Source organism: Nerophis ophidion, linkage group LG09 (genome assembly GCF_033978795.1).
Source record: "Nerophis ophidion isolate RoL-2023_Sa linkage group LG09, RoL_Noph_v1.0, whole genome shotgun sequence".
NCBI lineage: Eukaryota > Metazoa > Chordata > Actinopteri > Syngnathiformes > Syngnathidae > Nerophis > Nerophis ophidion.
In genome coordinates this window covers 49166624-49238712 of record NC_084619.1, presented here as the reverse complement: position 1 = coordinate 49238712, position 72089 = coordinate 49166624, and the positions used below count along the sequence as shown (strand labels likewise).

Below are 72089 nucleotides of genomic sequence, written 5' to 3'. Positions count from 1 at the left end.
AAAGTACAGCTTGAATTTATATCCTAATATCACAAGGCCAAGCAGAATCTCAGGACACATCGCCACACTTAACAGTGGTCACCTGCACAACTTAGCTATGTAGAGCAGTGCTAGGGATTGAGCTAAAACCCATGGGCTGTGATGTCATTATCATGTTTGAATGTAATGTTATGTAGGTATGCCTATATTAGGTATGTATGTCACAACATGTATATGTCTATACAAGTTGTATTATATATATTTTGTGTCATCTTCTTAAAAATTGACTATCTACTGTTTTACCTCAGCTTCTATATAAGTGCCTGATAAAGATGTTTTTTATTTGTAATTGACTGTGTCGTATCGTACGTTCGCAGGAATTGGTAACTATTGATGCAAGCAAGTCAGCAGACCTGGTTGCGTGTCACTTTGTTGAAGAAGTGAAGCAAATTATCTGTGAGCTTCCGGTAAGGGCTGAATGAAAAAGGAATTTAGTATATGTTGTATATGTATTTCTAGTAGGACAGAAAAGACTTAACTTTAAAAACTTAAGAAAATTCAAAAATATATATTTTAGTTTAAGTATGGCAAAAGAATTAGTTTTAATGATAAAAAGCTTGATGATAATTGTTTAAAATTAGTTTTTGGAAAATCCTGATAAGAAAAGAAGCTTGAGCAATAAATTCTCAGTGATGTTTTTCAAGGAAGAAAGTTCTTGTGAAGTCTTTAGTTTGAAGAATTCAGTGAGTTACCACAAACCTTTGTTCCTTGTGTATTGAAAAGTATTCCTAATGTTAGCTTTGAGCATCAATCTAAAATTAAAAATTAAAAAAATTAAAGTGTATAATTATAACGATTGAAAGCTACCTTATGTAGTTCTATGTTTTTTTACTCTACAAATCATTTGAACTTGAATAATCAAATTCAACAGGTAATTCATATGCATCTAAATACAGCTTTTACAATATTTTTTTGTTCTCGACAGGATGGCGAGCTGCTTTTCAATTTTTTGACCTGTTTCCTGGAGTCTTGGTACATCCTGCTTTATTGTTCTCCTGCAAACGTTTTGTCTCCTCTGCATTTTGTTTGTCCAAGCATTTCAACTTTCCGTTTCACTTTCTTATAGGGAGCATCATTATCCAGGGACCACCATTCCTCTGGAACAAGATCTCAACAAGCTATTGTTGGACATGCTGTGTCGTTTTGCCCCGCAACAACTTCTGCACTTCCTTCAGACATCACAACATTACAAACTGGACGAAGCCATACAAGTACGGATATTTTTTTTTCCAAATATGATTCTAAAAACTAGGTATGTGCCGATAGAAAAGCCACCAATCAGTATTAGCTGATTTTTGTGAAAAAGAATGTGATCGGTAAATGCTTATAACAAAAGCCGAACCTCTCTGGTAGACAGGAAAGCACATCTAATTGTGTATTTCAGTATCAGAATCAACTTTATTGGCCAAGTATATAACACACAAGGAGTTTGACTGGGTACTCTGTTGTCTTTGTTTGATGCAAGAAAAATAGGAAAATGCAACAATGATGAGAGAGTTCCGTACTGTGGCGGCCATCCGCAGCGCCATCTTGGTATGAAACAAAAGGGAGACATTTAAGAACACAAAGAACATAAAATATTTTAGAGGACCACCGAGCTGATGCAACAAGCTGCCACTTCAGAGGCGCTATTTCTACATACAGCTACAAAAGTAAAAAACAAAAAAAAGCAATACCTAATACATGTTGCGCACATATGATTGCACCATACATACACAAACAACAAAACAAAACAAAATGCACAATTTCAACATCTACATACACCGTGGTGGCTTATCCAGTGCTACAAACCATCGTCTGCTGGGGTATGGGGAGGGGGCAGCACTTCAACAGACAAAAACAGACCCAACAAAGCAGCCAAGAGAGCTGACTCCGTCCTAGGCTGCCCACCAGGTCTTGGCCAATGTCCAGTCCGCGCAGCTGTAACTGAGAAATAACTGAGGGGGGAATTACAACCATACCAACCTCTTGTTGCTCAACACTGTCAAAACAAAGAAGTTTGCTATAGACTTTGGGATGTCCACACTTACTCTAAGCTTCGACCAGTGCTGATCAAGGGAAGCAATGGTGGGGGTAGTCACCACCTACAAATGTCTTCGAACTGTGGCTGAACAGCAAGCTGTACTGGTCAACCAACACAAGCCAATTACACCTGTCAGGCCCCTGTATAGTAATGGCCAGAGCAGACTGTACTTCCTGAGGAGGCTGCAGTCCTTAAACATTTGCAAGGCTTACAGTCTTTTGTTACCAGTGTAATATTGTACACTGCTGTGGGCTGAGATGCCCTTGATGTAAAAATAATATGACGTTATAATACGAGCCAAAGAAAACTCCAGAAAAAGGTATTCTTATCTGCACTAACACAAACTCAAATTTGCTTGAATGTTAGGCTTTTTCCTTCTAAAAACTATCATTTTAGTTTGAACTAATGGTAACCAACTAATGTCAATCATTTGTACCTCTTTCTGTCTATTTAGATCACTGAGAAGTACCACCACATTGAAGCTACAGGATATCTACTGGAGAAGAAGGGAGACTATTTTGGAGCATTTACAGTTTTATTAGAGGTATGCAAAACATATATAAATGTTTCAAGTTAACTGAAATGAATGCCTCGATGTCAGGAATATGTACAGTGAACTGTGTGTATTTCCACATTTGTATATATAGTGTATATGCAATGATAGATTTGTCTTTTTCTACAATAACGTACTCTCTCTAACGCTCACATATTTTTTTCAGGCATTAAAAGTGAAACTATCTGTGCTCACTGCTGACACCAGCAGGGAACAGAGGGAAGATGAAGAAGACAATGAGTCAATTGTTTTGAGCAGAGTTGAGGATTCATTGAACGACCTCATTGCTTTAGGTCATCGCAGCTCTCAGAAACTCCAGGAGCCAAAGATAAAGGTAATTGAATTGTGTTTGTTTCCCACTATGGACCTAAAGGAAATGGTGGAGGACAGGAGAAGGCGACTCCAGCTAGAAAGTTCTATGCATCCTTGCTTGGATTGTTCACCCATACAACTCAAACAGAAAGAGGATAATGATAGAAGGACAAATATGATTGTGCAGACATAAAATGGATACTACTAATTCCCTTTTTCCAGTGCTGCATGGTAGCTACTAGGGCTGTAACAATTACAGGTATTAATGATAAAACGTGGTCAAATTCTCTATGGTCAAAAGCCCTTATTTACAAATATCCAAACACCATGCGGTAATCAGACTATGCAATCTATGAAAGAATATGTGCGTGTTCTGTGTGATTTATTAAGGCTGCGCGTTCAATTGAGAACAGGTGAAAAAGTGGTGGTCACTGCCATATTTAAATGAGGAGTTGCGTGTCCTATCGGCTGCATAATTGGAAAGTTTGTGAGAGGACAGTGGCCGGACACGCAAAATAAAATTTTGAAGCCCCCGAGTTCGATGTCTTGGTGGAACAAGCACATTTATATATGGATCAACTTCAGTAGACGAATCTCAGCGCTGCTGGAGGAAAAGCAATATGGAAGGCAATTTACGAAAAAGTTGATTATGTAAGCAAATTGAGGAGATCTGTAGAAGACATTAAAAAAAATGACAAGATCTTCACAGCAGAACAATAGAAAAAATGTCCTTCAAATAAAACTCTGCAAATAAAACAGGGGGGGGGCAGCCGAAGTACAATTTACAATAAAAGTTATTCAGGGAAATATAACAGTAAATTTAGCACGTTACTACACATCTCTGCTGACGTTTGGTATTACTGTTTTAAATTTAAAATATCATAACTCGTGGGTCATTACCACATTCATGATGGTCATGCTTATTCTCTTGAGATACAGCTAGCAGAATTACCTACTTGTCACTTAAACGCTAACATGAATACAAGACCCATTCACGTCTTTCTACTTTGCAAGCATCAAACCCCAATCGTAAAATATGAGGGTGAACATATTTAAACACTCAAATCAATGTCTCAAATGAAGCCAGTAAAACAATCAGTATTCTGCCAAAGAAAGTATATTGTGTGTGTGTTGTTTATTTTAAAGAAAACTTGGTTTAAAAATTGGCGTGTGCTTATGAGCCTAAATATTTTTTGAGATCATTCAACAATACCATGATAATGATTATCGTGATAATTTTGCTCACAATAACCATGATATTACATTTTCATATTGTTACATCTACACTACCTTTTCACTTTTTTTTTTTATTAGCTCGGTTAGTCATTGCATGACATAGAAACTGTTTGGGGCAGGTATAGAAGATAATGTACATCCACTTAAGAGTGCAAAATGCTTGTTTGTCTCAAAGAAGTCAAAGCAGCTAATAAGAAAGCATTTTGTTACTCAACTTCACTGACTTCCACTTTTATTGTTTTTCAGGAGCTTTGGTTTTCGTTATTGGAGATACTGATGGCCTCTCAAAAACAAATAAAAAGGCCCCCAGCTACAAACATGTCTGAAGGTAAAAAGAACACAAAACCAACAGATATTTGCTGTGTACTATTGTGATCAGTGAGGTGGCGACTTGTCCAGGGTGTACTCCGGCTTCCGCCCGATTGTAGCCGTGATAGGCACCAGCGCCCCCCGGGAATAAGCGGTTGAAAATGGATGGATGGATGGATATTGTGATCAGACAGGTCTCCAGGATGGTCTTATGCCTTTTTCTCCTACAGTATGACATTTTAAAGTGCTTGTTAAGAGGAAGAATGTGTACTGTGTACATGTTTGATTTGGTTAAAACTGAAGTCGATCTTAACCTTTACTTGAACGAAGTTTAACAATATGTTATTATGGTGGTGGTAGTCTGTAGTCGAACTGTGCATGCGTATCATACTAAGCGCTGTTCATACTGAATATTTTACATACAAGAGAGAGACAACAAAAGAGTATAAAGCGATACAGTTGTACACCCTTGGCAACATTTTTAAATTAACCTCTGCGATACTGTCAATCCAAACAGAAGCTCATTGTCTTTCCAAAAGCTGAACTTTTGATAAATATTGTTCGATTGTGCAGGTGGTCATAAAAACTATGTTTACACTGCAGGCCAAAGTGCCCCAAATCAGATTTTTTTTTTTTGCAGATTTTTTTCTAGCTGACTGTTTACACTGCAAGTAAAATGTGATTTTTATCGTAAACACGCACAGACCCCAATGTGGCCCCAATGTGGCTTCAACGTCATTTGCATGCACACTTCGATAAAGTGAAAACAAAGGAAGCTGCCCAGATGGAAGTCGCTACTACTACAACGTAAAATAAAAGATGCGACACCTTAAAATGAGTGTTTGAGATCAGTCTCTTGTTCATATTTTAGGAAACCACCCCATGTTTCCTGAAACTTCTCAGAACCACCGTTCATTGTCAGCCTAATTTTATCCAATTTTAGGAAATAAAGACTATCTCTGATCCAGCGGGTGTAGCAGTGAGGCGCTGCAGCCTTCCAATTTAGCACAATGAGTCTTCTAGCCAACCAAGTAGTAAATGCCACCAAGTTCTTTTTGGATTTGCTAAGAGAAGATGACAGAGGGGCCACCCCAAATAATCCGCTTAAAGGATTCAATTAAATAATTTCGTCAATTACCAAAGACAAAGTATTAAAAATTTCAGTGCATTAACTGCACAACTGTTGACAACGATCACTTATATATTAAGTTAGCTCGAGACTGTTGACACCGATCACACAATACCGATATTCCGTCATACATCTTAGCCAGCAGTATATCATATAATACATCATACTTAGTATAAGTATGATGTATTAGCTTGCGGTAAGTAAGGCTGTGTCTAGCATAAATAGAGGATTTATGGGCTCTACTTAAAATCTCTGTCCAGCAGATAGGCTATGTCGCCCTCCCAAAATGACCTATTTGAATTCAGAGACTTTAGGGCTTAAATGAAAAAATGTACATGTATTTTCTTAATCACAGAGAAGTGCTCACTAACACAGATTTAGACAGACTTGTGAACAATAATTGAGCAAAATGTGTCTTTTGTGCATATAGTAAAAGTTTTAAATCCCTGAGTTCAACTAATTAAAAATGGGAGCAAAAACAAATAGGTTGCGTTTATTTTCATATAGCTCAATATAGGTGTCACAAACCTGCGCCTTTTCATTTCTCCTCACCACTTCATGTGCCGAAACGCAGAAAAACTAAACCTTTCTCTTCTGATTTGTTTTATTTTGATTGTCTACAACATTTCCTATAAAATAAAACCTTTCTCTTCTGATTTGTTTTATTTTGATTGTCTACAACATTTCCTATAAAATATCTTAATTATATTAAACTTACCAGCACAGATGCGGAATCAGTGCAAATAAACACTTTATCTTTCTTAGTTAGCTCCACCCACTTTAATGCCAATAGTACCTCCACTATTTCCACTGTGTACACTCCTAGTTGGTCTGACGAACTTCTGTTCCCCCCAATTCCTTTTGTTGTCACCGCTACCCCAAACCCAGTCAAACACATCCCAATCTGTGTACACCAATGTAAAATTTCCATACTTATTTATAATGTGCTCATTGAATTCAGTTACATTATGTACATTTCCTTTGTCGTTTAAACCATCAACAAGTGCCAATCTACTTCTGGCCTTACCAGCTCCCATTAGGCCATCACTGGGTAAGCCACCGTGGGGATTGTCTTTATATCAGTTATTCCAATTTCTCTAGCAGCGTTATTGCATATCTCCCTCAACACCCTCTGACTCCTCCTAATCTCCCAGGAGTCCTCCAGCCAAACCTTAGTTGGGTGTGAGTAATTGTGTCCCTGGAGATGTGTCCAAAAGTTCATTATTAACCGCTTCCTTCTGATGTCGAGTGGCATTTGTCCCATCTTTAATAGAAGTGCTCACACTGGTAAAACTTTGAAAGCATCCCTGCACACTTAAAACTGACGCTTGCACAACATCCAACTCTTAATCACTAATTTTGCTGCTGAGCAATATTCTATACATTCATAATCAAATGTTGACCTAATCAAGGCCACATAAACTCTTAAGAGCTAAAAAACTCTCCCCCAAGTGCTCCCTGACAAACTCCTCATTACACGTACTACTTTTTTACACTTATCCACAATTCTTTTTATATGTCCCTTCCATGTTAGTCTTGCATCAAAGACAACACTTAAGAATTCAAACCGTTCTTCCTTTTCTATTTCTTGCCCGTACATTTTTAACTTTAGTCTTCATATAACTCTCTTTTTGGTTAAAAAAAAACCCCATCCTTAGTTTTCTCCAGTGAAAATCTGAATCCCCAATAATACACCCATTCAACCACCTCATCAATCGCTCTTTACATTTTCATAACATGTCCCATATTTTTTCCCTTCTTCCACAAAGCCCAATCGTCAGCAATCATTAACAAACACATCATTGTTCAGAATATTATTATTCTGAAAATTACTCTTAAAAAGTAATTAATTATAGTTCCTTGTTACTTTACCAAAAAAATAATTGAGTTACTAACGAAATTACTCTTTAATAAATGTAATTAATTACTAGGGAAAGTAATGTATTCATTACTTAAAAAAAACAACTTAAAATATTTGGCATATGCATTTGAGAGATGTTTAATATTAGAGCACAGTGTGCGGAGTCTGTGCTTTTAAAAGGTGGGCTTGTTGTAGATTACTCATTACTAGTAAAAGTAGTAACGCCGTTATTACGGACACTGCATAATTTTGAACAACAACTTTGTGGTGTCCCATTTCTTACCTCATGTTGTCTAGACAGATCCTGACCTATTCAAACCTGCATTTTCCTTTCTAATAAAAAAACCTTTATCCAATTAAACAGGCTTCCCCTCACACTCATTTTGTATAATTTTACAAGCACAACCTCCCTCCACATCATGTCATATAGGGCTGGGCAATATGGCTTTTTTTAATATCTCGATATTTTTAGGCCATATTGCGATAGACGATATATATCTATATTTTGCTTTAGCCTTGAATTAACACTTGATACATGGAATCCCAGCAGTATGATGATTTTATGTGTCTACATTAATAGGGGACGGCGTGGCAAAGTTGGTATAGAGGCTGTGCCAGCAATCTGAGGGTTACTGGTTCAATCCCCACCTTCTACCATCCTAGTCACGTCTGTTGTGTCCTTGGGCATGACACTTCACCCTTGCTCCTGATGGGTCCTGGTGAGCGCCTTGCATGGCAGCTCCCGCCGTCAGTGTGTGAATGTGTGTGTGAAAAGGCGAATGTGGAAATACTGTTAAAGCGCTTTGGGCTCCTTAAAAAGGGGTAGAAAAGCGCTATACAAGTACAACTCATTTATTTACCATTAAAACATTCTTGTTCATACTGCATTGATACATACTCATTTTAAACTTTCATGCAGAGAAGGAAATCACAACTAAGTCAATTGACCAAAACTGTATTTATTAAACAGTTGTTAGCAGGTGACTTTTCAAATGATGCTACATATTACCAGTAATGCTACTTTTGGTAGCAACGCTTGTGCCCCACACTTGACAAATTAAAGTTGTCTATTCGACATATTCCCGCTTGAAGCCGAACCACCACCAGACAATCGACCCTGTGCTGTTTTTCAATGGAATTAATTTTTCCTTCATTTGTTACCAGATTCGCACCTTCTTTCTCTCGTATTACCACTCGCACGGCTCCACTAGCATCACAGCTAACGTTACCCATTCTGCTACCTTTCGGCCCTGCGAAGGCGTATACGTATGTGACATATGACAGTATGTGACGTATGTAAGAAGGTGCGCTTACACTCTGTGAGAAGGAGACACAAGAAGGAGTGGGAAGAGCCTGTAGTGTAATGCCCGCAGCTAAAAGGAACTGCGTGAGAACGTATACTCGAATATCACGATATAGTCATTTTCTGTATCGCACAGAGACAAACCCGCGATATATCGTGTAAATCGATATATCGCCCAGCCCTAATGTCATATGCCTTTTTATGTCCAAAAATACTATTATCATTGGAGAGAGAGATGAGACATACCCTCACAATTATATAGTGACCCCAAGTGGCGGGCTGAAGTTATGATAGCCCAATAGGTAATGAGGTCCCCACATCTGGGTCCCTTCCAAGGTTTCTCATTGTGCCCATTGGGTTGAGTTTTTTCTTGCCCTGATGTGGGATCAGAGCCGTGGATGTCGTTGTGGTTTGTGCAGTCCTTTGAGGCATTTGTGAATAACGGCTTGTGACGGTCCCATCCCGTTGCGTGGGTTCCCAGGACCACCAAGAACACACATTTGCTGGAGCAGGTATAGACTTATTTATTTTTCAATAAGTAGTCTTTTGCGTGTTGCTTTTCAGCTTCTGCCGCTCTCCCTGCTCTCTTCTCAGTGTAGCTTTTCAGCCTTCCCCGTTGTCTGCGTCTGCCTCTCGCTCTCTTCCGGGTTGCATGCGCTGCTGCTCGTGTTGTTGTCTCTCCCTCTCATTTCTTACCACCATCCTCTGCTGCTGCCCTTTTATACAGCGAGAGGAGATTAGTCAATTGTGTAGAGGTGCACGATCAACGCACCTGATCTCAATTGCGGCGTCGCTCCCGGTGCGCCCCGCCTCGTCGCTCGCCGTCCACGCCTCCATCTTGGGCCGGGCTACGGCGTGCCCTTCCTCGCCGTCGGACTGCCAGCCCCGCCTCTCCACAGGGCTTTAGAAATAAACTTTGATTAATTGATTGATTATCGTTTCCTTGTGGTAATGCATGTGATGGCACTTTCTCGTGGTGTCCTCAAATTTGACAGTGACAAACAAAGGGACGTGTCCTCAATGCACTACAGGGTCCCGCTAACGTCCCTCCACAGTGCAAAGCCACTTGCAAGTCCGCAATCCTCGCCTCCATGGCAGCAAATTAACTGTTTCTCACAAGTATCATACCTAAAGAACAATGAATGGCTAAACATGCTACACTACACACCGTAGGAGGATATGGTAACTGCGAACCGCGAGCTAGAGCTCTTGAATGTAAACACAGGTGGGCAGATTGATTCAAATATCGACAGTAACGATGCCAAGCATAATATTATTATATGGTTGCTAATACAGTGGTTAGTACGATATTTTTTTCATCAAAAAATATTTTGCGTTTTTTGTTATTGTATTATCAAATTAGGATACTTTGTAACCCGTTTTTGTGGTTCATTTATATACTAAATAATAGATTGCAATATAGATTTCAGACCATATTGCCCATTCTGAGTGCTGATGAAAGCAATGTTTTTTTTTTTGTGCATTTTCCAGTGTTAAAGGACCTGACAATGAACGTTTTCAACAGTATGAGCAGCTTTATTTCACAACCTGACATCATCCAGCTGATACTGCAGGTACAGTATGTATCCGTTTTTGCCTGTTGATTATAAACAAACAATAGTAATTACTACTAATAAAAAATGGGATGTTATTGCTACTGAAATATGTCAAACATATCATGCAATAAATGTAACAGCCAATATTATCAATCAATGTATTTTATTTCGGCAATCTTCACATAAAAATTATAAATTATATATAATTATAAATATACATGCTAGAAGATATTAGTTTTTCAGCATTTGTTCTTTTAAACAGACCTGACATTTTCTAAATTAACATTTATTGCTGTAAATTCCTTTTTGTCCCCATACAGTTTGTAGGTTTCCAAGTCATAACTCTTTTGTATATGACCACAACTTTGTGTCCTACAGGACCACCTTTATGGAGAAGGACAAGTTGCAGAGATCCATGGTCTTCTTCTTGGGATGCTCAACACTTTCAACTATGAACAGGTAAACAGTGTGTACAGATTGGCTCACATTGCCCATATTCATAGCCATATGATGTGAGCCCAATAAGTATAAATAGTGAGGCATTACTGAAATATTAGATGTTGTATCGTCCCACAATCGCATTAAAAACTTTTTCGGTAGGTTTAATTTTTGTAAGGCATCGGAGATTTGAAGTCACAACCTGAACTGTAATGGGCTGGTATGCTAATAATATATTAATAATATCTACTTAATATTTGACTATACCATAGACTGAAGGGGTGGCATAGTAGTTATAACGTATTCCTCCCTTTTCTGTTGTAACTTTTTTCGTTTGCATTTCCTGTTTTTTTCTCCAGTAAATTAAATCTAAATAGTGTCCAATATAGTTTATTCCAGAGCAGAAACTAGAGTTATTCAGCACACTGCAACAATTTTTTTTTTTTTGCGGAATATTAATTATTATACCTTTTGGAAAGAGGCTAGACATGGTGGGCAGTAATGGACAATAACAAGCTAGGTATAGCTTAACTACATTTTCCAGTCGCTTGGTGGTAGCTTAGCTACTTTTTTAACGAGTAGCTTTTCCTGTTGCTTAGCTACTTTTAAACCCATGTAGCTAGGTAGCTTACATCAAAGCTACAAGCTACAAAGAGAGAAAATGGACTGCGTCCAGGCCAACAAAAGCATGGCGAAAATACAATGACCTGGATGAATGAGAACATCCATACAGAGAAAATACATGATAATTGGTTGGTGTTTTTATGATGAGTCAAAATTGGCTAAGGTTATGGCAAAATATTACAGACTGGCCAATCAGAGGCAAGATAAGGCGGATCATCGAAACTAGTAAGCAAAATCATAACAACCACACACTAATGTCACATAGATAGATAGATAGTACTTTATTGATTCCTTCAGGAGAGTTCCCTCAAGAAAATTAAAATGAAATTTGAATTTAATCATCATGTTAATTAAAATCAACATGACGACGAGAGAGTCAGAGACAAAGAGAAGCTTCAAGTTGACGACTCAAAAAAACTAAAAACATAGTTGAATTGGCATAGGGATTGGATTCTCTCCCGCAGATTAGATTTTTCCTTCAATGATGAAGATGATGTGCAGGAAACGCACAATAATGCGTGTTTACTCTGAAAACCAAAATCATAACTGCTCTCTTCATCTAAGATGTCCAACACAAATTTAAGAACACACATTAAGGTGAATTGAGTTCATTAAGTTTTGCTGCACATAACAATTACTATCTGTTTCCAAACAACACACAAGTCATTTTTTTTTTCAAAATATAGATTGATGCTGTTTGTTTTACGGTAGTTGAAAAAAAATAATAACATTGTAAGAGTGGGCCTAAGCAAAGGCAAACTGAAAATAAATACATACAGTAAGGAACCTTAGAGGTAGTTGTAGGGTGTTCCCAGGTAAATATTGGATAGTTGTGGTCCATTTGTACACTCTCAGTTGCAATAACATTGATATTATACATGTAATTTAGCCTGACTTTTTGTAATCTTTTTCTGATTGGTTCAGAAGAGCCTGTTCTATACTCCCAGTCCCATTTGCCTCAAAACATCATATAAATTACAAGTAAGGTTACATAAATGGAAGATCTCTACCTTCTACCTTTTTTCATCTTTATAGTTTTGTATTAGAAAGTTGTTACCTTTTTATTACAAAACAATTACAGTATGTGACCTCGGACCTTATATTGTATGTACTCAGATCTGTACTATGCTCTACCAACAATAGTACCTTGGTTCCTATTTATACTAGGGCCTTAATACTTCACAGGACTCATTTATATGGAGTTGCAACTAGGGGTGTCGCGATCTGACATTGATATCGTTCCAATATCGACCAAACAAAACATGTATTGAATTATACCGTTTGCATTTGAAATATCCTTTATCAGCAAACTGCATTTACTTGTTCAAAGTTGTACAGCCAGTTAAAATCTAAATCCTCCAATAAGCACACAAGGTTGGTCTTTTCTTGTATTTTAGTCAATTAATTATACAAATGTAAACATGGTAGGCTATAGGCTACAAGGAGCTAACAGCTACACAACATCTTAGCACACAATTCCACACAAGCTAGACATAAATATTAGATGTACTTAATTGAACAATGTCAATTTAAAACATTTGTCAATATAAGCAAGTATCAAAAAATATATCTTCCTAGTACTTACAGATACAAAGTGTCCAAGGCAGAAAAAAGTATCCAGTAACAAAAACTGTCCGCATCATTCATCATGAGCTCAACTTAATGATGTACTGTGACGACTAAGTGTCACCAAAAACTTTACCAGTCACTTCAACTTAAATACGATCTTTTATCAATGGTTAATAATAAATCGGTTAGTGTTTCATCATTTCATTTGATCAAACCAAACCAAACAAGGTAAGTTGGATTTGTGCTGCTATCGTATCGGATCATTATCAGTATTGACCAATACTGAAGGCTCCAATATCGTATTGGAAGTGAAAAAGTTGTATCGAGACACCCATAATTCTAACCCAGTTGTTGTATCTACTGGGGTTTTTAAAGTACAAAATATACAGGTTACAAACACAGGTAGTGGCACAGATATTTACAAAGAATTTGAATAGAATAGTATTTTGTCCTTGTGCTTTTTAATTGTTGTTATCCAAATAAATTAATTGATTAGTGGATGAAATAAGGACACCATTATACAATAGTAATTTTCGCTTTGTATTACAGACATTATTTGAAACAACTACTCGTCTGTTGAATAATGACCTCCACTGGTCCCTGGCTCATCTGCGAACAGCTGTGACAAAGGGACTTCATCCAAGACAAGACTACTGTCACATCTGCATTCAGCAGTGCAAGAGGTGGCATAACTCAACAGACGAGATCATCATATTCAAGTAAGTCACTGTGCAACACGGCTATTCGGCTAACATACTCAGGAGGCTTTAATTTCAATACGTTAAGGAAGAGAAATAAAGGGTTACCTTAGGCTCACGAATTACAGCTTGTACTGAAAGAAGTTGGATTAGTGGTGTGCTGTCAATTGGAAATACAAACATAAAAATAATTCTGAAATGTGAGATAGTTTTCATCTTATGGGACCAAAAAGATAAATGTTATTTTTTCTTTTAGTATTTGGCTCATTGACCAGAGTTGCATGTGTCATACTCTTTTCTGTTTTTTTTTTTATTTGAGAAAAGAAAACATTTGCTATTAACTGTATTTTACAGGGGGCTTCACGGTGGCAGAGGAGTTAGTGCGTCTGCCTCACAATACGAAGGTCCTGAGTAGTCCTGGGTTCAATCCCGGGCTCGGGATTTTTCTGTTTGGTGTTTGCATGTTCTCCCCGTGAATGCGTGGGTTCCCTCCGGGTACTCAAGCTTCCTCCCACTTCCAATGACATGCACCTGGGGATAGGTTGATTGGCAACACTGAATTGGCCCTAGTGTGTGAATGTGAGTGTGAATGCTGTCTGTCTATCTGTGTTGGCCCTGCGATGAGGTGGCGACTTGTCCAGGGTGTACACCGCCTTCCGCCCGATTGTAGCTGAGATAGGCACCAGCGCCCCCCGAGACCCCAAAGGAAATAAGCGGTAGAAAAATGGATGGAGGGATTTATTTACAGGTCAAATGTTGTGACACCATTATGAAACAGCAGCACAGTGTCAATACAGCTTTTGATTGTGCCACACATTCCCAATGGCGTCATTTACCAATCACTACTTATTAGGCATATATGATGTCAATTTCTGACGTATTACAAACATTTTATTTTTTGTTATAGCTAATGCAGTTATAAATTAGGTTAAGAAATAATCAAAATATTCAAATAGCTTATTTTTCACATCTCATCAATATTCCAATTTTCTTCCTGTAATGCAGTGTTCCCTTTCAAGTATGCGACTAAATTAAAAGACCAAACTGAGCGTTATCAGAACCCTACCTCACAGAGCTGATAATGTTCCCACCAGCCCACAGGCCAAAGAGAAAGAGCATAGGCATTTGAGGTCAGCCCTCAAAACCTGTGGTTAGACAAGTTAGTCGTTTGTGAAAAGCGCATTCAGAAACAAGAACAAAGCGGATGAGGAGGAGAAAGATGGCAGATGCAAAAATATTGTCATTCCTTTTGTATCAGGGCTATCTGATGAACTCACAAGAGGTTTTAACCAACACAACATCCTAGTATACTTCGAACCAGGCAACACCCTGAGACAGAGATAAGTGCATCCTAAAGACCGGACACCTCACACCCACAAAAACAAACTGGTGTCCAGTGTAATGATGAATGCACTGATTCATATATTGGAGAAACAAAACAACCACTAAGTCAACGCATGGCACAGCATAGATGGCCAATCTATTCAGGCCAAGACTCAGCTGTCTATTTCCACCTCAAGGAGAAGCAGCATTCCTTTGAGAACAAAAATGTACTGATTCTGGACAGGGAGTCAGGATGGTCCGAAAGAGGAGTAAGGAAAGCCATTTGTGTCAAGGTTGAACAAAATATCCCTGAATAGAAGAGGTGGTTAGAGATACCACCTGTCTCCCACATACAACACTGTCCTTTCAACCATTCCTGAAAGACAATGCAATTTAGCCTCCAACAAATAACAGAAGTTAGAAACATTTTGGTCACATTGCTCCTTTATGCCATTTGTTTACAACTGTATGGAATGCTAATGTGGGAGATTTCGACTATTTTGGACGGTTAGGGGTTGATCCACAGCGATCGTTCTGCCACACAATACCTTAATGCTAACTTGGGGAAATTCAATTTCTACGACTGTCGTTGGCATTGACAGCAGCATTGCTTGTTTTGCATCTCAACAGTTGTTTTTCTCACTACGATTGAGCGAAACCATCCTTGCGCAGGCACACCCTCCGGGTATTGGAGTATAAATATTTGGGGTTTTGGCACCAGCCGCTAGACTAGATCTGACCAATCTAAGTATATGAACCAATGAAGCCTACTTGGATGAGAGGGGAAACGTCTTCGAAGACAAACTAAACAGTCCAGTTGCGATCGATTAAATGCTCTGAGATTACAGAATAAGGAGTGAGTAAGCTTAGTATCAATGTCATGTATCTTTCTTGTCAGTTGTGGTCACCTTTACCACATCCAGTGCTTGCAGCAGCATGACTGTGGGCTGGGATGTGCTTCAGAACAACAGCAGCAGTGGAGTTGCTATAAGTGTTCCAGCAGTCAGAGTGGAAGAGGTGGACAGTATATCACACCAAAGAAAAGCCGCAGCACATCTCTTGTAAAGGTTTGCACATTTGTCCACCCCACAATTACTTTGTTTTGCAATATAACAATTGTTTTTGTTGTTTCAGACCCACCTTTCATCCATGCATCACGATGAAGGTCGTAGAAAAAAGGTAAATATTGGGGGCCCTATTCTCCAATGTGCTTCATTGGGGAAAAAAGGTGCGCTGCTGTGCGGATTTTGGTTGCGCAGCATTCTCTCACTCAACTTAAATCAGTCACTGTACTCAGCAATGAATATGGAATATGCGTAACTTCAACTGTGTAAAAAAAAAACGCCTAAGCACAAATGGGAGTATGTGGCCCTTATCGAATATTTAATCAGTTGGATCCTAAAAATAAATTACAGACAATATTTAATTTTAAACCTGACCAAAATTAAAGATGTCCATTAATATCGGACTGGCGATATTATCGGCCGATAACTACTTTAAATTGTAGTATCGGAATATATCTATATCGGTTTCAAAAAGTAAAATGTATGACTTTTTAAAACAGCGCTGTACGGAGTGGTACACGGACGTAGGCAGAAGTAAAGAGCGCCAATAAACCTTAAAGGCATGCCTTTGCGTGCCGGCCCAATCACATAATATATACGGCTTTTCATACACACAAGTGAATGCAATTCATACTTGGTCAACAGCCATACAGGTCACACTGAGGGTGGCCATATAAACAACTTTAACACTGTTACAAATATGCGCCACACTTTGAACGCACACCAAACAAGACTGACAAACACATTTCGGGAGAACATCACACAGAACAAATACCCAGAACTCCTTGCAGCACTAACTCTTCCGGGATGCTCCAATATACACCCCCCACTACACCACCTTCAACCCCGCCCACCCATCTCCTCATGCTCTCTCAGGGAGAGCATGTCCCACATTCCAGGTTGCTGTTTTGAGGCACATTAAAAAAAATAATGCACATTTTGTGACTTCAATGATAAATATGGCAGTGCCATGTTGGCATTTTTTTCCATAACTTGAGTTGATTTATTTTGGAAAACCTTGTTACATTGTTTTATGCATCCAGCGGGGCATCACAACAAAATTAGGCATAATAATGTGTTAATTCCACAACTGTATATATCGGTATCGGTTGTTATCGGAATCGGTAATTAAGAGTTGGACAATATCAGAATGTCTGATATTGGCAAAAAAGCCATTATCGGAAATCTCTAATCAAAATCTTACTAGTCCTTATCTACAAACTATTTCTGTTCTCATGACAACAATGTAAGTAGGGTTTTATTGTCCGAACTTAAACCTAAATTAACACTTAAGTCGCTTATACATGAAGGACATATAAAGATAATGAAAAAAAAATCAATTGATTGAATAGTTGAAGGAAATGGAAATAATAATAGAAAACATGTCTTATTTTTATTTCTGTTGTTGTCTCGCACACTGGAAGGGGCGTTGCAAGGGAGAGAAGGACAAACTTATTGGGAGGAAAAAGTATCAATAATGAGACCACTTCACTGCTTCAATATTTCATAAGACATATTTTTTTCAATGTTCAAAGCAATAATTATTAACCTAGATAATGGATGGATTTTCACGATGTTTAAGCAGCTATAACTGGGCATGCAGCCAATGTTGATTAGTGGAAAACGCTCGACAGCCTACAGACTTTTTTTTAGGGTTTTGTGAGTCACTAATAAGCCCGCGTTTTTGGAAGGTAGATTTCGGTACAGAACATTATGCTGTTTAATACAATCAGCAAGATAAGATGGTGCTAAAACGTATAGTATTTTGTACTTAAGTAATAAAACTTTCGCATCCTATGTGTACCGTTAGCCAGTGCAGGTGGGCCAGTATAGGCGTAAATCAACTTTTATTAACTTGATGTCCTTAAAGATAGTTTATTTTGACTGACAAAATGTTTTTCTGGCTAATTGCAATGTTGCATTACATAGACATACTTAATATGATAAATGGTAGCTTATTTATCGATGCTCTGATTAGGGATGTCCCGATCCAGGTTTTTGCACTTCCGATCCGATACCGATATTGTTTTTGCACTTCCGATCCGATACCGATACCGGCCTATCCGAGCATGTATTAAAGTTTAAAGTTATTTAGCCTAATTAGTTGTCAGATTCATGTTGAAAAGGGTTTTAGTACTATTGATAACAACTAGCCAGCTGAATTAGGTGAGTTTGAATAATACACAATGGTTGGTATTCAAGGATAAACACAAAATAGAAAAAATTATACATGTCAAACAGAAATGGCATCATTAAACAGTAAAAATGTGAAAAGTATAAAGTGCAAATAATGCTGTAAACATTATTAAAAAAAACAAAACACACAAACAACCTGAGTGGGATAAAATGTCTATAACTCAGCATCAATACTTGCTCTTAAACAAGTGTAAACTTAAAAAAATATATACAAACAAACTATCAACACACTCCTTTCAAATGTTTGCCCCAGTCAGGGGGGGCAAACAATTGAAGTCCAACATAATGGGGAGATTCTTTCTAACCAAGACGAGTACTTCAAGATGCTCAGGTGTCAGCCTGCTCCTGTGTTCATCTATGATGAGTGCTAAAAAGCCTCTCACTCTCAAAAGTCATTAAAATGTCTTACAACTTTACCACCACGCTTGACTTTATTGTGGCATGTTTAGCACTCCACCTCTTCATCTTTTTCGTTTTGTAGGGTAAAATAATCCCATACAGCTGCCATTTTTACCATAGCTTTTAATTCACACGGCCGTCTGAACGGTAAGACCACTGACCTCTGGATGTTTTGAAGGTGTGCTGCAAAATGCGGAACGGAGCGTAGGGAGCAGCATAAGAGTGGAATGTATTATTTAAATTGGTGCTTTGGAAACTACGGACTGGATTTTTTTTTTTTAAACTAGATCTGGACCGGCATTTTCCCACGCCTTGCCAATACGCATTTTTTTGGCAAATATCGGCGGCCGACCCGATCCATATATCGGATCGGGACAACCCTAGCTCTGATACCCTCACGATGGGCCCTATTCTTCTTGCAAACATTTTAGCTGGGCAACATTGTATCCCTCGACTTAAGTCTGTCATTGTGCGCCTTCGTCAATCTTGGGTCGAGTGACCTTTACCTTGTGTATTTACGTACTTTTGAAGCTGTATTAAGTCCAACGTCAGGGGAAGATAAGCGTTATGTTGGTCTTAAGGTTTGGAAGCAGTGTAGACCACACGTAATAAAATGAAACTTCCAAAAAACTATCAAATCTATTCTGATCGCCTCAATTGAGACACTTGGAAACATCCATTGAGATGAGGATAATAATACCATAACGCCACTCTGTATTAACCATGAAATCAAAATTCACATCTTTGTCTCGTGAGTGTATCCACAATGGTATACAAGTTACCCATGCCTTAGACACTAATGCACCCCCATACCATCATAGAAGCTGGCTTTTGAAATTTACGTCGATAACAGTCTGGATCGTTCGCTTCCCCGTTGGTCCGGATGACACGATGTCGAATATTTCCAAAACAATTTGAAATGTGGACTCGTCAGACCACAGAACACTTTTCCACTTTGCACCAGTCCATCTTAGATGATTTTGGGCCCAGAGAAGCCGGCGGCATTTCTGTATGTTAATAATGGCTTTCGCTTTGCATAGTAGAGCTTTAACTTGTACTTACAGATGTAGTGACGAACTGTATTAAGTGACAGTGGTTTTCTGAAGCCAATGTGGTGATATCCTTTAGAGATTGATGTTGGTTTTTGATACAGTGCCGTATGAGGGATCGAAGGTCATGGTCATTCAATGTTGGTTTCTGGCCATGCCGCTTACGTGGAGTGATTTCTCCAGATTCTCTGAACCTTTTGATATTATGGACGTAAATGTTGAAATCCCTAAATTTCTTGCAATTGCACTTTGAGAAACGTTGTTCTTAAACTGTTTGACTATTTGCTCAAGCAGTTGTGGACAAAGAGGTGTACCTCGCCCCATTCTTTCTTGTGAAAGACTGAGCATTTTTGGGAAGCTGTTTTTATACCCAATCATGGCACCCACCCTTTCCCAATTAGCCTGCACACATGTGGGATGTTCCAAATAAGTGTTTGATGAGCATTCCTCAACTTTGTCAGTATTTATTGCCACCTTCCCAATTTCTTTTTCACGTGTTGCTGGCATCAAATTCTAAAGTTAATGATTATTTGCAAAAAAAAAAAAAAACATTTATCAGTTTGAACATAAAATATGTTGTCTTTGTAGCATATTCAATTGAATATGGGTTGAAAAGGATTCGCAAATAAATCATTGTATTCCGTTTATATTTACATCTAACACAATTTCCCAACTCATATGGAAACGGGGTTTGTAATAATACAGACAAAGTGCAAACTAGATAAAAGCCAATAATAATATTAACACAGACAAAGTGCAAACAAGATAAGAACAAATTAGTATAAATGTGTAAAAACTAAACATCGGAACACGATTGTTGCTCAACTAGCCACAATTATGTTTGTTTTTTGAAAGTGACAGGGGCAGGTATATTTTTCAAAGAGAGAGAGAGTTCCATAGTTGTCCTTTTATTGAAAAGGCAGTCTGGGAAAAAGATGTTTTCCGAAATGGCACGCAACAAGTAAGTCATTTTTCGCTTTTCAGGGGAAAAAATATCCAACAGTTTTCACAAGAAGCCATTGTTTCAGTTTCCCCTATAGTCATGTTGAGAAGGTTGTTGTCGCTGACTCGTCAGATGGATTGTAAAAAGTATTGAAAAAATAAAGGAAAAGCATGAAAATGATTCAGAGCGTCTTGGTTCACTTAAAATAAAAGGAATAAACTTATATCCAAGACTTCTGGAATGATTTAAAAGCGCATAAAGCAGCAAGCATGCAGGATCAAATAGAGACACGTCTGCACTCCTTGGAAGCAGGAAGCATATAGTTTAAAAAAAAAAAAACATGTGTTCTTGTCTCACATAAGGATTGTGAATGATAGACAGAATTCCAAAAAACTGTGCAGTTCCCATTTAAGTGTCATTTTTTTTGTGGCTATCAATGAAATTGTAAAACTTCACGCTCTGTGATGTCCCTGAAACCAAAAAAAGGCATAACGGTCCACCTTAATTCACAACTTAAGCACTTTTGCCTCACTTACACTGCGGGGTGGCCGTGTCTACGAATAAGAGAAACGTGGGTAACTTCAAGCGCGTAAATAAAGACACGGGAGAATAGGACCCAAGGTGATCAAATCTGCTTTGTTTTGTTATTTTATTTTTAAGCACTTTACTTGATAATGATTGATTTAAAGGGTTATTTGGTCTAAAAGCTATTCTTGTTCAGAAGGAACACACAGTTCGACATTAACAATCCCCTTGGATTGGTTCCGATCAGGAGACAGTAGGCGTTTATAGTGACCAATCAGAAAGAAGAGGAGTGGCCAGTCCATTTATTTAATGTCAGTGCAAGCACAAACAAAGTCATAATTCGGCAGTGTTTTGACGCTATATACTGTATGTATTTATCCAACACACACAATTCTCTTTTTCTTTTTGTACAGTATTTTTAATTTATAACAGCACATATACAAGAAAAACATTGTATCACAATGCTCGCCTGTAAATTCCTTTAAAAAGAAACGTATTTAAATATGTTTAATTTCAGTGAAAAATTATACAGCTAAACAGGAAACAAAAATTGACTTCATACCTTTTTTTGTATTGTAATCCAGGTGCTGGAGGAGGCAACATTAGACTTTCAACAAGACCAATCCTGGGATCAGCTCCGTTGTTTATACAAAGGTCCATCACGAGTAAGTACCGTATTTTTCAGACTATAAGTCGCACTTAAATCCTTTCTTTTTCTCAAAAATCAACAGTGCGCCTAACGTACAGATTAATTCAAAATGTGTTTATCGCATACTTGCCAACCTTGAGACGTCCGAATTCGGACGTCTGTTACATATTTGTAACAGTGTTAAAGTTGTTTGTACAGCCACCCTCAGTGTGACCTGTATGGCTGTTGATCAAGTATGCTTTGCATTCACTTCTGTGTATCTGGTTAAGCCGCATATATTATGTGACTGGGCCGACACGCTGTTTGTGTGGAGGAAAAGCGGACGTCATGACAGGTTGTAGAGGACGCTAAAGGCAGTGCCTTTAAGGCACGGCCCAGTAATGTTGTCCGGGTGGAAATCGGGCGACATTCGGGAGAATAGTTGCCGCGGGAGATTTTCGGGAGGGGCACTGAAATTCGGGAGTCTCCCGGAAAAATCGGGACGGTTAGCAAGTATGGCTCATCGACCTTGAAGCACTTTTATGTAGTACTGTACATGGTGTAATGATGAGTGTGTAGATGGTAGTCACACATAAGACATACGTGCGGACTGCAAGATGATGCTAGCAAGCAAGCCCAAAACTTTAATGTTTAATTGAGGATAAAGAACATTACACACAGCGCTCATAAATCTGTCAAAATGTTTTAGTACAACTTTGGTAAGCTACAAAGCTACACTGCTTGATGGATTGTCGGCGGATTATGGCTACCATAGTCAGACGTACTTTGCTTCGACATGCGGTCAGAGACATATTATCTGGCGTTTTGTTTTGCAATATTATGCAAAACCAACTTTTTTAACCTATTAATACCTGCTGATTTGTATTTGTGATCTGCATAAGTGCCACAAAATGTGCGCAGGTCCGCCATTGTAGTCTGTGTTGACACCGTAGTCAGTACGCTCCTTTTTTTCCCTCTGTGCTCTTGTTGTCTGGCATTCATCCTCCGCTGTTGCAATTACTAATATAAAGTAACGTACAGTCAGTAAGTTTGCTGTTGAAGCACTAAAAATAACCGGTATAGTGGGTTTAGATAATCCACCCACGGAATTGTAGGTATTTTTAGAGAGTTTCGGTCGGATAGTTTTTATTGGGACACATCTACGGTGTTGTTGTTGCACCAGTGAGCCATTAATGAGGAGATTCTGTTCCGTAGTTGATTTAAGTAAAGTCTGAATGTCATTAAATCAGTTAGCTCCATCTTTTGACACTCCTCCTTTGACTCCCGTCCTTGCAAGCTACACCGGTAGAACACAGATGATGGAGGAGAAGACGCTATCAAAGTGAAGGTACATAAATAAGAGACGCCCAAAAAACGGCGCATCCTGAAGAGACGGTCAGAAAGCGACTTGAAGATGGTCTGTAAAACATAAGGTTTGCAAACATTTGATTAAAGAAACACCATTACATGTTATGCAGACCACAAGGAAGCGTTTTAAGTGTAGAAAAAAAATCATAAATTGACCCCTCTAATGCACCTTATAGGGATATAACAGTATTAAAATCTTACAGTACGATATTATCACGGTATTAATGCCACGGTACCAATATTATTGTGGTGTATGTTAAAAAATTTAAAAAAGACTTAAAAATGCCATAGTGTGTCAAATGAAGTGGCAGGAATGTTTAGGATTAACACACTTATGGTAATTAAACACAAACAAAATGCTAAAATGCTTCAATCATATTTATTACTACAAACATGATTTTTTTAAACTCAATGCGTCTAGCAGCAAAAAAAGGTAAACAAGGGAGTAAAAGAGCTTTGAGAACATAACAGAACTCTGAACTCAGGAGAATAATACACACAGAATATGACCTGGCGTGACAGGTCGTAACACCTTTGACTCAAAATATAACCGATTTGGGAAATTGGCCATGACACCCAGCCCTACAAAGAATATTTAAAATGTTGCACTATGCAACCCTTTTTTTGTAGTACAATATTAACCATCTTATAAACACCCGACAATAATCCAACCACCAGGGCCCTCGTGTAACAAGCTTGCGTACTTACAAAAACCTGCCTTACGCCCTTTTTCACCACAAAGTTGAGATGTATCAAAACTGACGTTGACGTGGAAAAGTTTAGCTGATGACTAAGAGCTCAGTTGTAATCATGGCCATGGATGAAGTGCTGGCTGTCCAGAGTCGGGACCTGTGTATCAGTTGGGGACATCTCTGCGCTGCTGGCCCCACCATAGACTGGACTCTCACTTCTATGTTGGATCCACTATGGACTAGACATTCACAATATTATGTTAGACCCACTCGACGTCCATTGCATCCGGTTTCCCCTAGAGGGGGGGTGTTACCCACGTCTGCGGTCCTCTCGAAGGTTTCTCATAGTCATTCACATTGACAACCCACTGGGTTGTGAGTTTTTCCTTGCCCTTTTGTGGACTCTGTACCGAGGATGTCGCTGTGGCTTGTGCAGCCCTTTGAGAAACTTGTGATTTAGGGCTATATAAATAAACATCGATTGATTGATTGTCATCACGCATGTGCATAGACCCAAACTGATAACAAGTGTCAGGAAACTATTTGTTGATAATAGCCTTGAAGTCTGATGTAAAAATATTTTGAAATGTCTGAGATCCAACGTTAAGACTGCGATCCATACTCTAATATATACTTTGTTTTCTCTCTCCCAGCTGTCCATCCTGGCAGAGCTCTCTCACTGTCATCACAATGAGAAGTCAAAGAGTCTAACTCAAGCTCATCCAGGACAAGAGGGTTTCGATCTGAAACTTTCTCCTCCGCCTCTTATGGAGGAATAGCATGGTAACAATTGTTCAGCTCCTAATCAGCAATTATCTTTTTTGTTTTTACACACAACAAAATGCTTTACTTCTAGGGAATTAAATGAAATGTCTGGAAGTAGGAGCTGGCATCTACACGGAGGAGCGGTCTACTTTTAAGAAAACAAATCGACCCTTAATGTCTTAATAAGTAATAACGAGCAAACACAGGTGTATATTTTTCTTATTATTTTTAACACTGTCAATTGTGTAAACATAATGACAAAGTTTCTCGGAGAACAAAATAGTTTGGAGTTGGACAAATGTTTGTTTCAGTTGGTGAAGAAGAATATCTTCACAGTTTTAATAAAACAATGGTGTCTTAGTGTTTTTCTTCTTTTCTTTTGACTAGGTTTACATTCCAGGCCAAAGTGGACCAAATCTGATGTTTTAAAAATTCTTATTTTTCCCAGCGGCCAGTTTAGCTTACATGTAAAATGTGATCTTGATCTGACTCCAGTGTAAATGTGCACAGGACCCAATGCGGCCTCACTGTGGCCTCGACGTCACTTGCATGCGCAGTTAGTTAGTAAATTAAAAACAAAGGAAGTTGACTGGATTCTGTAAAAGAATAAGGAAGTCACTACTAAACGATAAAACATGGATCCTTGATCAGTGTGTTGTGGGGTTTGTGCCGTGGCTTTTGTGTAGAGGGAGTAGGCTGATAATAAAAAACAAATGCAGGAGGAAAAAGGGAGATGATCGCACTGCGCGCACAAATGCTCAAATCGATCGACCAAAGATGACATAAAAGTAGCAAACAGGTCGCACTGCTGTTTAGACATCGGTCACGTTTGAAAAAAGCAGATTCGGAGTGGGCCAAATCCGATATGAAAATACCAGATTTGAACCACTTTGCAGCGTTTAGACTGGCAAAAACATAACGATCTGTGTAACTTGTGGGAAAAATATATCTAATTTGGTGTACCGCATACCTGCCAACTTTGAGACCTACGAATTTGGGAGAGGGGGGTTCGAGGTGGGCGGGGTTGGGTGGTTGCGTGGGTGTATATTGTAGCGTCCCGGAAGGGTTAGTGCTACAAGGGGTTCTGGGTGTTTTTTCTGTTGTGTTTATGTTGTGTTACGGTGCAATTGTTCTCCCGAAATGTCATTTTTGTTTGGTGTGGGCTCACTGTTTGGCGCATATTTGTAACAGTGTTAAAGTTGTTTGTATGGCCACCCTCAGTGTGACCTGTATGGCTGTTGATCAAGTATGCCTTGCAGTCACCTGTGTGTGCGTGCAAGCCGCATTTGTCATGTGACTGGTCCGGCACACTGTTTATATGGAGATGACGTGGACGTGACGTTAGGTTGTAGAGGACGCCCCCAATTTTGTTGTCCGGGAGGAATTCAGGAGAATGATTCTCGGGAGGGGCACTGAAATTTGGGAGTCTCCCGGGAAAATCGGGACGGTTGGCAATAGGGGTGTGGGAAAAAATCGATTTGAATTTGAATCGCGATTCTTACATTGTGCGATTCAGAATCGATTCTCATTTTTAAAAAATCTGTTTATTTTTTTATTTTATTTTTTACACAGCAATACCATAACAATGCAATCCAATTCCAAAATCAAACCTGACCCAGCAACACTCAGAACTGCAATAAACAGAGCAATTGACAGAAGACACAAACATAACACAGAACAAAACAAAAGTAGTGAAACAAAAATGAATATTAACAACAGTATCAATATAAGTTATAATTTCAGCATAGCAGTGATTAAAAATCCCTCATTGACATTATCATTAGACATTTATACAAAAAAAAGAACAATAGTGTCACAGTGGTTTACACTTGCATCGCATCTCATAAGCTTGACAACACACTGTCCAATAATTTCACAAAGATAAAATAAGTCATATTTTTAGTTTGTTTAATAGTTAAAACAAATTTACATTATTGCAATCAGTTGAAAAAACATTGACCTTTACAATTATAAACACTTTTTACAAAAATCTACTACTCTGCTTGCATGTCAGCAGACTGGGGTAGATCCTGCTGAAATCCTCTGTTTTGAATGAATAGAGAATCCTTATAAATCGGGATTAAATTGTTTTCGAATCGAGAATCGTGTTGAATTAAAAAAAAAAAACTGAATCGAATCGTGACCCCAAGAAACGATATTGAATTGAATTGTGGGACACCCGAAGATTCGCAGCCCTAGTTGGCAAGTATGGTGTACAGTGGAGACAAAGCCTTTAAGGTCCTGAGATCCACAGTCTCATGGGACCTAAAGTGGACCTCCCACTTGGACACAATCAGAAAGAAGGCACAGTAGAGCAGTGATTCTTAACCACTGTACACATATATATATATATATATATATATATATATATATATATATATATATATATATATGTGTATATATATATATGTATGTACATATATATAAATGTGTGTGTGTGTGTGTATATATATATATATATATATATATGTATAGCTGCAGCCCATACGTGTATGTATATATATATAGTTATATATATATGTATTGTGCAGCCCATATGGATGTGTGTGTGTATTTAGTAAGCAATAATTCTAAGGTTATTGAGGGAAGACTCTTAGTTAATGGCTTACTGGTTGTATAATAAGGCCATGCAGAACAAGGCATTATTAAGTACTTAATAATAACTAATTAAGAGCCAATATGTTACTAATTTGCATGTTGATGAGAAACTAAATAATGGTGAATATGTTCTCTATACTAAAGTGTTAATATATATATATATATATATATATATATATATATATATATATATATATATATATATATATATATATATATATATATATATATTTACACACACGCACACACACAACTAGGCCAAATAGTTTTAACCCAGTGCGGCCCCTAAGTCAAAAAGTTTTCTGTTCTGCAGTTGCAGTGTTAGTTGTGTGCTAAGTGTGTTGAAATGTTTTATTCTAGCATCATACTGTGTGATTTTGAGCCGGTGCCATTGCATCATACTGTGTGTTTGTAAATCTGACTAGTGGGTCAGTGCCTCCCCAACCTCAAACCTCACTGCACGTCACTGACACAATGCATCATTATGCCTTAGTTCATTAGTTCATTTTATGTGTCGTTTGCGTTTCTTTCAACTTGGACGCACACATCTATAACTTTGGCCATTCTAAGCCAGTCAGTTATCTCACCCTGAGAAGCCTGTGTTTTAGTAATGTTTTCCAATGTTGTAAAAATGTGTGGTATAAATATTGAATTTCAACATTTCTGTCAACAAGGTTTTGCATCAGCCTGTGACACATAGTCATTTTTATAGTAGTCTAATATAGCTACTATTGATACTTCATTTTAAAGGCCTACTGAAATGAGATTTTCTTATTCAAACGGGGATAGCAGGTCCATTCTATGTGTCATACTTGATCATTTCGCGATATTGCCATAATTTTGCTGAAAGGATTTAGTAGAGAACATCGACAATAAAGTTCGCAACTTTTGGTCGCTAATAAAAAAGCCTTTTCTTGACCGGAAGTAGCAGACAATGTGCGCGTGACGTCACGAGTTGTAGGGCTCCTAACATTGTTTACAACCATAGCCTCCAGCAGGAAGAGCTATTCGGACTGAGAAAGCGACAATTTCCCCATTAATTTGAGCGAGGATGAAAGATTCTTGGATGAGGAAATTTAGAGTGAAGGACTAGAAAAAAAAAGGCGATTGCAGTGGGAGCGATTCAAATGTTATTAGACACATTTACTAGGGTAATTCTGGGAAATCCCTGATCTGCCTATTGTGTTGCTAGTGTTTTAGTAAGATTATATAATACCTGAAAGTCGGAGGGGTGCGGCCACGGGTGTGTTGACCCAATGTCTCTGAGGGAAGTCACGCAGCTGCAGCAGGACGGAAGCTCCGCTGATGTCTCCGGTAAGAGACGATTTATTACCACAATTTTCTCACCAAAACCTGCCGGTTGACATGTGGTCCGGATCCATGTTCGCTTGATCGCTCTCTTCCATGGTAAAGCTTCACCTTCGGGAATTTTAAACAAGGAAACACCGACTGTGTTTGTGTGGCTAAAGGCTAAAGCTTCCCACCTCCATATTTCTACTTTGACTTCTCCATTTTTAATTGAACAAATTGCAAAAGATTCAGCAACACAGATGTCCAGAATACTGTGTAATTATGCGATTAAAGCAGACTACTTATAGCTTGGATCGGGCTGGAAAATAATGTCCGCTACAACCCGAGACGTCAAACGCACGCGTCATCATACCGCAACTTTTCAACAGGACACTTCGCGGGAAATTTAAAATTGCAATTTAGTAAACTAAAAAGGCCGTATTGGCATGTGTTGCAATGTTAATATTTCATCATTGATATAAACCATCAGACTGCGTGGTCGGTAGTAGTGGGTTTCAGTAGGCCTTTAACTTTGATAGAAGTCTTATAATTGTTTGCAGGTAAAGACAGATAGTTTTTTGTATTTTTGATCCAATATGGCTCTTTCAACATTTTGGATTGCCTACAAGAATACAAATTAAATAATCCTTAGAACAGTTGTTCTCAAATGGGGGTACGCGTACCCCTGGGGGTACTTGAAGGTATGCCAAGGGGTACGTGAGATTTTTTTTAAATATTCTAAAAATAACAGTTCAAAAATCCTTTATAAATATATTTATTGAATAATACTTCAACAAAATATGGATGTAAGTTCATAAACTGTGAAAAGAAATGCAACAATGCAATATTCAGTGTTGACAGCTAGATTTTTTGTGGACATGTTCCATAAATATTGATGTTAAAGATTTCTTTTTTTGTGAAGAAATGTTTAGAATGAAGTTGATGAATCCAGATGGATCTCTATTACAATCCTCAAAGAGGGCACTTTAAGTTGATGATTACTTCTATGTGTAGAAATATTTATTTATAATTGAATGACTTGTTTATATTTTAACAAGTTTTTAGTTATTTTTATATCTTTTTTTCCGAATACTTTAAGAAAGACCACTACAAATGAGCAATATTTTGCACTGTTATACAATTTGATAAATCAAAAACTGATGACAAAGTGCTTTATTTTACTTCTCTAGCTCTTTTTTTCAACCAAAAATGCTTTGCTCTGATTAGGGGGTACTTGAATTAAAAAAATGTTCACAGGGGGTACATCACTGAAAAAAGGTTGAGAACCACTGCCTTAGAAGACCTAATAAACCTAATTGTAGCATCTGTGTGGTCGCCGCAAGCACACCTGCACTTGCCGCCTGGGATGCCGCCGCCCTAAATAAACACTGTCGCGAGCGGGCGGAACGTGCACTTCCTGTCACAGCGGCAGAAGTCATGTGGTGCGAAGACAAGCATGAAGATGTTCAAGCACCTGACCTCCAATGAGCCCGCCCACATCCTGTCCCAACCACAGCTGACATCTGTGACGCAGTTGCCATGACGACCACATCCTGTGGAAAGAGTGACAAAGATGCTCTTTGGGTGCTAACCAATCAGGGCACAGCTGCAAAAAGCATGCACACACAGAAGCACACTTACACGCACATACACACATATCATTACTTGCTCATCACGTTGTTGTAAAATGTATTGTGTTGATAAGTATTGCGATTACATTTTTTATTGATTAATATTAAAACAAATCAACAATAATAAAACAAGACAATTGTTTGACTTTTATTGATTTATTGACATGTTGTAACTCTTTGAATCATATGCACAAGTTGACACACACACACACACACTTACACACACATCATGAGTTGATCATCACGTTGTTGTAAAATGTATTGAGTATTAAAACTGCGATGAAGTGGCGACTTGTCCAGGGTGTAACCCGCCTTCTGCCTGATTGTAGCTTAGATAGGCACCAGCACTTCCCGTGACCCCAAAGGGAATAAGCGGTAAAAAATGGATGGATGGACTATCAAAACAAATCAACAATAACAAAACAAGACAATTATTTGACTTTTATAGATTTTTTGACATTTTGCAATTATTTGAATCATAAGCACAAGTTGACACACACAAACACATCATTACTTGCTCATCACATTGTTGTAAAATGTATTGATGAGTATTGCTATGATCATTTTTATTGATTAATATCGAAACAAATCAACAATAATAAAACAAGACAATTATTTGACTTTTATTGATTTATTGACATTTTGCAACTCTTTGAATCATTAGCACAAGTTGACACACACACACACACACTTACACACACATCATTAGTTGATCATCACGTTGTTGTAAAATGTATTGATGAGTATTAAAACTGCGATGAAGTGGCGACTTGTCCAGGGTGTAACCCGCCTTCTGCCTGATTGTAGCTTAGATAGGCACCAGCACTTCCCGTGACCCCAAAGGGAATAAGCGGTAAAAAATGGATGGATGGAATATCAAAACAAATCAACAATAACAAAACAAGACAATTATTTGACTTTTATTGATTTTTTGACATTTTGCAATTATTTGAATCATAAGCACAAGTTGACACACACACACAAACACATTACTTGCTCATCACATTGTTGTAAAATGTATTGATGAGTATTGCTATGATTATTTTTATTGATTAATATCGAAACAAATCAACAATAATAAAACAAGACAATTATTTGACTTTTATTGATTTATTGACATTTTGCAACTCTTTGAATCATTAGCACAAGTTGACACACACACACACACACACACCGCGTGACTCTGCCTCCGTTCAGAAGTGAAAGGTGATGAGTCGCAGCACATGGCAGCTAATTAAGGTGCAACAAACCACAGGTGCAGTGTCATGACGCCGTTGATGGCGAGCGTCTTGGCGAAGACAAGACGGAGAACGAGGACTGTGAGGGAGACCAGGTTGACCTTCTCATCTGCAAACGACACACACGTTCAAGTCACACCGAGCAGGCTCCGCCTCCTCCACGTTCAATACTGACCTGACGACCAATCGACCTGGCAGTGCCCCGGTCCAATGTCACCTGGAAGCAAACATGGTCACATGGTGATGGCGACTCCATGGCGTGGGCCCAACACTCCAAACCACACCCCCCGCCTACCTTTCTCGCACAAGTCGGCTTTCTCGGCCGAGACCAACGCCACCTGATTGTACAGCGACTCGCCCGATATCCGCACGGCATGCGAGCCCTCAAACACCTCTTTTTTCCCTGCCTTCTCCATGGCGTTGTGTCTGCTGAAGCCGGTGGCGAGGCAAGCCGTCACGTTGCCCTCCATTTTGTAGAAAGATGGCGCCAAGTCCTCCTCTGCACACACATGTGCACACACTTAGGATATTACCAAGGATGTTAACCATGTGCACGTTTATTTCATGACACCAAAAAGGAGCCAAGAAAAAGAAAATAAACGACTTGGCGGATTGCTCTTCATGGTTTTACTAAGTGTTTCCAGTTCGGGTCTTCTTTTACGTTCAACACGAGAGTAGAACTTGAGTACGCTTCAAAAAAGTATTTTGCTGAGTCCACACAAATAATCATTGTGACCTCAACAAGAACCTCATGAGAACCACCTTTTATGTTCACTTTGGTTCCAGGGACTTATAGTGACATTTTTCAATGACTTACTCATTTTGATAATCCTAGATATATATTTTTATTTACTTTCACATTTTCACGGATTGACATGAGTTTGGGTTTTCCCTCACATTCTAGCATGAAAGTCAAACTTACGGACTTCAACTTTCTGCCTTGTTCCACTTCCAAAAAGTAATCTGTCGAGTCCATCCTCACACTGATGGTGACCTCAACAAGAATCTCATAAGAACTTACAGATGTCTATTTTCATCAGCTTCTATTGTCACTTTGGATCTACTGTCCAGTTTTAGTGAAGTATTACTCTAATTACATTATCCATCCATTTTCTACCGCTTATTCCCTTTCGGGGTCGCGGGGGGCGCTGGCGCCTATCTCAGCTACAATCGGGCGGAAGGCGGGGTACACCCTGGACAAGTCGCCAGCTCATCGCAGGGCCAACACAGATAGACAGACAACATTCACACTCACATTCACACACTAGGGCCAATTTAGTGTTGCCAATCAACCTATCCCCAGGTGCATGTCTTTGGAAGTGGGAGGAAGCCGGAGTACCCGGAGGGAACCCACGCATTCACGGGGAGAACATGCAAACTCCACACAGAAAGATCCCGAGCCTGGATTTGAACCCAGGACTGCAGGAACTTCGTATTGTGAGGCAGACGCACTAACCCCTCTGCCACCGTGAAGCCCTCTAATTACATTATTTACTCTCTAATTATATTCATTAAATTACATTTTTTGAAATATATTTGTGTATATACATTTTTTTTCTTCAATATCTTTAATAATTGAACCCAGTTTTGGGTTAAGGTTCTCGCATGAAAGTCAAACTTACGGACTTCCACTGTCAGTCTGGTTCCACTTCCAAAAACTAATTAGTTGAGTCCAGACACACAATGATTGTGACCTCAACAAAAACTTCATGAGAACATCTGAGTTCTAGCACACCCAAATATCATCTGCCTGACTTGTGATTCCGGTTCTTTGCTCGGTCAGATTCTGAATGTCCTGTTTACAGAATATTAGAATCACTAACTCTTTGTAAAGAAACTAATTTGCGGACACTTTGGGTTCTACTTTACAGTCTTGCATGAAAGTAGAACTTACGGACTTCCACTGTCAGTCTGGTTCCACTTCCAAAAACTAATTTGTTGTAACTAGACACACGCTGAATGTGATCTACTCAAAAAAAACCTCATGAGAACATCAGAGTTCTAGAACACCTAAATATCATCTGCATGACTTGTGATTCTGGTTCTTTGCTCGGTCAGGTTTTGAATGTTCTGTGTATGGAATATTAAACTCATTAACGATTTTACACTTTGTAAAGAAACTAATTTGTGAACTCTTTGGGTTCTAGTTCACAGTCTCGCATGAAAGTCAAACTTACGGACTTCCACTGTCAATCTGGTTCCACTTCCAAAAACTAATTTGTTGAGTCCAGAAACACACTGATTGTGACCTCAACAAGAACCTCATGAGAACACCCGAGTTCTAAAACACCCAAATATCATCTGCATGACTTGTGATTCCGGTTCTTTGCTCGGTCAGGTTCTAAATGTCCTGTTTACAGAATTCTGAATTCATTAACAATTTTACACTTTGTAAAGAAACTAATTTGAGGACACTTTGGGTTCTAGTTCACAGTCTTGCATGAAAGTCAAACTTACGGACTTCCACTGTCAGTCTGGTTCCACTTCCAAAAACTATTTTCTTGAAACCAGACACACGCTGATTGTGACCTCAACAAAAACCTCATGAGAACATCTGAGTTTTAGCACACATAAATATAATCTGAATGACTTGTGATTCTGGTTCTTTGCTCGGTCAGATTCTGAGTGTTCTGTTTACAGAATTTTAAAGTCATTAACGATTTTACACTTTGTAAAGAAACTAATTTGCGGATACTTTGGGTTCTACATTACAGTCTTGCATGAAAGTCAAACTTACGGACTTCCACTGTCAGTCTGGTTCCACTTCCTAAAACGAATTTGTTTAAACCAAACACACGCTGATTGTGACCTCAACAAAAACCTCATGAGAACTCCCGTGTTTTAGCACACCCAAATATCATCTGCCTGACTTGTGATTCCGGTTCTTTGCTTGGTCAGGTTCTGAATGTCCTGTTTACAGAATATTAGACTCATTAACTCTTTGTAAAGAAACTAATTTGCTGACACTTTGGGTTCTGCTTTACAGTCTTGCATGAAAGTAGAACTTACGGACTTCCACTGTCAGTCTGGTTCCACTTCCAAAAACAAGTTTGTTGGAACTAGACACACGCTGATTGTGACCTCAACAAAAACCTCATGAAAACATTCGAGTTCTAGAACACCTAAATATCATCTGCATGACTTGTGATTCTGGTTCTTTGCTCGGTCAGATTCTAAATGTCCTTTTTACAGAATTCTGAATTCATTGACAATTTTACATTCTGTAAAGAAACTAATTTGTGGACACTTTGGGTTCTACATTACAGTGTTGCATGAAAGTCAAACTTACGGACTTCCACTGTCAATCTGGTTCCACTTCCAAAAACGAATTTCTTGAAACCAGACACACGCTGATTGTGACCTCAACAAAAACCTCATGAGAACATCTGAGTTTTAGCACACATAAATATAATCTATATGTCTTTTGATTACGGTTCTTTGCTCGGTCAGGTTTTGAATGTCCTGTGTACGGAATATTAAACTCATTAACGATTTTACACTTTGTAAAGAAACTAATTTGTGGACACTTTGGGTTCTACTTCACAGTCTTGCATGAAAGTAGAACTTACGGACTTCCACTGTCAATCTGGTTCCACTTCTAAAAATTAATTTGTTGTAACTAGACACACGCTGATTGTGACCTCAACAAAAACCTCATGAGAACGCCCGAGGTCTAGCACACCTCAATCCTAAATGTCATCTGCAAGACTTCTGATTACGGTTCTTTGCTCGGTAGGTTCTGAATGTCCTGTTTACAGAATTTTAAAATCATTAACGATTTTACACTTTGTAGAAGAAACTAATTTGCTGACAGTTTTGGTTGTACTTTACAGTCTTGCATGAAAGTAGAACTTACGAGCATCGACTGTCAGTCTGGTTCCACTTCTAAAAAGAAAATTCCCACTTCCAGACACTGATTGTGACCTCAACAAGAACCTCATAAAAACGGACAAATTTCTTCTCATTAGTGTCTACTGTCACTTTGATTCTGTGTGTCCAGTTTAGTGGACTATTTTTCTATTAAAATATTTATGGTTTTCTTTCATTAAATTGAATTTTAGAAAAAAAAAGTTTCCTAATGTTTTTATTGAGTGACCCCAGTTTTGGGATCATGTTCTAGCATAAAAATCCAATTTACAAACTTCCACTGTCAGTCTGGTTCCACTTCCAAAAACTAATCTGTTAGCTACAGACACACACTGATTGTGACCTCAACAAGAACCTCATGAGAACATCCGAGTTCTAGCACACCTAAATATCATCTAAATGACTTGTGTATCCGGTTCTTTACTCGGTCAGATTCTAAATGTCCTGTTGTCAGAATATTAAATTCATTAACGATTTTACACTTTGTAAGGAAACTAATTTGTGGACACTTTGGGTTCTACTTCACAGTCTCGCATGAAAGTCAAACTTACGGAATTCCACTGTTAGTCTGGTTCCACTTCCAAAAACTAATTTGTTGAGTCCAGACACACACTGATTGTGACCTCAACAAAAACCTCATGAGAACACCCGAGTTCTAGCACACCCAAATATCATCTGCCTGACTTGTGATTCCGGTTCTTTACTCGGTCAGGTTCTGAATGTCCTGTTTACAGAATATTAGAATCATTAACTCTTTGTAAAGAAAGTAATTTGCTGACACTTTGGGTTCTACTTTACAGTCTTGCATGAAAGTAGAACTTACGGACTTCCACTGTCAGTCTGGTTCCACTTCCAAAAACTAATTTGTTGTAACTAGACACACACTGATTGTGATCTCAACAAAAACCTCATGAGAACTTCAGAGTTCTAGAACACCTAAATATCATCTGCCTGACTTGTGATTCCGGTTCTTTGCTTGGTCAGATTCTAAATGTCCTTTTTACAGAATTCTGAATTCATTAACAATTTTACACTTTGTAAAGAAACTAATATGTGGACACTTTGGGTTCTAGTTCACAGTCTTGCATGAAAGTCAAACTTACTGACTTCCACTGTCAATCTGGTTCCACTTCCAAAAACTAATTTCTTGAAACCAGACACACGCTGATTGTGACCTCAACAAAAACCTCATGAGAACATCTGAGTTTTAGCACACATAAAAATAATCTGAATGATTTGTGATTACGGTTCTTTGCTCGGTCAGATTTAGAATGTCCTGTGTACGGAATATTAAACTCATTAACGATTTTACACTTTGTAAAGAAACTAATTTGTGGACACTTTGGGTTCTACTTCACAGTCTCGCATAAAAGTCAAACTTACGGACTTCCACTGTTAGTCCGGTTCCACTTCCAAAAACTAATTTGTTGAGTCCAGACACACTGATTGTGACCTCAACAAAAACCTCATGAGAACATCCGAGTTCTAAAACACCCAAATATCATCTGCATGACTTGTGATTCCGGTTCTTTGCTCGGTCAGGTTCTGAATGTTCTGTTTACAGAATATTAGACTCATGAACTCTTTGTAAAGAAAGTCATTTGCTGACACTTTAGGTTCTACATTACAGTCTTGCATGAAAGTAGAACTTACGAACTTCCACTGTCAGTCTGGTTCCACTTCCAAAAACGAGTCTGTTGAATCCAGACACACGGTGATTGTGACCTCAACAAAAACCTCATGAGAACATCCGAGTTTTAGAACACCTAAATATCATCTGCATGACTTGTGATTCCAGTTCTTTGCTCGGTCAGATTCTAAATGTCTTTTTTACAGAATTCTGAATTTATTAACAATTTTACACTTTGTAAAGAAACTAATTTGTGGACACTTTGGGTTCTAGTTCACAGTCTTGCATGAAAGTCAAACTTACGGAATTCCACTGTCAATCTGGTTCCACTTCCAAAAACTAATTTGTTTAAACCAGACACACGCTGATTGTGACCTCAACAAAAACCTCATGAGGACATCTGAGTTCTAGAACCCCTAAATATCATCTCCATGACTTGTGATTCCGGTTCTTTGCTCGGTCAGGTTCTAAATGTCCTGTTTACAGAATTTTAAACTCATTAATGATTTTACACTTTGTAAAAGAAACTAATTTGCTGACAGTTTTGGTTCTACTTTACAGTCTTGCATGAAAGTAGAACTTAAGGGCCTGTACTGTCAGTCTGGTTCCACTTCTAAAAAGAAAATTCCCACTTCCAGACAAACACTGATTGTGACCTCAACAAGAACCTCATAAAAACTGACATGTCTCTTCTCATTAGCATCTATTTTCACTTTGATTCTGTGTGTCCAGTTTAGTGGATTATTTCTCTATTTACAATCTTTATGGTTTTCTTTCATTAAATTTAATTTTCGAAAAAAATAAGTTTCCTAATGTTTTTATTGAGTGACCCCAGTTTTGGGATCACGTTCTAGCACAAAAATCCGACTTACAAACTTCCACTTTCAGTCTGGTTCCACTTCCAAAAACGAGTCTGTTGGCTACAGACACACACTGATTGTGACCTCAACAAGAACCACCCTCACACACACACACACACACACACACACACACACACACACACACACACACACACACACACACACACACACACACACACACACACACACACGCACACTCACACACATGTAATTTCAGCATGGTTCCGTGCAGGGGCGCCGCTAGGGATTCTGGGCCCCATGAAAAGAATCTTTACAGGGCCCCCAACACATAATTTCATAGAATTTCATCATCATTAGGAGCCTCTCTGGGCCCCCCTTCATCATGGGCCCCTAGAATCCGTCTCCTTTACCCCCCCCTTTTCTGCGCCCAGCGTTCTCTGTGTAAATATTAGGCTTCGTATGTAACGTTGCTAGTTCGATTATCAGTTAAAACGAGACCAGTGTGAGAGAAAGATGGAAGGAAAACGAGCGCAACATAGCATTTAAGTAAGAGAAGAAAGCAGTTCAGTTGAACTTACGGCTTTCAACCGTCAAGCGGGCTCCACCGCCGAAGACGATCTTGTAGCCCACAGCAGCATTCACACAACAACATACACTGTGACAAAAACCTCACACTGACCTCCAACCACATACACATATGTGACATTCGTTTGTTTTTTTTTAAAGGGGAACTGCACTTTTTTGGAACTCACAATCACATCATTCACAATTCCTATATCAGACAAGAACACATATTTTTTTTGGTCTCTTTTATGCAATCTAATATTTAATATACGGCACATAGTTGACAGCGAACAATGCAGATAATGGGGATTCAATCTATTCCGCCTATAAAGCGCTCTTAAAACAACCAAAAACCTCCATCAATGTTTGCTGTATGCTGTAAGTATGTATGTAATGTGGTCACGGGTGCATTCATAACAATATGTAATATTCATGTATTTTGGTCATTTTCAGACGTTATGCATTGATTTCACAACAAGCATCACAAGGTTTGCTATTTTCTTCAACAAAGTACAATACTAAAATAGATAATACGGAGCCTTATATTTTTGAACATGAGGTGCAAGTTTTAGACGCTGAGTAATAAGCAGATACAAACTTTAATACAGGTCTCCAAACTCCAGCCCGCGTTGTCACACACAACACAACCTGCTTACTGAACCTTGTGGATATTATAAAAAATGTTCTCTCTCTCTCTCTCTCTCTCTCTCTCTCTCTCTTTCTTTCTCTCTCTCTCTCTCTCTCTCTCTCTCTCTCTCTGTATGTGTGTATACGTATGTATGTATATACATACATATATATATATATATATATATATATATATATATATATATATACATACATATATATATATATATATATATATATATATATATATATATATATATATATATATATATATAAGGGCTGCGAATCTTTGGGTGTCCCACGATTCGATTCAATATCGATTCTTGGGGTCACGATTCGATAATATATCGATTATTTCGATTCGATTCGATATTTTTCCAATTCAAAACGATTCTGTATTCATTCAATACATAGGATTTCAGCAGGATCTACCCCAGTCTGCTGACATGCTAGAAGTAGATTTAAAAAAAAAAAACTTTTATAATTGTAAAGGACTATGTTTTATCAACTGATTCCAATAATGTAAATTTGTTTTAACTATTAAACGAACCAAAAATATGACTTATTTTATCTTTGTGAAAACATTGGACACAGTGTCTTGTCAAGCTTATGAGATGCGATGCAAGTGTAAGCCACTGTGACACTATTGTTCTTTTTTTTATTTTTATAAATGTCTAATGATAATGTCAATGTGGGATTTTTAATCACTGTTATGCTGAAATTATAACTAATATTGATACTGTTGTTGATAATATTCATTTTTGTTTCACTACTTTTGGTTTGTTCTGTGTCGTGTTTGTGTCTCCTCAATTGCTCTGTTTATTGCAGTTCTGAGTGTTGCTGGTTCAGGTTTGGTTTTGGAATTGGATTGCATTGTTATGGTATTGCTGTGTAGTGGTTTGTTGGATTGATTAAAAAATAATAAAAATAAATTTTTTAAAAATGAGAATCGATTCTGAATCGCATAACGTATTAGATTCGATTCTTATTCGAATCTAATTTTCCCTACTCACCTAATATATATATATATATATATATATATATAGATCATCGGCACCTACAGCACTTCTTTTTCAGGGACAGCTCAGGTACACGGTATGCAGCGTACTTTGTAAATCCGCTGCCTCTCTGTTGGACTCCAGCACTGAACATTAGAGCAAATAGATCAATACTCATGCTGATGCTGGTCAGATGCAGAGGGGAGTGCTTCTGGGACGCCAGAATGCATCGCTGAACTTACTTGAGGCGTCGTGGGCCCAGTCAGCAAAACGTCCATGAGAGTAGGAGCCCACTAAAAAACCCTGATGATGCGTCTGCCCAGCCTGCAGCAACACAGATAATAAGTCAGTGTCTTTAAGTCTTCAACACGGGAAGTAGGAGTTGGCACTTTGGATTTTAACATCTTGTCCTGTGTATTTGGAAACAAGAGTTATTTTTTATTTTTGAATTCAGGTTTGGGGCTTATTTGAAAATATCTGGGGCATGAACCCTGGTTGACACCCCGAGCAACGATCTGGTCAGCTCAACTGCCCAAATTATTTTTTGTAACCTGTATTAAAAAGGTTTTATTATGATTTGTATGCCAAAAAATAGATGGCAAAAATCGGTTTTAGTCAAGAATCAATTTAATCAATGTTTATCAATCAATGTTTATTTATATAGCTCTAAATCACAAGTGTCTCAAAGGGCTGCACAAGCCACAACAGCAACCTTGGTTCAGATCTCACATAAGGGCAAGGAAAAACTCTTAACCCAGTGGGATGTCAATGTGAATGACTATGAGAAACCTTTTTTCAGTTTTAAAAGTCTCTCTGTCTCGATGGAGATCTTCCTTTAATCATTACCTCCTGCTTCGATTTAGAAAACTGTTTTATTTTGGATATGTAATCCTCCATGTTAAAAAGCCAGGCGAGAGGAAAAAATAAACGATCGCTGCTAACTGTTGCTGCTTGTTGTCACTTCTTCTGCAGCCGAGTAGTCGCAAGAATGATCTCTGGGATCACTAGCGCCCTCTATCACCAGGAGGCGGGATTACTGCGAGCCTCACCCAGTGCATCTTCGCAGCTGTTTTTTATGATTGCTCAGCACAAGAAATATGTTACACAAATACAGTTGTTGACAAAATACACTGTACATTATATACCTCAGCTAACTAAACTATGGAAATGTAAAACATAATTCATATAGCAATACGATCTCACTGCACAGCAGGCCAGCAGTTAGCCGAGTCATTGCGCAATCCATGGTGAGGCTCAACTGGCTGGTGACCCACCGCAAGTCTCTTCTCAGTATTTGAACGGCAAATGTGAAAATTCAGCGATTTTGAATAAAAAATAATCTAAAACTGGTGAAGTTAAATGGAAAATAACTTTATAGTATAATGACTGGATACATCCATCCATCCATCCATCTTCTTCCGCTTATCCGAGGTCGGGTCGCGGGGGCAGCAGCCTGAGCAGGGAAACCCAGACTTCCCTTTCCCCAACCACTTCGTGTAGCTCTTCCCAGGGGATCCCAAGGCGTTCCCAGGCCAGCCGGGAGACATAGTCTTCCCAACGTGTCCTGGGTCTTCCCCGTGGCCTCCTGACGGTTGGACGTGCCCTAGACACCTCCCTAGGGAGTCGTTCGGGTGGCATCCTGACCAGATGCCCGAACCACCTCATCTGGCTCCTCTCGATGTGGAGGAGCAGCGGCTTTACTTTGAGTTCCTCCCGGATGGCAGAGCTTCTCACCCTATCTCTAAGGGAGAGCCCCGCCACACGGCGGAGGAAACTCATTTCAGCCGCTTGTACCCGTGATCTTATCCTTTCGGTCATAACCCAAAGCTCATTGAATTGAGAGCTTTGCCTTCCGGCTCAGCTCCTTCTTCACCACAACGGATCGGTACAACATCCGCATTACTGAAGACGCCGCACCGATCCGCCTGTCGATCTCACGATCCACTCTTCCCTCACTCATGAACAAGACTCCTAGGTACTTGAACTCCTCCACTTGGGGCAGGGTCTCCTCCCCAACCCGGAGATGGCATTCCACCCTTTTCCGGGCGAGAACCATGGACTCGGACTTGGAGGTGCTGATTCTCATTCCGGTCGCTTCACACTCGGCTGCAAACCGATCCAGTGAGAACTGAAGATCCCGGCCAGATGAAGCCAACAGGACCACATCGTCTGCAAAAAGCAGAGACCTAATCCCGCGGCCACCAAACCGGAACCCCTCAATGCCTTGACTGCGCCTAGAAATTCTGTCCATAAAAGTTATGAACAGAATCGGTGACAAAGGGCAACCTTGGCGGAGTCCAACCCTCACTGGAAACGAGTCCAACTTACTGCCAGCAATGCGGACCAAGCTCTGACACTGATCGTACAGGGATCGGACTGCCATAATAAGACAGTCCGATACCCCATACTGTCTGAGCACTCCCCACAGGATTTCCCGAGGGACACAGTCGAATGCCTTCTCCAAGTCCACAAAGCACATGTAAACTGGTTGGGCAAACTCCCATGCACCCTCAAGAACCCTGCCGAGAGTATAGAGCTGGTCCACAGTTCCACGACCAGGACGAAAACCACACTGTTCCTCCTGAATCCGAGGTTCGACTATCCGGCGTAGCCTCCTCTCCAGTACACCTGAATAAACCTTACCGGGAAGGCTGAGGAGTGTGATCCCACGATAGTTGGAATACACCCTCCGGTCCCCCTTCTTAAAGAGAGGAACCACCACCCCGGTCTGCCAATCCAGAGGTACCGCCCCCGATGTCCACGCGATGCTGCAGAGTCTTGTCAACCAAGACAGCCCCACAGCATCCAGAGCCTTAAGGAACTCCGGGCGGATCTCGTCCACCCCCGGGGCCTTGCCACCGAGGAGCTTTTTCTTCCGGAGGTGGGAATTGAAACTTTCTCTGACAGGAGACTCTGCCAGACGTTCCCAGCAGACCCTCACAATGCGTTTGGGCCTGCCAGGTCGGTCCGGCATCCTCCCCCACCATCGCAGCCAACTCACCACCAGGTGGTGATCGGTAGAAAGCTCTGCCCCTCTCTTCACCCGAGTGTCCAAAACATAAGGCCGCAAATCCGATGACACAACTACAAAGTCGATCATGGAACTGCGGCCTAGGGTGTCCTGGTGCCAAGTGCACATATGGACACCCTTATGTTTGAACATGGTGTTTGTAATGGACAAATTGTGACGAGCACAAAAGTCCAATAACAAAACACCACTCGGGTTCAGATCCGGGTGGCCATTCTTCCCAATCACGCCTCTCCAGGTTTCACTGTCGTTGCCAACATGAGCGTTGAAGTCCCCCAGTAGGACAAGGGAATCACCCGGGGGAGCACTTTCCAGTACTCCCTCGAGTGTACCCAAAAAGGGTGAGTACTCTGAACTGCTGTTTGGTGCGTAAGCACAAACAACAGTCAGGACCCGTCCCCCCACCCGAAGGCGGAGGGAGGCTACCCTTTCGTCCACTGGGTTGAACTCCAACGTGCAGGCTTTAACCCAGGGGGCAACCAGAATTTCCACCCCAGCCCGTCGCCTCTCACTGTCGGCAACGCCAGAGTGGAAGAGGGTCCAGTCCCTGTCGAGAGAAGTGGTTCCAGAGCCCTTGCTGTGCGTCGAGGTGAGTCCGACTATATCCAGCCGGAACTTCTCCACTTCGCGCACTAGCTCAGGCTCTTTCCCCCCAGTGAGGTGACGTTCCACGTCCCAAGAGCAAGCTTCTGTAGCCGAGGATCGGACCGCCAAGTGCCCTGCCTTCGACTGCCGCCCAGCTCACATTGTACCCGACCTCTATGGCCCCAGCTATGGGTGGTGAGCCCATTGGAGGGGTGACCCAAGTTGCCTCTTCGGGCTGTGCCCGGCCGGGCCCCATGGGAACAGGCCCGGCCACCAGGCGCTCGCCATCGTGCCCCACCTCCGGGTCTGGCTCCAGAGGGGAGCCCCGGTGACCCGCGTCCGGGCGAGGGAAATCTGGGTCCATGTATTGTCTTCTTCATAGAGGTTGTTGAGACACATTTTTAGTGCCGTCTCACCCGGGCCGGGAGCAGGAAAACAATACGAGGAGGCAGGAGTTGAGTCAAGTAGAAGTATTTTATTTAACGCAGTCTGCAGAGAGCGGAGATCGTTTAGTACACTTGAACAGTAGTACCAGGAAAACCCAAAGCGATCTGTCTGAGAGTTTGTTGTACAGCATCTATATACCCTGTGCCAGTAGTTATCCGATTGGTCAGTCTACTGACTGACGTCAGTTGCTATGTGTCTCGTGTCTAGGAACCTCCCTTGGTCTCCTGTTAAGTTGGTTGTTGCTCAAGCATCTGTTTCCTGTTAGTGCAGTGTTTGGCACACTAAGCCAAATTGTATTCAGGACGTTTGCTTTGTACACTCATTAATCCCCCTTTTGATCTCTAATAAAGAGATCACAAATCTAAACATCGTATAATATGTACTTAAAAATTCGACTAAGTACTAATACTTAGTGGCACCTTAAACTTGAGTTGTACCCGTGATGGACAGATGTATCAGGGCTCAAAGAAAGACCATGAGTACCCCAAACCAACAGAGAATAAGGAGGTTGATGGTTGTCACGATCTTCTTGGTCCCTCGACGAATCTGGTTGGTGGTTTGGCACACCACGTGTAGGAGAGGAGCGCTATTTCACCTCCTCCCACAGGGATTTTGGGTAGACTACCTCACCCTGATGCCACCAGGGGATTATTCTGCCCCTTGTTGATTGGTGGTCTTCTCCCGTTGTTGTTGTTCACGTAACTCGGTACTTGTCCCTCTCAACGTGCGTGCAGGGGCGTCCGCCGCTACACACTGGCTCCAGTGGAACCACGTGTCTCCCTTGCCGTTCAGCCGAACAGCATGCGAGGTGCGTTCAGTCACTCGATATGGACCCGTCCACCTGGGTTCGGTCCACTTTCGCTTGAGCACCTTCAGTAGGACCCACTCTGTGCTTGGGGTCGCTGTGTCTTCCTTGTTTCTCTCCCCCACCTGCTTGGCATACTCTGCAACAAGGGTTTGTAAAGCATGGAAATACTGTGTGTGGGTTAATGACTGATCATCATCACCTTTGATTCCAATAAGCTTGGACTGGGGCCCTGGAAACCTCCTGCCTGTGGTCAGCTCAAAGGGAGTAAAGGCCGTACTTTGGTTCATTGAGCTTCGAACAGACATGAGGGCAAGGGGTAGCGCATCTAGCCAATTCATTTTGGTCTGTGCACAGATTTTTGCCAATTTAGATTTGAGTGTTGGTTCATTCTTTCAACCTTTCCTTGGGATTGTGGGTGGTAGACCGAACCAAACCTGTGTTTCAACCCCAGCATTTCTTCAACCTTTTGCAGATCATGGTTTTTTAAATGTGTACCATTATCTGATCGGATTTTCTCAGGAAAACCATGTCCGGGGATATACTGGTTTACCAAAAACTTCACCACTGTCTTACTGTCTTCCCTTTTTGTAGGGAGTACCTCTGGCCAACCTGAATACGCATCCACACATACCAACATATACCTGTACCCTTTTACTGATTTCACCATATCTGTGTAATCTATGATGATTTCTTTCCTCGTTTTCGTCTCGAGAGGGAAACGTCCAGGATGCGGTCTGACTGTTGGTCGTGCATTATACATGGTGCATTCAGGGCAAGTATGTACATGATATTTACACATATCTTTCAAAAATGGGTGCCACCAATTTTCGAGGTTTCTCTGCATCTGTGCAGCCCCGACATGTCCCACTCCGTGCGCCTCAGTTAGTGCTATGTTTTTTATTCCAGGTGGTAGCACAATCCGGCCATCCGGACTTCGCCACAAATCGTCGGTTTTTGTGCAGCCTCTGGCCAGCCATAGTGATTTTTCCTCCGTTGAAGTTTTACTCCGTTCCGTTTTTACATGTACAAGTTCCCTATCGGTATCTGGGGTTGTCTCAGTGTCAGAGCAGAGCATCATCATATTATGTACATATCCGGCTGCTTTTTTCCGCAGCTGCATCAGCCGCGTCATTTCCTATTTTCGTGTGCAAGTGTGTTTTCTCATGACCCTTACATTTGATTACGGCTACCTTTTGTGGTAACATCAGTGCTTCCGCTAGTTCTTTCATCTCTGCCTCATGCTTAATGGGTTTGTTGGACGCCGTAAGGTATCCTGTTCTTTGCCATTGTGGCAATTCTATGTGTACCGCCCCTATTGCATAAGCTGAGTCAGTGTAAATGTTGATTACCTGGTCCTCTCCTGCTTTCAACGCTTTGATTACAGCAATTATTTCTGCTCTCTGTGCTGACTGGGGTCCCTCAATTTTGTCTGCAACAACTGTTTTTACGCCTGATTCTGTTTTTTCCACTACAGCATAGGCTGAGATTAGGCCTTGTTTTTCATGTCGGAAACAAAACCCATCTGTGTACAAGTTTCTTCCTCCCTCAAATGATTCTGCCTGTAAGTCTGGTCTGACTTTTTCCTCTTTCTGAACCTTGTCTGCACATAGATGTGGTGTACCTGTACCCATTTGGTCTGGCATGTTAACCCCCTCATGTGTGAATGTCAGGTTTGGCGCTTCTAGTACTTTCGCTAGTCGCCTCTGTCTGAGCGCTGTGAGCGTGAATGTTGCAGAATTGACGTATGCCACAACGCTGTGAGTGGTTAGAACGTGCAGTGGGTGGTCCATGACAATGTGTGCTGTTTTTTGTATGATTTTTGCTATTCCCGCGACATGTTGTGTGCACGTTGGGTGACGTTTTTCCATGCTGTTGAGCATCGTACTGATGTACATCAATATTTTCCTCTCTCCCCCTTTTTTCTGGAACAGCACACCGTTGACACAGTGTGATGTACCAGAAACATCAAGATAGAAGGTGGAGGAGTAGTCGGGGATCGCAAGTTCAGCCGCATGGGAAAGTTGCTGTTTGAGGGATATAAACGAAACCTCAGCTTCCGTAGTCCAATTAAGCTGTGCAGACAGTTTTCGCATGCCGTGTTCGCGAACGAGGTCCCGAAGGGATGACGTAAGGCCTGTGTAGTTAGCGACATAATTCCTGCTGTAGCCCGTAAGCCCAAGGAAAGAAAGCATGTCTTTAACTGTTTTGGGTTTAGGGTGGTGTAGGATCGTGTCCCTGTGTTCTGGTGATAAACCGGACCCTTCCTGTGAGATCTGTCTGCCTAAGAAGGAAACGACTCTCCGGACTACCTGTAGTTTGGACTTACTGGCCTTAAGAAGTGACATCAAAGGTGTTTGTAATACTTTTACTTTCAGAAACATCTAAGAAAAAGTTTAGCTGATAGTTAAGTAAATTATTCAACCTGGTGAAGGCGACAAAATATGCTTGTATTTATGTTCCAAGGTTCCAAGATGGCGGCGCCCGTACGGGCTGCAACATTGCGGAGCTGCTGCTAAAGATGGAACATTTGGCAGAAATACCGGACAATTCTACAAACTTTATGGCTGGCTCACATCGTGGTCACTCCGTGATCACGTACGACCGCCAGACACTTCTGGATGTGGACATATCGGGCCGTTTTGGACTGATAGACGCTTGCGTGCTAGACTTGCTAACTAGCATGGGAATACGTCGGCGGCTACATCCAGCGGCCTGTGAAGCAGGGGAGTATAGTAGCAGCAGGGGCCGTCTACGGAGCAGACGCCAGCGGTGTGATCGGAAACGCGGATGTCAAGCGGGGCTAAAAACAAAGCAGAAGGCTAATCCCCACAGAACACCACTTCCCTCCATCCTGCAGACGGATTTAAATGAAAGATGCAAGACTACTGGTCTGGGTAAGGAGTCAGTTGAATTAGAACAAGTTTTTTCTGCTTTGAGTGTTTCAGAGTTGGACATGTGTTTTACCGATGTGGCTAACTATGATGTGTGCAGTTTATCAAAGCAACAAACAAACAATCGGAAAATCCCCGTTACTGAGGTGGCTAACCATGATGCGTGCAGTTTATCAAAGCAACAATCAAACAATCGGAAAATTCCTGTCGTATCAATTCCTAGATATGGTCGTAATTATACTGAATGCACTGGGCATAATAAACACAACATTATTAATATTGCTACTACGGATAATTTGATCAAAAATTCCCTGAAACAGCCCACTACCTATAATATAGGTTTTTTAAACATAAGATCATTGTCTCCCAAAACGTTATTAGTTAATGATATTATCAGAGACAACAATCTTAATGTCATCGGTCTCAGCGAAACCTGGCTTAAACCAAACGACTTTTTTGCGCTAAATGAGGCATGTCCTCCTAACTTTACACATGCGCATATTGCCCGTCCGCTTAAAAGGGGTGGGGGGGTCGCACTAATATACAACGAAAACTTTAACCTTAGTCCTAACATAAATAATAAATATAAATCGTTTGAGGTGCTTACTATGAGGTCTGTCACACCGCTGCCTCTACACCTGGCTGTTATCTACCGCCCCCCAGGGCCCTATTCGGACTTTATCAATGAATTCTCAGAGTTTGTTGCTGATCTAGTGACACACGCCGATAATATAATCATAATGGGGGACTTTAATATCCATATGAATACCCCATCGGACCCACCGTGCGTAGCGCTCCAGACTGTAATTGATAGCTGTGGTCTCACACAAATAATAAATGAACCCACGCATCGCAACGGTAATACGATAGACCTAGTGCTTGTCAGGGGTATCACCGTTTCCAAAGTTACGATACTCCCGTATACTAAAGTATTGTCCGATCATTACCTTATAAAATTCGAGGCTCAGACGCATGTTCGTCAAACTAATAATAATAATAACTGCTATAGCAGCCGCATCATTAATACAGCCACAACGACAACTCTTGCTGACCTACTGCCCTCGGTAATGGCACCATTCCCAAAGTATGTGGGCTCTATTGATAACCTCACTAACAACTTTAACGACGCCCTGCGCGAAACCATTGATAACATAGCACCGCTAAAGTTAAAAAAGGCTCCAAAAAAGCGCACACCGTGGTTTACAGAAGAAACTAGAGCTCAGAAATTATTATGTAGAAAGCTGGAACGCAAATGGCGCACGACTAAACTTGAGGTGCACCATCAAGCATGGAGTGATGGTTTAATAACTTATAAACGCATGCTTACCTTAGCTAAAGCCAAATATTACTCAAATCTCATCCACCGTAATAAAAACGATCCTAAATTTTTGTTTAGTACGGTAGCATCGCTAACCCAACAAGGGACCCCTTCCAGTAGCTCAACCCACTCAGCTGATGACTTTATGCAATTCTTTAGTAAGAAAATTGAAGTCATTAGAAAGGAGATTAAAGACAATGCGTCCCAGCTACAACGGGGTTCTATTAACACTGATACGATGGTATATACGGCGGATACTGCCCTCCAAAATAGTTTCTCTCGTTTTGAGGAAATAACATTAGAGGAATTGTTACGTGTAAATGGAATAAAACAGACAACATGTTTACTTGACCCTCTTCCTGGGAAACTGATCAAGGAGCTCTTTGTATTATTAGGTCCATCAGTGCTAAATATTATAAACTTATCACTCTCCTCGGGCACTGTTCCCCTAGCATTCAAAAAATCGGTTATTCATCCTCTTCTTAAAAGACCTAACCTCGATCCTGACCTCATGGTAAACTACCGACCGGTGTCTCACCTTCCCTTTATTTCAAAAATCCTTGAAAAAATTGTTGCGTAGCAGTTAAATGAACACTTAGCGTCCAACAATCTATGTGAAACCTTTCAATCCGGTTTCAGGGCAAATCACTCCACGGAGACAGCCCTCGCAAAAATGACTAATGATCTATTGCTAACGATGGATTCTGATGCGTCATCTATGTTGCTGCTCCTCGATCTTAGCGCTGCTTTCGATACCGTCGATCATAGTATTTTATTAGAACGTATCAAAACACGAATTGGTATGTCAGACTTAGCCCTGTCTTGGTTTAACTCTTATCTTACTGATAGGATGCAGTGTGTCTCCCATAACAATGTGACCTCGGACTACGTTAAGGTAACGTGTGGAGTTCCCCAGGGTTCGGTCCTTGGCCCTGCACTCTTCAGCATCTACATGCTGCCGCTAGGTGACATCATACGCAAATACGGTGTTAGCTTTCACTGTTATGCTGATGACACCCAACTCTACATGCCCCTAAAGCTGACCAACACGCCGGATTGTAGTCAGCTGGAGGCGTGTCTTAATGAAATTAAACAATGGATGTCCGCTAACTTTTTGCAACTTAATGCCAAAAAAACGGAAATGCTGATTATCGGTCCTGCTAGACACCGAACTCTATTTGATAATACAACTCTAACATTTGACAACCAAACAATTAAACAAGGCGACACGGTAAAGAATCTGGGTATTATCTTCGACCCAACTCTCTCCTTTGAGGCACACATTAAAAGCGTTACTAAAACGGCCTTCTTTCATCTCCGTAATATCGCTAAAATTCGCTCCATTCTGTCCACTAAAGACGCTGAGATCATTATCCATGCGTTTGTTACGTCTCGCCTCGACTACTGTAACGTATTATTTTCGGGTCTCCCCATGTCTAGCATTAAAAGATTACAGTTGGTACAAAATGCGGCTGCTAGACTTTTGACAAGAACAAGAAAGTTTGATCACATTACGCCTGTACTGGCTCACCTGCACTGGCTTCCTGTGCACTTAAGATGTGACTTTAAGGTTTTACTACTTACGTATAAAATACTACACGGTCTAGCTCCATCCTATCTTGCCGATTGTATTGCACCATATGTCCCGGCAAGAAATCTGCGTTCAAAGGACTCCGGCTTGTTAGTGATTCCCAAAGCCCAAAAAAAGTCTGCGGGCTATAGAGCGTTTTCCGTTCGGGCTCCAGTACTCTGGAATGCCCTCCCGGTAACAGTTCGAGATGCCACCTCAGTAGAAGCATTTAAGTCTCACCTTAAAACTCATTTGTATACTCTAGCCTTTAAATAGACTCCCTTTTTAGACCAGTTGATCTGCCGTTTCTTTCCTTTTTCTTCTATGTCCCACTCTCCCTTGTGGAGGGGGTCCGGTCCGATCCGGTGGCCATGTACTGCTTGCCTGTGTATCGGCTGGGGACATCTCTGTGATGCTGATCCGCCTCCGCTTGGGATGGTTTCCTGCTGGCTCCGCTGTGAACGGGACTCTCGCTGCTGTGTTGGATCCGCTTTGGACTGGACTCTCGCGACTGTGTTGGATCCATTGTGGATTGAACTTTCACAGTATCATTTTAGACCCTCTCGACATCCATTGCTTTCCTCCTCTCCAAGGTTCTCATAGTCATCATTGTCACCGACGTCCCACTGGGTCATTATTGTCACCGATGTCCCACTGGGTGTGAGTTTTCCTTGCCCTTATGTGGGCCTACCGAGGATGTCGTGTTGGTTTGTGCAGCCCTTTGAGACACTAGTGATTTAGGGCTATATAAGTAAACATTGATTGATTGATTGATTGATGTTGACACGAATGCTAGAAAAACACCAACCTAATGGCGGATGCTTTTGCAATAGTAATTTGACATTCTACCACACCTGGTGGCCGCATTAATTCGTTAAGTCAAGCTCATGTTGTAGAAAGTTGAATGATGCGGACACGTTTGTTACCGAATACTTTCTATTAGACTTCTGTCTTGACTACTTTGTGCATGTAATAAGCAACTATAATTATTTGATATGCTTAAATGTCATGTGTAGTTTTAGCTCAGCTGTTGTGTAGCTGCTAGCTCCTTGTAGCCTACAGCCGCAGTGTCCAAAGTGCAGCCCATAGCTATGTGTTTAACAGACAACTGAAACAATTAATAATGTGGTATTTGTGTGGTTTCATCATTGGACCTAAGTCTTTAGTTTCCGTAGGGGGGGGACAGAGAGCAAGGGAACAATGTGGGACTGCATTGGTGTCTATCTTACACCATGCTAGTTGTTGCACAGATATGTCAACGTGAGTAGCCACACCTTGAGTTCCAACATATATGTATATATATATAAAAAGGAGTCAAAGGCCTCCTGATATGTATAACAAATGGCGGGTCGGGTGTTGGTGCGCACGGAAACAGCTCAGTCAGCCAGGGTTTTCACTGATAGAACAGTTGCAGCAGGAGTTGGGGTACTCAGTAGGCGCCAGCCATGTTTGGTGCTCCAGGCTGTGGTATGAGCCCATGCTCATGGAGGTGCCTTGATAGTGGTGCCGCAGCTTGGTGGTTGTACCGTCAGGTAACACCAGGAAGGTCCCTTCTGTGCGATATTGAATGTCAGGGCACAGTTTTGTAAAGCAGGTCATTACCAAGCAGGCACGGTGTGTTCAGGTCGACCACGAAGGGGTGCTTCAGTGTGTGTCCAGCAATTTGAACCGGAAGCGGTTTGGTGACAGGTAACCTTCTTGTGACCTAAGCGAAGCCTTTGACCTTCAGAAGGGAAGCACACAGTTTCTTTGGCACCTTTGCATTCAGAAATGAGTGGGTGGCACCAGTGTCAATCACGAACTGATAACATTGTCCATTGACACTTATGTCCAGCAGAGGTCTGTTTGTATCCCCTTCTGGGCGTCCAGCTGTGGGCACAGGCGAAACAGTTTCCACCCCGGATTGACCTTGAAGCATCGCGTTGTCCACCATCCGAGTCCATCTGTCTGGTCTCTTATCTGTTGCGGATTCTTTTCTCCGCCTGCTGGAACTCAAAAGGAAGGTCACCCACTGCTGAATATACTTTAGCTGCTTTTGACTTTTAAGGAGTCGTTTCCTTGTTACTCTGTCATCCGTCTTATCATCGTCATCCTGCTCAGCCCAATTATGCATATCACGTTTTGAAACCACAACATCAATTGTCCCATTAAATGTTAATCAATACCCCTATTTCAACGATTTATACGCATTATTTTATGTATATTTAAGTAGCTTTTCTAAATCAACTAAGGATTATCTAAGAATCCTTTGAACTGCACAAGTGTTGGCTTATCTATAAATTAATGAGACTATCGTTTGTGTCTATCAGTTAGTTGTATATTCTGACTTCCTGTCGTGTGTGGTATTCTACAAAATAAGGGCATGTGTTTATTCACACACACACACACACACACACACACACACACACACACACACACACACACACACACACACACACACACACACACACACACACACACACACACACACACACACACACACACACACCTATTTGTGTGCGCGAACGCACATTCCAAGAAATAAGGCGGAACACGCTCAAAGATGCCCTTGTTTCTAAGACAACTCTTATCTCACGGCTCACCCAGAAGCGCAGCTGCATCATATCAACCCTTAGTAACTGCTTGTGAAAACCTTTCTTGTTTTTCTTTAAATCTCTCTCTGAGTTGTCTATCCATAAATTCAGTGTACCCAGCCTCCCCGGACTCAGTCACTACGATAGGTTGAGGTGATTTACGTACAGCTGATAAGGGAGGCGCCGGTTGAGGTGATTTACTTACAGCTGATAAGGGAGGCGCCGGTGGAAACGGCAGTGAGATCATCGCAGGTGTAGAGGATTTAATGGAGCGCAGCGAGATTCTGTCCGAGTTACATTCTTTGTCAGTTACGTCACCGCCTGGCGGATCAATGTTCAGTGTGCCTTTTTCAATATAAAATGTGGGATACATGCCGTGGTTTGGAGGCGCATAGGGTGGAGGACATGTGGGGACATGAGGTGCAGTTACCGATTTGGAGTGAAGCTCCTTTTGGTGCAGATGTTTGGTGCTTTGCCAGCAGATCAACAGTTCAGCCCACTCCCGTCGCTCCTTCTCCCAGTCGCGCTCCTTTTTCCTCCAACTTGATTTCTGTAATAAACCTCTAATCTTTCCCTGCTCTTCCGCTTCATCTCTCTTTATAGCTGCTGTGTTCATCTTATCCAGTATCAATTGTCCTAAGGGCCCTATATGTTCCAATGTTTTCCCCATGTCCTGAATAAGTTGTTCTAATTTTTTTTTTGCTTTTGTTACTTTCTTCTCTTTATCTGTTGGCTTTGATGTGGCAGCTAGGGCATTAGCTGTGGATCCAATTTGGGTCAATAGGGTGACATATGGGCTGACCCATCATCATCTATTTTTCTATCAAACTCTTCTTTCATTTTAACTAGACTCTGAGCTCCACAGTTTTATTGCGACAACAATCTTCCCGGAGATAGCTGTGTTAGCCCACTGCGGTTCTCTGAGAGACAAGCTTCTAGGCCGGCCTTAAAGGTCGGTCCGGTCTCCCACTGGGTGTCCTATCACAAGAACCACAGCGTTTACTCCAAAGATAAGATGTCTCGCTTATTAACTGGGTGATTTAGCCCTCGCTGCGTGTCTGTTGGTCAGATATGGACGGTTTTCACCGCCCACCCCACCCTAAACTGTAGCGAATGAACGACGTTCGTTGTCACCGTTAGGTATCCCGTCAGTTCATCAGCCGCAGACCCAGCACACAACGAGTATTCACACAACGATTTACTCAGAGTCTTATTCTCCCCACTTCCCTTCTTACCTCAACAACACTTAAAATACACACACAAAGTTATTGCACATACACCTTCGATACCCACACAGTATTTTCTTTAGCTTAAAGTTGTGTTATCGAAAGACTACTCAGTCTCTGTTTTAAATTGCAGTTTCCTTCGACTGTATTTTTTCTTCTCCCCTCATTTTTCCCACGTAAAACAACCTATTTTGTTGTTTTGAGGAGTTTTATACAGCCATATTTCAATCTCTCCAAGGTTTATAAACCTATTCTCCCAAACGTTTTTGGAGTTGTCATATCGTAACAACAACGAGAATTTAGGGACCTTAACCCCCGGGACTCTAACCCAGCCGCGGTACTAACCGCTCCTGGACCCCGTCGGATCTCAGGTGGAGTTACGCCACTCTCGAGGTTACAACGAGAATTTAGGGACCTCAACCCCCGGGACTCTAACCCAGCCGCGGTACTAACCGCTCCTGGACCCCGTCGGATCTCAGGTGGAGTTACGCCACTCTCGAGGTTACGAAAATTTAGGGACCTCAACCCCCGGGACTCTAACCCAGCCGCGGTACTAACCGCTCCTGGATCCCATCGGATCTCAGGTGGAGTTACGCCACTCTCGAGGTTACAACGAGAATTTAGGGACCTCAACCCCCGGGACTCTAACCCAGCCGCGGTACTAACCGCTCCTGGACCCCGTCGGATCTCAGGTGGAGTTACGCCACTCTCGAGGTTACGAGAATTTAGGGACCTCAACCCCCTGGACTCTAACCCAGCCGCGGTACTAACCGCTCCTGGACCCCGTCGGATCTCAGGTGGAGTTACGCCACTCTCGAGGTTACGAGAATTTAGGGACCTCAACCCCCGGGACTCTAACCCAGCCGCGGTACTAACCGCTCCTGGACCCAATCGGATCTCAGGTGGAGTTACGCCATTCTCGAGGTTACTGTGTATTCCTCCTGTATCGAAGTTAGGGTTAGGGTTAGGGTTAGGGTTACACTTCTACTGACTCTTTTAGTTTTTATGTTTTCTTACAAGTACATAGGACAGGACACTATTTTAGTAGTTTCCAATATGCAGAATTTGTTTTAACAGGTTTCTGCTTACCTTATTTGTAAGTGCCGGCTAGTGTCTTAGTCATTTGTCCATGAAGAAAATTTTTAGGTCCGAATGGTCCTCTCGATGTTCTCCTCACAACTCCCTCGATACCGGGATGAGCCCCCAAATTGTTGAGACGCATTTTTAGTGCCGTCTCATCCGGGCCGGGAGCAGGAAAACAATTCGAGGAGGCAGGAGTTGAGTCAAGTAGAAGTATTTTATTTAACGCAGTCTGCAGAGAGCGGAGATCGTTTAGTACACTTGAACAGTAGTACCAGGAAAACCCAAAGCGATCTGTCTGAGAGTTTGTTGTACAGCATCTATATACCCTGTGCCAGTAGTTATCTGATTGGTCAGTCTACTGACTGACGTCAGTTGCTATGCGTCTCGTGTCTAGGAACCTCCCTTGGTCTCCTGTTAAGTTGGTTGTTGCTCAAGCATCTGTTTCCTGTTAGTGCAGTGTTCGGCACACTGAGCCAAATTGTATTCAGGACGTTTGCTTTGTACACTCATTAAGGTCTTCGAGCTGCTCTTTGTCTGATCCCTCACCTAGAACCTGTTTGCCTTGGGAGACCCTACCAGGGGCCATAAATCCCCCGGACAACATAGCTCCTAGGATCATTGGGACACGCAAACTCCTCTACCACGATAATGTGGCAGCTCAGAGAGGAGGACTGGATACATATAACAATTTAATATATTTTTCTTCTTTTTACAGCTTTTTTCTTTCCATGTTGGCACGTGAGGCCCCGGCTCACCTGCCTCCCCTGACTGCACGTCACAGCTAGACCGTGTAGTATTTTGTACGTAAGTAGTAAAACCTTAAAGTCACATCTTAAGTGCACAGGAAGCCAGTGCAGGTCAGCCAGTATAGGCGTAAAATGATCTTGTTCTTGTCAAAAGTCTAGCAGCCGCATTTTGTACCAACTGTAATATTTTAAATCTAGACATAGGGAGACCAGTAATCGAGACGATACGTAGCAAACACATGTATAATGATCTCAGCGTCGCTAGTGGACAAAATGGAACGAATTTTTGCGATATTACGGAGATGAAAGAAGGCCGTTTTAGTAACATTCTTGATGTATGACTCAAACGAGAGAGTTGGGTCGAAAATAATACCCACATTCTTGGTGTAATTGTTTGGTTGTCAAATGTTAAGGTGGTATTATTAAATAGGTGTCTAGCAGGACCGATAATCAGCATTACTGTCTTTTTTACGTTGATTTGCAAAAAGTTAGCGGACATCCATTGTTTAATTTTTTAGGATACGCCTCCAGCTGACTATAATCCGGTGTGTTGGTCAGCTTTAGGGGCATGTAGAGTTAGGTGTCATCAGCATAACAGTGAAAGCTAACACCGTATTTGGCGTATAATGTCACCTAGCGGCAGCATGTAGATGCTGAAGAGTGCAGGGCCAAGGACCGAACCCTGGGGAACTCCACACGTTACCTTAACGTAGTCCAAAGTCACATTGTTATGGTAGACGCACTGCATCCTGTCAGTAAGATAAGAGTTAAACCAAGACAAGGCTAAGTCCAACATACCAATACATATTTTGATACGCTCTAATAAAATATTATGATCGACGGTAGCGAAAGCAGCGCTAAGATCGAGGAGCAGCAACATAGATGACGCATCAGAATTCATCATTAGCAATAGATCATTAGTCATTTTTGCGAGGGCTGTCACCATAGAGCTATTTGCCCTGAAGCCGGATTGAAAGGTTTCACATAGATTGTTAGACGCTAAGTGTTCATTTAGCTGCTCTGCAACAATTTTTTCGAGGATTTTCGAAATAAATGGAAGGTGAGACACCGGTCGGTAGTTTACCATGAGGTCAGGATCGAGGTTAAGTCTTTTAGAAAGTATAGCAGTATTGTCCATGTGCTGTGGTTATGGACGCCTTAAGAGCCTCCTACCAGAGCAGACGGAACAGGTGGTGGGGTTACTGGCTGGAATCTCCCAAGAACGGTCCTTGGACAAATGCTTTATTTCCTTAGCTCGCCATCACAAAGAGAAGCCTCGCCAACTCCGCTTCTACAGTCATACACAGCTCAATGACAGAAATCCGGCGCTGGTAGTCGGCTCTCAGGCAGAAATACGACCTGCCTCCCCTCACGTCTACTGGCCACTTCCTGCTACCGGTTTATAACCACAGCTGATTGGACTGCGGTGGTCACATGATTAGGGAAAGCGCGCAGCGCTCATGGAGCAATAGAGCGCAATAGCATACGAGCCAATTCCTGCTACCGGCATATAACCAAAGCTAATTGGACTGTAGCGGTCACATGACTGGGGAGAACGCAACAAGAGCATAATAGTCTCCGCAAAAGTATAAAAGTATGGATTTGACACCTGTGTTATACACTCCCTCCTTAAGATAGTGCACCTCTGTGTACATACTACATAACGTGAACAGGTAGTTTTAAGCTAGAGTTCCCTGCATGGGTGGTACTAAGTATCTCACCATAAGCATCTGCTAGACCAGGGGTAGGGAACCTATGGCTCTAGAGCCAGATGTGGCTCTTTTGATGACTGCATCTGGCTCTCAGATAAATTTTAGCTGACATTGCTTAACACGACAAGTAATTAATAATTCCACTGGTAATCACAATGTTGAAAATAACGTTCAAATTATAAAACATTCTCATGCATTTTAATCCAACCATCGATTTTCTATCACACCAGTCCAAGGTGTTGCATTAATGGTAAGAAGTATTATATTTATTATTGGTTAACTTTAGAATAACAATGTTATTAAAAAGAATAACAGACTTATTATACTCTAAAAATGTTGGTCTTACTTAAAAATGCACGCATTTAGTTGTATTCAGTGTTAAAAAAATATTATATGGCTCTCACGTAAATACATTTTGAAATATTTGGCTTTCATGGCTCTCTCAGCCAAGAAGGTTCCCGACCCCTGTGCTAGACTATGGAAAAGCGTCTGAACAATTGAAATAAAAGGATTACCCAACGTGGAATAACCGAGTCGCTTAAGTGGTTGTCGCTGTCTTGAAGAACGACAAATAGCATCAGGCTCAACATCAGGCGCATTGAGAACTTCAAACACAACCGACTGGGTAAGGACAGGGTCGGTAGACTCCGGGGATGTCTTTGCTTAGCCACTCCTCTCCGTTTCTCCATCCATTTAATGTTGTTCTCCGATTTCAGGTTCTTTGGCTGAAAAGGTAACAGGCTCATTGAATGCAGGTTAGTGTTTGTGATCTTCTCTCACGGATGGAGGCAGCGATGTGGCTGGATCGGCAGAGGATTTCCCTAGATCAGGTAAGTAGGGTTTCACACGTTCGGTAAGTATAAGCATTGTCAAGTGATGGTAGGATTTTTTTTCAACAGTGAAGGTTTCAGGTGAGAGACTTGCAAATAGAAGTAATTAGCAATCATCCTCATCTTCAGAATTGTAATGGATCTCACTAAGCGGTGTCTCTTGCTGCTGGCGTCGGGTCACTGGCTTGCGAGGAGGCGTTGCCTCAGGAGACTTTTGGCAAGTATCACACGGAAAAGACTCACAGGGCAGTAGAAGATCACGGTGAATAGTTCTAGTTGGAGCTTTATGGGAGGTGTACTTTGCAATTGTAAAGAGACAACTTGTCACACAGAGTCCACCAGCCACTGGAGATGAGGGATGCTCAATGAGTACACAACAACCTGCAGGTGGAGTGTTGCCAAGGATGGAGCCCTCAACCACAACTGTGTGGCCTTGGGGAATTGTAACTGGACCTTTACGTGATAGCCTCACAACAGCTTCGCAACTCAGTGGCCAAGTGGTTAGAGTGTCCACCCTGAGATCGGTGGGTTGTGAGTTCAAACCGCGGCCGAGTCATACCAAAGACTATAAAAATGGGACCCATTGCCTCCCTGCTTGGCACTCAGCATCAAGGGTTGGAATTGGGGGTTAAATCACCATAAATGATTCTCGGGCGCGGCAGCGCTGCTGCCCACTGCTCCCTTCACCTCCCAGGGGGTGATCAAGGGGATGAATCAAATGCAGAGGACAAATTTCACCACACCTAGTGTGTGTGTGGTACTTTAACTTTAACTGCCCAGCTGTGTCTGCTGGCGCCGCAGTTGGAGCAGTTGCAGGACAGCTCTGTATCCGTGTGTCTCTGGCTGGAAATTGCCTTGATTTCTCTCCACATACTGGTCATACAATGGCTCAAGGGTATTTATACCAATCAGTACTTGTGATTCAAACTTTGGACAGGAATCCGGAACCACAAGTCCCAGTGTCACTACTTCTGTGTCTGCACCCACAAAATATTTGGGGACTTTAACTATCATTTCAATGTAGCCCAGGTAGGCTACGGTTTGGCCGGCTGCCCCTTAAACTTGCAGAAGGTCCGAGAGAGACTTCAAGGGTTCCTGAGAAAAATATTTATTATAAACCGCAACAGGAACAGGTGTAACCTGGGACCCAGTATCGCATAAACAGGAGCAGACTTGACCAGCGATGCAGACTTCACTTTTACATTTGGATCCAATCAACCCTTTCGGTAGACATGTTTTTGTGATTGGAGGAGAAGGAGTAAGCTCAGTGCAGATAACAGATGTAGGATTCTTGGGACATTTTTGATCCGATGTAGTTCCAATTCCCTCCTTAACAGGAACTGGGGTCACTTTAAAGAATGGCCTGTGCTTGACTTATTTCATCCCTGTACCTTCTCTGCATGTTGTCTTTTCTTGAATGAGACCAGAGCAGGATTTGGGGGACTGTCAAATGTTGCTTTGATATTCCCCTCTTCACCGCATTGGTAGCAATAACCGGGTCTTGGTTCAGACGGCGCAGAACCGTAATGTCGAACAGCAGCTTTGGCATGTGGGGAACCAGAACCTGTCCATATTGGGCGACGATATAAGCTGTCTATTGTCCCTGTATATCTGCCAGTTGCTTTTTAAGTTTTTCCAGTATTGTACTTTCAAGATCTTCACCATCTGCATAAGCGTATTGTGCATGAGTCGTGGCTTTTGTCTTGGATGGGCCAAGATGCTGCTTCATGCGAAGGGTCTTGGCTGCTTCTCGGTCCTTCTTTGAGCGCAATAGCAGCAATAGTTCAGTGAAGGATGGCGGATTTTGCTTACGTTGCCTGAGTTGGAGCTCGGAGATCAAGACATTGTCCCAACAGCCTCTACAAAACTGGTTGAGTAAGTGTTTATTGGTCTCCTTGTGTGGAACTCCCCCTCTCTTGACAGCTAAATTGACAGAAACTTGCAGCCGCTGAAAATATGATAATGCCTTTTCATTTCCGCCTGTGAACGTATCCATGAATTTAGCATAAAATTAATCTCCGTCTTGCACAGTGCCATTCGCTGAATATGGAGAAAGACTGCAGGCCCTGTTTCAGGCTACAAGTGCATGGCCATGTCGGCAGCGGGAGGCAGAAGACTCTCAAAAATGTTGTACGATCGCTCCAAATCAGAAACAGAGGAGTCATTTAACAGTAAATCCACAGTAACACGCCACGTTTCATCATCTATTTCATTCTGAGGCCAGTGCATCCTCCCAGAAAAAACTCTGAGACAGTGGCTGGAGAGATGAAGCATCGCACTGTCCTCATTTTTAACGATCTGCTCAACCACACAACGTTGGACTTCTGGTGGGTTCAAGGTAGGTGCAGCAATATGTGGGAGAGAGGTTCTGGTTTGGGATTGGGTTTTATGTTCAGTGCAATCGGAGGGCAATTTCTGACTCCCAGTACTGGCAGTGGAGGTTTACTGTGTTGCTTGGGCAGCAGGAGTTGGCAGAGTTTTAGTTTGGCCTGGGCTAAACTGCATAACACAGTGACTAAGCAGAAACATCACATCATTCAGGACCTCTGTAAAATCCTTACCAGTTAGCTTAGCTAACCCTTTTGATTCGGATGAATATGCATGTGTTTTCTGTTTCTTTATGTGAGTAGCGCAAACAGTGGACAGTTCAGATATTTCATGAAGTGTTTTACCATTTTGACTGCGATGAGGTGGAGACTTGTCCAGGGTGTACCCCACGTTCCACTCAAATACCACTGAAATAGGCTCCAGCGACTCCCTGCGACCGCAAAAAGGACAAGTGGTAGAAAATGGATGGATAGATGGATTCACAAAAGTGTAAGGCAAAAAGTGACGCAGCGCGTTTATAGCATCAGTAGAATTACACTCAATAACCCACTTATACCTAAACTCAGATTCCAAATCATCAGTAATCTCACACTGAGCAATAGAATCATAATTAGACAAAAAGTCTATGACCTCTTCATTTTCTTCTGCCTTTTTATCACCATCAATCAACACTGAATTATGTATGTTTATGCCATGTTTCTCAATTACGTCTATTGTAAAGTTGTATATTGTCCACACACAATTTAAGCTGAGCCGACTCTCTCTTGGCTAGCTCGCCACTAATTTTGTAACCTATACGTGCTACAAATCAATGTGAAATATATGGGGTTATAGGTTAGGAACAGAAGACTAAAGTTTTGACTCGGAGAGAGAAGGCAGAGACTGAATTGTGGTTCGCTTCCCTCCATCCATCTTCAACCGATTATCCGGAATCGGGTTGTGGGGACAACAGCTCCAGCTGAGACTCCCAGACTTTCCTCTTCAGAGCAACATTAGCAACTTCCTCCTGGGGGATCCTGAAGCATTCCTATGCCAGACAGGAGATGTAATACCCCCATCTGGTCCTTGGCCTGCCGCAGGGTCTCCTCCCATTGGGACATGTGTGATGGGACACAAGTAGGGGATTTTATTTTTTGTTTGTTTCATTGCCATGCAAGTTTTATAGTGTTATATTGCTGTGGATTTTAAATTGCATGCTTTTATATTTTAGGATTTGATTATATTTTGAACTGCATGTTTTTATATTTTAGAATTTGATTGTATTTTGAATTGCACGTTTTTACATTTTAGAATTTGTCTTGTTTAATTGCATGTTTTTACTCCTTGTGGTCTTTGCTGGTATTTTAAGACATTGCCCCTTTTAGCTGGTTGCCCCTAAGAACCAAAGTGCCCAATCAAATGGCACGGGAAATTGGACGCACCTGAGGAGCATTACGACTGCACGTTTAAAAGGAGTGAGAGGCAGGGGCGAGAGAGAAGGAAGGATCGACAGATGGAAATGACAGGCTTGGACAACAGGAGAAAGAGGACGGCAGGATTCGGCAGGTTCTGGCCGGAACGGAGAGGAATCAACAGAACAGGCTTTGCCAAGGGCGACCGAGTGAACGCACGCATGCTGGGAAGGAACCCCGGGACCACACAGTAGACCCTGCAGGCTACCGGAACGAACCCCAAGACGTCCACAACAGGCAGGGGCAGAGGAGACTCTGCCGCCTAAATAAGTGCTGTACTGTTGTGGATCTGTGGGGACACCCAACTGCCTTTGGCTGTGGGCTTGCAGGCTCGTGCGTCGTACGCTGGCTGTGTGGTTCTGTGGACGGGGCGATTTGGACCCAGAGACCTGCGGAGACCCTCCGGAGCGACCAAGAGGCGGAGAGGGACGGGTGCGGCCACGTAGGTCCCGCAAGTGACCGAGACTGGCGAGGAGAGTGGGCGTGCCCCAACACTTTGACGCGGAACTACAGCAAAGGCAAGGGAAACCCTGCCTTGTGTGTAAGTGTGACGTCAGCCCGGATAGCGTCGCAGTTTTTGTTGATTTTATCTCCGTGGCCTGCCTCCCTTTTTAATTTTTGTGCAGGAGGACGCCGTGGAAGGGGGCGGAGCCAAGATACCCACACGCCTGTTGGCCCCTCGCCCATCACATTTGTACCATCTGGTATTTTAGCATCAACAACGTGACTGTTTTTATTGTATTTTAATAAATTGTGAACCGGTTAATCATCTTTCCTTATTTTGGACAGCTGCTCTCACTACATTGGGTTCTTAATATTTATATTAACAATTTTTATTGGTTTTAAGCAAAAACTGTATTAGATTTGAATATTTTTACCACTCGGGACCATTACACATGCAACGAGGACCTCCCTAGGAAGACGCTCGTGAGGCATCCGCACGAGGTGCACCAATCACATAAACTGGCTCCTTTCCAACCGAAAGAGCAGCGGCTCTACTCCGAGTCTCTCTCAGGTGATTGAACTTCTCAACCTATCCCTAAGGGAGATGCCAGCCACCCTTCTGAGAAAACTAATTTCAGCCGCTTGTGTCCGTGATCTTATTCTTTCGGTCATGACACCACACTTCATGACAATAGGTGAGAGTAGGAATGTGGATAGCTTGATAGACCGAGACCTTTGCCTTCTGGCTCAGCTCTCGTTTCATCACAACAGTGCGGCAGAGAGACCGCAATACTGCCCCAGCTGCTCCGATTCTCCTGCTGATTCCCTTCTCCATCTTTCCCTCACTTGTGAACAAGACCCCGAGATACTTAAACTCCTCCACCTGGGACAGAATCTTGTTCTCTACCAGGACTGTACAAACTATCGGTTTCCTGCTCAGAACCATGGCCTCAAATTTGGAGATGATGATCCTCTTCCAGTCGCTGACCACTCGGCTGCGAACCGATCCGGTGAAAGCTGAAGGTCACGAACCGAAAGTACCATCAGCACCACATAATTTGCAAACTGCAGTGATGCAACCTTTAGCCTCCCGAGACGTATACCCTCTTTGCCATGGTCACGACGCTACCTAGAAATCCTGTCCATGAAAATCACAAACAGGATAGGTGACAGAGCACAGCCCTGGCGTAGACCAACCCCCACTGGAAATTAATCCAATTTACATCCAAGTACCCGGACACAACTCTCGCTTTGGTTGTTGAGATGGGATGGCCCTCAGCAGGGTTCCCCTCACCCCGTACTCCCTCAGCACCTCCCACAGGATCTCCCGGGAGACCCGGTCAAACGCCTTCTCCAAATCCACAAAGCACATGTAGACTGGATAGGCATACTCCCAGACCTTCTCCAGGATTCCCGCACGAGTAAAGAGCTGGTCAGTTGTTCTACGACCAGGACGGAATCCACATTGCTCCTCTTGAATCTGAAGTTTGACTATCGGCTGGACCCTCCTTTCCAGTACCTTGGCGTAAACTTTCCCAGGGAGGCTGAGTAGTGTGATAACCCTGTAATTAGCACACAGCCCCTGAACCCCCTTTTTGAATAGGGAAACCATCACCCCATTCTGCCACTCCCTTGGCACTGTCCCAGACTTCCACGCAACATTGAAAAGGTGTATCAACCAAGACAGCTCCTCAACACCCAAAGCCTTCAGCATTTCTGGATGGATCTTGTCAAACCCCAGAGCTTTGCCACTGTGGAGTTGTCTAACTACCACAGTGGCTTCACTCCAAGAGATCAACGTTGATCCCCCATCATCCTTAGGCCCCGCTTCTGTTAGGGAGGGTGTGTCTGATGTAGTTGAGTTAAGGAGTTCCTTAAACTGCTCTTTACAACGCCCTACGACTTTGTCACTTGAAGTCAGCAGTGTCCCATCCTTGCTGTACACAGCTCGGATGGTTCCCTGATTCCCCCTCCTGAGGTGCCGTATGGTCTTCCAGAACAGCGTTGGTGCTGCCCCAGAGTCCTTCTCCATGGATTACCCAAACTGCTCCCACACCCTGTGCTTAGCCTCGTCCACAGCCACGGCAGCTGCCCTTTGGGCCTGTCTGTACCTTGCAACTGCCTCCGGAGTCCTCTGGGATAACATAGTTCTTCTTCAGTCGGACGGCTTCCCTGACCACCGCTGTCCACCAGGGTGTTCGAGGGTTACCGCCCTTTGAGGCGCCTAAGACCTTCTGGCTCGCAGCTGCAGCTTTAGCAATAGAAGCTTTGAACATTGCCCATTCCTGTTAAATGTCCCCAACCTCCACAGGGATGGCAGAGGACTCCTCCACACGTTCTCTGTTCACCCGCACTACACGCTTGGGTTTACCAGGTCTGTCCAGAGGTTTCCCCGCCATCTGACCCAACTCACCACCAGATGGTGATCAGTTGACAGTTCAGCTCCTCTCTTCACCCGAGTGTCCAAAACATACGGCCGCAGATCAGCTGATACGATTACAAAATCGATCATTGATCTTTGGCCTAGGGTGCTTTGGTACCAGGTACACCTATGAGCATCCTTATGCTTGAACATGGTGTTTGTTATCGCAATTTCATGACTAGCACAGAAGTCCGATAACAAACTCAGGTTCAGATCAGGGAGACCGTTCCTCCCAATCCCGCCAGTCCAAGTATGGCTGTCATTGCCATGTGCGCGTTGAAGTCCACCAGCAAGACTATAGAATCCCCTGCCGGCACCACATACAGGACCTCATGCAAGGTATCCAAGAAGGCAGAATACTCTTGTTAGGTGCATACCTATAAACAACCAAATGTCTCCACTTTCACTGCCATCCACTTGGCAGCGCACCCGACCCCAGTGGTTCCGACCGCGGGTGATGGGCCCCGTGGCGGAAGGTATGGTGTGACCACGTAGCTTCTTCGGGCTGTGCCCAGCCGGGCTTCGTGGCCAGCCCGGCCACCAGGCGCTCGCTGACGAGCCCTGCCTCCAGGCACTTGCTGACGAGCCCTGCCCTGGGCTTCCTCTGGGCTGGGTAATGCGTCTTCTCTTGGTTTGTTTCATGGAGGGGTATCGTAACCCCCTGATGGGGGGTGTGGGGGGGCATTCGGGTGATTTGCCCAAGGGTGACCCAGAACTATGTTAGGTAGGGGCATTCAACTCCTTGAGGCTTTATACAAGCCCACATACCCACTTTACTTGGCACCCTGTATTAAAGAATTAGTGATGGACAGCATATATATATATACAACAATGAGTTGAATGGCCAATCAACGTGAGAGCAATTTGAAGGAAACACAATTACTATGTATATATATACAATATGAATTCAATGATTAGGTGTTTCTGGATCTTGTGTAATCCTCAGCTCAGATATTAAAGTTCTTGTAGAAAGTTCTTGAAGAAAGTATAGCAGTACAGTCCATCTACTGCAGTTATGAGTGAAAGTGTGTAGAGGGTGGCTTGAGAGCCTCCTACCAGGGCAGACAAAGCAGGTGGTGGGGTTACTGGCTGGAATCTCCCAAGAACGGTCCTTAGAATAGATGCTTTCTTTTCTTAGCTCACCATCATAAAGAAAAGCTAGGCCAACTCCGCTTCTACAGTCATACACAGCTCAATGACAAAAATCTGGCGCTGGTAGTCGGCTCTCAGGCAGAAATACAACCGGACTTCTCTCACGTCTACTGGCCACTTCCTGCTACCGGCTTATAACCACAGCTGATTGGACTGCGGCGACCACGTGACTAGGGAAAGTGCGCAGCGCTCAAAGAGCAATAGAGCGCAAGAGCATACCAGCCAATTCCTGCTACCGGCATATAACCAAAGTTAATTGGACCGCGGCGGTCACATGACTAGGGAGAACGCTCATAGCTCAAAGAGCAATAGAGAGCAAGAGCATAATGGTCCACGCAAAAGTATAAAAGTATGGATTTGACGCCTGTGTTAGATAAGGATTCCGGACCCACTTTCAACTGAGGACAATAAATCAATTGTAAAGGAATTGATATGGAAACAATAAAAAAAAGTAATTGAAGAGATCTCAGGACCATTATTGTATATCAGTAGTCTATCATTTCAAACGGGCAAAGTCCCAAACAAAATGAAAACAGCTAAAGTTGCACCAAATTATAAGACTGGAGACAAACACCAATTTACAAATTATAGACCTGTTTCTTTGCTTCCACAATTTTGTAAAATCATTGAAAAACTGTTCAATAACAGATTAAAGCATTTTACAAACAAACGTAGAATGCTTGCTGAGAACCAATATCAATACAGAGCTAATATTTCAACTTTGGTGGCTTTATTTGAAAATACAGAGGAAATTACCAATAAAATAGATAGTAAAAAAAAAATGCAGCAGCAGTGTTTATGGATCTAACTAAAGCATTTGACACAATTAATCACAATATTTTAATCAACACATTAGAATAGTATGGCATCAGAGGGTTGGTCTTAAACTGGATTAGACGTTACTTAACCAACAGAAAACAATACATGAAGCTAGGCGAACACACATTTACAACGCTAACTATATCCTGTGGTGTACCTCAGGGATCAATACTAGGACCAAAATTGTTCAATCTTTATATAAATGACATTCGTAACGTAACAAAAAATCTAACGTTAGTATTTTTTTCGGACGATACAATAGCGTTTTGTTCAGGAGAGAACAGAATCTAAAACAAATAATAACAGAAGAAATTAACAAATTAAAAAAATGGTTTGACAAAATCACACTATCCTTGAACCTCAGTAGAACTAGAATAATGCTATTCGGTAACAGTACAAGGGAAAGCCAAACACAAATACAAATAGACGGACTAAAAATTGAAAGAGTAAATGAAGCCAAATCTCAAGGTATAATGATTAGATGGTAAAATGATCTGGAAATCTCAGGTGGCAAGAAACACCTCAATAATGAATAGAGCTAAACATGTTCTGGACCAAAAATCACTCCATACTCTCTACTGCTCGCTGGTGTTACCATATCTGAGTTATTGTGCATAAATATGGAATAAATTCTAGTGAATAAATTATTGTCCATAAATAATTACAAAAGTACACTTCATTTATTAACTGTTTCGTAAAAGATCAGTTAGAATAATACATAATGTTGGATATAGAGAACGTTCAAACCCTTTATTCATTGGATCGAAAATACTGAAATTCCACGACATAGTGAATTTGCAAACAGATAAAATTATGCACAAAGCAAACTACAATCTACTACTCAAGAATATACAACAATTCTTCTCAAAAAAAGAAGAGAAATATAATCTTAGAGAAAAATACAATTTCAAACATTTGTACGCACGTACAGCACTTCAAACCTTCAGTATATCAGTATGTGGAATGAATTTATGGAATGGATTAAGATGATCCACTTCAAGAATCAAACTTATAGTGTTTACAAAGTACAAACATCAAAAACCATGATAAACATTTTGATTGTATTTCTTCCATACATTCATTTTCTAGATAATCTTATTCATCTCAGTAATTCTACTAACTTCTCTAATTATTATTGATTTGTATTGTTATTACTTCCAGAGTATATTGTGAATAAATTCACAACAGGAAGCGAAGGGGACATCTCTGCGCTGCTGATCCGTCTCCGCTTGGGATGGTTTCCCGCTGGCTCCGCTGTGAACGGGACTCTCGCTGCTGTGTTGGATCCGCTTTGGACTGGACTCTCGCGGCTGTGTTGGATCCATTATGGATTGAACTTTTACAGTATCATGTTAGACCCGCTCGACATCCATTGCTTTCGTCCTCTCCAAGGTTATCATAGTCATCATTGTCACCGACGTCCCACTGGGTCATTGTCACCAACGTCCCACTGGGTGTGAGTTTTCCTTGCCCTTATGTGGGCCTACCGAGGATGTCGTAGTGGTTTGTGTTGTGGTTTGTGCAGCCCTTTGAAACACTAGTGATTTAGGGCTATATAAGTAAACATTGACTGATTGATTGATAAAGTGTTGGCAACTGCTATGTAAAAGGAAAGGGGTAGGATTAAATAAGCTCTGCTTCTTCCTACTCCTTTTTGGACATGTTAATAAAGAAGCTGGTTATCATGTATCATGTTGTATGCATGCATGTTTGAAATACACTCAAACTTAACTCAATAGTTAAGCTCAGCAAACTTTTGGAGTCTGGTCACAAGCAAAAGCTGTGAAAACCTCCTCAGAACCAGCTCTCAAACAGCCACAGTGGGATGAGGAGCCTACAGAGGTTTTTGTGTGGGTGCAGCAGCGATGTCAGTCATTGTGGGCTGCATGGCGCAGTAGAAGACTGCAGAATCGCTCAGCTGCAAGTCTTGGATCTTCAGAGGAGCTCGCTTGATGGTGTCATTGATGCTGCAGCTGAACCTCTTTTCAAAGCTGCTCTCAGTCTTGCCCTGACCGATCCTGAAGCGGCCCAGGATGAACTTTGGTGCCGCCTGCACGTCCTGTTTGTACCAGAAGATGTAATCGTTGTTTCCAGAGTTTTCATAGCTGCAGTCCAGCGTCACTGACTCGCCTTTTATGGCGTACACATTCTCTGCTGGCTGGTGCACTGTCTGGCTGCCACATCCTGTCAGAGGAAAACAAATGTGGTCAAACATATAACCTGACATGCTCACCTCAAATGACCTTACCAAGGCTCCAGGCAGCCATCAGCACACACACCAATGCACGCTTCATGTTTGCACTCATAGCTTTGTGCACGTTGACTTGGTGGCGGAGGAGGCGGGGCCTTATCTCAAAGAGGAAGGCACTTCACAAACACATCACATACATAGGTGTAGTACAAACGCATTTGTCCCTCCCAAAAAATATACCGCGTGTTATGTCCTCAGTTTCACCTATATGCTTATTTAGGTGTCTTAATTTGATAATAATCAGGCAACACGTTTTAACTCAATACCTCGGATCACTCCCGTTTATTAACAACCTTGAGAGTTCAACTCTCCCCCGCTCTCGTGACGTCACACTGAACACAGGCTATGGTGGCTCGGACATGACAAAACAGTACATGACATCCCTCCTTTCCTTAGAAATAAACTTCAGGTTATTTTCAATTGTCAACTATAAACATTAGGGAGTATTCAAAACATTTCTTATTAAACACATACTCAAATATTCTGTATGTCTTCTCTGTATTCTCAACCATGCATCAATTCACTAGTAACACATTTTCAGTCAACAAATATATCATACTGTAAACTTGCTTTGACCTTACTTTGAAGCTGTTAATTTCACTATACAACATCACACAATATTGTCACTAAACTTGACTCAAACATTTCTCCCTTTTTTTTTTTTTTTTTTTTTAATAAATATTACTACTACATCACCAGACCGTAACAAGATAAAAGTCTATGTCATCACATAGTCTGCCAGCTTCTGTGACAACCGTATCTTCCTCGAAGGCCTCTGTGTGTCTTGGGTGTCATGGCTGGTGATACTCTGTTCTGCGCGTTGAGCAGGTTGTGTCTCTCTGTTTATTGTGGAGTCCTCAACCTCCTGGGATGCATCCATTCTGGTGGGTGTATCATGAGAGTTGTTGTATTGTTTCACAAATGTTGTATTCCTTGTGTATCTGGCTCCCGTTGGAGACTCAACAACTACTTGGTTTCCTGATTTGCTCACCACCTTATGTGGCGTTGTGTGGAAAGGTGTGGTAAGTTTATCAGTCTTTTCTTGTCTCACCAGGACAGTGTCACCAACATTGACGTCTGAATATCTGGCTCCACGGCATTCATCTGCATAGATCTTGGATTGTCCTTTTTGGTCTGCGTCGCTGTCTCTGACTTCTAGATCAGCGTGTCCTGCTGCCGTGATGCTTGGCAACTTCCCTCTCATTTTTCGGTTGAAAAGCAACTCAGCGGGGCTCTTCCCCGTGGTTGTGTGATCGATGCTCCGGTATACTGTGACATATTTTCTGAGTTCTCGCTTCCAATCAAGTCCATCTGAAACAGCGATGCGAATCCTCTTCATCAGCGAAGCATTTTGACGTTCCACCTCACCGTTTGCTTGCGCCCATCGGGGTGTCGTTTTTAAGTGCTTAATGCCGTTGGTGTCACAGAACTCACTGAATTCCTCTGATTTAAACTGAGGGCCCTTATCTGACCTCAATGTGATGGGCAGTCCATGTCGACCGAAAATCGTCTCAAGACTATCTATCACCTTTGATGTAGTTGTGGATTTTAACATGTCATATTCATAATAACGGCTGTAGTAATCAACTACAACTAGAATTGATTCAGCTGTCGGTAGGGGTCCGAGTAGGTCGATTGCAACATCTTGCCAAGGCCCCTCCGGTAACTGTGTGGGTCTCAAAGGTTCTGCTGCATCTGGGCGAGCAACAATTTGGCAACCATGGCATGATTTACAATGTCTCTCCGCTGCTTTGCCCATAGCTGGCCACCAGACTTTGCTCCTGAGGTGCTGTTTGGTACCGACGACTCCCAAGTGTCCTTCATGAGCTAGTGAGAGAGCGTGTGCCCGCAGTGCTTGTGGTAGCACGATACGCGTCCCGCGTAGAACCAGTTGTCCTATCACACATAACTCACTAGCAACAAGAGCATATGCTGTGCACTTTTCAAAGTGTCCATTAGCGATGGCTTTACGCACCTCACTCAGCTCTTCATCATGGGCTGACGCTTCCTCAACCTCACGGGTTGTCAGTGCGCTGGTTGTCGCGCTCACTGCCACAAATGTCACATATTCATCGGATCCGTGTGCATGTTTCTGTTTCAGTACGCTGTTTCCTAGTAGACGTTATAACGGGTCTGCTATGTTCTTTTTCCCCGAGATATGTATTACTTTAAAATCATAGGGCTGTAGCCTTAGAACCCATCGCTCTATACGAGCACATGGTTTTGAACGTGGATCATAGATAGATTCTAAAGGTTTATGGTCTGTAACCAGATCAAACTGTCTACCATATACGTATGGGTGTAACCTCTCACAGGCCCATACAAGAGCTAGGGCCTCTTTTTCTGTCTGAGAATACCTACGTTCGCAATCAGTTAGACCTCGACTGACGTAACATATGGGAACATTCTCTCCCTTCTGGCTCTGTATTAACACTGCTCCTAGCCCCACTGGACTAGCATCTGCGATGATCTTGGTTGGTGCATCTTTGTTAAAGTAGGCAAGTGTCCCTGCTTTGGCTAAGCCCTCTTTCAGCGCCTC

At 41.8% G+C, this 72089-nt stretch overlaps 2 protein-coding genes across 6 annotated transcripts in view; one reads left to right on the top strand and one right to left on the bottom strand.

Annotated features, from left to right (window-relative positions):
- Positions 1–24962, top strand: part of vps8 (VPS8 subunit of CORVET complex) — a 74611-nt gene extending 49649 nt beyond the window's left edge. Inside the window, exons 33-46 of one of the 3 annotated variants that reach the window (XM_061911129.1) lie at positions 357–446; positions 965–1011; positions 1106–1250; positions 2517–2606; positions 2782–2949; positions 4410–4491; positions 10257–10339; positions 10700–10780; positions 13502–13671; positions 15872–16034; positions 16108–16152; positions 21734–21814; positions 24491–24620; positions 24694–24962. In XM_061911129.1, coding sequence (XP_061767113.1) covers positions 357–446; positions 965–1011; positions 1106–1250; positions 2517–2606; positions 2782–2949; positions 4410–4491; positions 10257–10339; positions 10700–10780; positions 13502–13671; positions 15872–16034; positions 16108–16152; positions 21734–21814; positions 24491–24616 — 1371 coding nt within the window. In that variant the 3' untranslated portion in view covers positions 24617–24620; positions 24694–24962. Of the gene's footprint in view, positions 1–356; positions 447–964; positions 1012–1105; positions 1251–2516; positions 2607–2781; positions 2950–4409; positions 4492–10256; positions 10345–10699; positions 10781–13501; positions 13672–15871; positions 16041–16107; positions 16153–21733; positions 21815–24490; positions 24621–24693 lie in introns of those variants that run through there. The other 2 variants (XM_061911128.1, XM_061911130.1) reach the window with 2 other exon arrangements.
- A 5820-nt stretch (positions 24963–30782) lies between these two features.
- LOC133559393 (T cell receptor alpha chain MC.7.G5-like) lies at positions 30783–69694 on the bottom strand. 3 transcript variants are annotated; one of them, XR_009808161.1, is made up of 7 exons: positions 69548–69694; positions 69180–69483; positions 38256–38317; positions 31655–31858; positions 31535–31576; positions 31296–31468; positions 30783–30800 (listed from the first exon to the last, which is right to left on the bottom strand). XR_009808161.1 is itself a non-coding variant. In XM_061911125.1 (6 exons), the coding sequence occupies exons 1-6, from the start codon at positions 69603–69605 to the stop codon at positions 31356–31358; spliced, it is 783 nt and encodes a 260-aa protein (XP_061767109.1). In that variant the 5' UTR covers positions 69606–69694; the 3' UTR covers positions 31213–31355. The 3 variants fall into 3 exon arrangements, 1 of the variants encoding a protein (XP_061767109.1); XR_009808162.1 differs by lacking the exon at positions 30783–30800 and adding an exon at positions 31079–31097; XM_061911125.1 differs by lacking the exon at positions 30783–30800 and having other exon boundaries at positions 31213–31468.
- Positions 69695–72089: the final 2395 nt, after the last annotated feature.

Coding starts and splice junctions, on each gene's coding strand:
- LOC133559393 (XM_061911125.1), bottom strand. CDS start 69,605: ATGAGTGCAAACATGAAGCGTGCATTGGTGTGTGTGCTGATGGCTGCC. Junction 69,484..69,547: donor GATGGCTGCCTGGAGCCTTG/GTAAGGTCATTT, acceptor TTCCTCTGACAG/GATGTGGCAGCCAGACAGTG. Junction 31,577..31,654: donor AGCCGACTTGTGCGAGAAAG/GTAGGCGGGGGG, acceptor GTTTGCTTCCAG/GTGACATTGGACCGGGGCAC.